This window comes from Stegostoma tigrinum, chromosome 27 (assembly GCF_030684315.1).
Source record: "Stegostoma tigrinum isolate sSteTig4 chromosome 27, sSteTig4.hap1, whole genome shotgun sequence".
Taxonomy (NCBI): Eukaryota; Metazoa; Chordata; class Chondrichthyes; order Orectolobiformes; family Stegostomatidae; genus Stegostoma; species Stegostoma tigrinum.
Window position 1 is genome coordinate 46,772,029 of NC_081380.1, and position 71,920 is coordinate 46,843,948.

General features: G+C 49.7%; 1 protein-coding gene across 2 annotated transcripts; it reads left to right on the forward strand.

The window, feature by feature from the left end:
* The first annotated feature begins 20,861 nt into the window (after positions 1-20,861).
* Positions 20,862-57,386, forward strand: ncbp3 (nuclear cap binding subunit 3). 2 transcript variants are annotated; one of them, XM_048557450.2, is made up of 13 exons: positions 20,862-21,082; positions 29,695-29,760; positions 31,400-31,505; positions 35,742-35,867; positions 36,985-37,113; positions 43,685-43,812; positions 44,523-44,631; positions 44,909-45,008; positions 48,203-48,309; positions 49,055-49,319; positions 50,760-50,938; positions 51,551-51,703; positions 56,938-57,386. In XM_048557450.2, exons 1-13 carry the CDS (start codon positions 20,915-20,917, stop codon positions 57,204-57,206), a joined length of 1,905 nt encoding a protein of 634 aa, XP_048413407.2. In that variant the 5' UTR covers positions 20,862-20,914; the 3' UTR covers positions 57,207-57,386. The 2 variants fall into 2 exon arrangements, with proteins under 2 accessions (XP_048413407.2, XP_048413408.2); XM_048557451.2 differs by having other exon boundaries at positions 36,985-37,089.
* Positions 57,387-71,920: the final 14,534 nt, after the last annotated feature.

Genomic DNA, 71,920 nt, shown 5'->3' on the forward strand with positions numbered 1-71,920 from the left:
AGTTAAATAATTTTAGGGCCTAAACTCTCCCACGTCCCAGCCCCCACACCACACACCAGGCTTTGTCGCCACAGAGCCTGCCATTACACCCCCTGTTGTTAGTCACTAACAGTCCCCATTAACAACTATTCACCCTCCCAGCCTGATCGTCAGCAACTCCTTTGTCTGTCCAACTGTCTTTCTCTCTCTTTAGGCTCTATCCTATTGTTTACTCCCTACCCCACCCACTTCCCTATTTTCTCCATATAAACCAACATTTTCCCAGCCACAATCAGTTCTGAGGAAGGGTCACCAGACCCAAAAAGTTAACTCTGTTTTCTCCTTCACAGATGCTGCCAGACCTGCTGAGCTTTTCCAGCAACTTCTGTTTTTATATATCAAACGAGATTGGGTTTATCATAAACATTCAGTTGATTACCTTGTTGCTTGGCTTCGTCCTGCTAAAGGTACAGAATTAATAATAAATTGCTCATTTTTTGTTTAAGTTATAATCTTGGTGCCCAAGATATGCCAATCATAAACTCTGTCTAGGAACAATTAGGCAAATTTTGAGGGTCAATGAATATTTTAATTTCACTGTGTTGTGAATCCCGCAATAGTGTGGCTACTTCAGTCTGTCTTGCTTTCTCTGTGTCCGAACACTCTGTAGAGAGAGCTCATGTGTAAAATGTGAGTTTGGTGTCATGGGTAGGGTAAGAGAGGGATAGGAAAATGGAGGAAGGGAGACTGGAGGAGAGGAAGATGGAAAGGATCAGTGAGGAGAGGAGGGCAAGGGTAATTCTTAACATTAGCCCCAGTGACTGAATCATTTTAATCAGCTCCTAACGCGTTCCTTCAGCACATCCCAAACTCTGAACTCACCTACCACTCACTGACCTACCATGGCTCCCACGGCAGCAAAACACCACTTCGAGACTTCTATGTTTTTAAAATCCCTCCACCCCTACCCTCTCCTCCCTTTCTGTGTAACGCCTCCATTCACAATACCTCCGACACTCCTCTGAGCCTGGCATTCTGCTGATTGGAGTCCCTCCCTCACCAGCGGCCGTGCTCCCAGCTGCCTGAGCCCCACACTCTGTCCCAGCCTCATTCACACACCCTCGCCCTCGCCTCCTTCATGCTGCCTTTTAAAACCGACCTCCTGGAACAAGCTCAGGATCATAACATCTTCCAACACAGCTCAGTGCCAAACTGTCTAATTACACTCCCAGAAAGAAGTCGGTGATACGATCATGCAGCGGTACGAATGAAAGTGTCAATTGCGATAGTCTTTTACACTTGGATCGGTTTTGTTTTGACAGTGAGTAAACTTGAGGGAATTAGGGAGATGTGGGAATGGGACAGGGTTTCAGCAGCTGATGGATAGCCAAGCGATGATAACGGTGTGTGTGTCTGTGAGTTGGGGAAGTGTTTGTGATTCCTGGCTGGAGTTGATATCAGTCTAACAACCCGGGACAGCAAGGCTGTGCTCTGTTATCGGCAGCTCCTGTGAGAAACAGAGAGTTTCGGTCCTCAAAGATAAGGCTTTGACATCAGAGGAGCCTGAATTATCATTGCTATCTTCAGTCAATGTCCTCCTCAGACAGAGAGAGCAGATCCTATCTCACACAGTTATAAACAGCATCAACAATGCTGCAGTCCCTAAAGCTATCAGCACACAGGAAGAAAGAGGTGCATTTAGACAGCAAAATTACAAGTTCCGACAGTGCCCACTCCCTCAGCACTGACCCTCCGACAGTGCCTACTCCCTCAGCACTGACCCTCTGACAGTGCGGCGTTCCGTCAGCACTGACCTTCCAACATTGCCTGCTCCCTCAGCACTGACCCTCCAACAGTGCGGCACTCCCTCAGCACTGACCCTCCGACAGTGCCCGTTCCCTCAGCACTGACCCTCCGACAGTGCAGCACTCCCTCAGCACTGACCCACCGACAGTGCGGCACTCCCTCAGCACTGACCTTCCAACAGTGCCCGCTCCCTCAGCACTGACCCTCCGACAGTGCGGTGCTCCCTCAGCGCTGACCCTCCGACAGTGCGGCGCTCCCTCAGCACTGACCTTCCGACAGAGCAGCGCTCCATCAGCGCTGACCCTCTGACAGTGCCTACTCCCTCAGCACTGACCCTCCGACAGTGCGTCGCTCCCTCAGCACTGACCCTCCGACAGTGCGGTCTCCCTCAGCACTGACCTTCCGGCAGTGCCCATTCCCTCAGCACTGACCCTCCGACAACGCGGCGCTCCCTCAGAACTGACCTTCCAACATTGCCCGCTCCCTCAGCACTGACCCTCCGACAGAGCAGCGCTCCATCAGCGCTGACCCTCTGACAGTGCCTACTCCCTCAGCACTGACCCTCCGACAGTGCGTCGCTCCCTCAGCACTGACCCTCCGAAAGTGCGGTCTCCCTCAGCACTGACCTTCCGGCAGTGCCCATTCCCTCAGCACTGACCCTCCGACAGTGCGACGCTCCCTCAGAACTGACCTTCCAACATTGCCCGCTCCCTCAGCACTGACCCTCCGACAGTGCCTACTCCCTCAGCACTGACCCTCTGACAGTGCAGCACTCCCTCAGCACTGACCCTCTGACAGTGCCCGCTCCCTCAGCACTGACCCTCCGACAGTGCGGCACTCCCTCAGCACTAACCCTCTGACAGTGCGGTGCTCCCTCAGCACTGACCCTCCGACAGTGCCCGTTCCCTCAGCACTGACCCTCCGACAGTGCGGCGCTCCCTCAGCACTGAGCCTCCGACAGTGCCCACTCCCTCAGCATTGATCCTCCGACAGTGCGGCGCTCCCTCAGCACTGACCTTCCAACAGTGCCCGCTCCCTCAGCACTGACCCTCCGACAGTGCAACACTCCCTCAGCACTGACCCTCCGACAGTGCGGCGCTCTCTCAGCGCTGACCCTCCGACAGTGCGGCGCTCCCTCAGCACTGAGCCTCCGACAGTGCCGACTCCCTCAGCACTGACCCTCCGACAGCGCGGCGCTCCCTCAGCACTGACCCTCCGACAGTGCGGTCTCCCTCAGCGCTGACCGTCTGACAGTGCCCGCTCCCTCAGCATTGATCCTCCGACAGTGCAGCGCTCCCTCAGCGCTGACCCTCCGACAGTGCGGCGCTCCCTCAGCACTGAGCCTCCGACAGTGCCGACTCCCTCAGCACTGACCCTCCGACAGTGCCCACTCCCTCAGCGCTCACCCTCCGACAGTGCCCACTCCCACAGCACTGACGCTCCGACAGTGCGGCACTCCCTCAGCACTGACCCTCCGACAGAACGGCGCTCCATCAGCGCTGACCGTCTGACAGTGCCCGCTCCCTCAGCACCGACCCTCCGATAGTGTGGCACTCTCTCAGCACTGACCCTCCGACAGTGCGGCGCTCCCTCAGCGCTGACCCTCTGACAGTGCCCGCTCCCTCAGCACTGACCCTCCGACAGTGCCTACTCCCTCAGCACTGACCCTCTGACAGTGCAGCACTCCCTCAGCACTGACCCTCTGACAGTGCCCGCTCCCTCAGCACTGACCCTCCGACAGTGCGGCACTCCCTCAGCACTAACCCTCTGACAGTGCGGTGCTCCCTCAGCACTCACCCTCCGACAGTGCAGCACTCCCTCAGCACTGACCCTCTGACAGTGCCCGCTCCCTCAGCACTGACCCTCCGACAGTGCGGCACTCCCTCAGCACTAACCCTCTGACAGTGCGGTGCTCCCTCAGCACTGACCCTCCGACAGTGCCCGTTCCCTCAGCACTGACCCTCCGGCAGTGCGGCGCTCCCTCAGCACTGAGCCTCCGACAGTGCCCACTCCCTCAGCATTGATCCTCCGACAGTGCGGCGCTCCCTCAGCACTCACCCTCTGACAGTGCGGCGCTCCCTCAGCACTGACCTTCCAACAGTGCCCGCTCCCTCAGCACTGACCCTCCGACAGTGCAACACTCCCTCAGCACTGACCCTCCGACAGTGCGGCGCTCCCTCAGCGCTGACCCTCCGACAGTGCGGCGCTCCCTCAGCACTGAGCCTCCGACAGTGCCCACTCCCTCAGCATTGATCCTCCGACAGTGCGGCGCTCCCTCAGCACTCACCCTCCGACAGTGCAACACTCCCTCAGCACTGACCCTCCGACAGTGCGGCGCTCCCTCAGCGCTGACCCTCCGACAGTGCGGCGCTCCCTCAGCACTGAGCCTCCGACAGTGCCGACTCCCTCAGCACTGACCCTCTGACAGCGCGGCGCTCCCTCAGCACTGAGCCTCCGACAGTGCGGTCTCCCTCAGCGCTGACCGTCTGACAGTGCCCGCTCCCTCAGCATTGATCCTCCGACAGTGCAGCGCTCCCTCAGCACTGACCCTCCGACAGTGCGGAGCTCCCTCAGCGCTGACCCTCCGACAGTGCGGCGCTCCCTCAGCACTGAGCCTCCGACAGTGCCGACTCCCTCAGCACTGACCCTCCGACAGTGCCCACTCCCTCAGCGCTCACCCTCCGACAGTGCCCACTCCCACAGCACTGACCCTCCGACAGTGCCCACTCCCTCAGCGCTCACCCTCCGACAGTGCCCACTCCCACAGCACTGACGCTCCGACAGTGCGGCACTCCCTCAGCACTAACCCTCCGACAGAGCGGCGCTCCATCAGCGCTGACCGTCTGACAGTGCCCGCTCCCTCAGCACCGACCCTCCGATAGTGTGGCACTCTCTCAGCACTGACCCTCCGACAGTGCGGCGCTCCCTCAGCGCTGACCCTCCGACAGTGCCCATTCCCTCAGCACTGACCCTCCGACAGCGCGGCGCTCCCTCAGCACTGACCCTCCGGCCATGCGGCACTCCCTCAGCGCTGACCGTCCGACAGTGCCCGCTCCCTCAGCATTGATCCTCCGACAGTGCAGCGCTCCCTCAGCGCTCACCCTCCGACAGTGCCCGCTCCCTCAGCGCTCACCCTCCGACAGTGCCCACTCCCTCAGCACTGACCCTCCGACAGTGCGGCACTCCCTCAGCACTGACCCTTCGACAGAGCGGCGCTCCATCAGCGCTGACCCTCCGACAGTGCCCGCTCCCCCAGCACTGACCCTCCGACAGTGCGGCGCTCCCTCAGCACTGAGCCTCCGACAGTGCCCGCTCCCTCAGCACTGACCCTCCGACAGTGCAACACTCCCTCAGCACTGACCCTCCGACAGTGCGGCGCTCCCTCAGCGCTGACCCTCCGACAGTGCGGCGCTCCCTCAGCACTGAGCCTCCGACAGTGCCGACTCCCTCAGCACTGACCCTCCGACAGCGCGGCGCTCCCTCAGCACTGACCCTCCGACAGTGCGGTCTCCCTCAGCGCTGACCGTCCGACAGTGCCCGCTCCCTCAGCATTGATCCTCCGACAGTGCAGCGCTCCCTCAGCGCTCACCCTCCGACAGTGCCCACTCCCACAGCACTGACGCTCCGACAGTGCGGCACTCCCTCAGCACTGACCCTCCGACAGAGCGGCGCTCCATCAGCGCTGACCCTCTGACAGTGCCTGCTCCCTCAGCACCGACCCTCCGATAGTGTGGCACTCTCTCAGCACTGACCCTCCGACAGTGCGGCGCTCCCTCAGCGCTGACCCTCCGACAGTGCCCATTCCCTCAGCACTGACCCTCCGACAGCGCGGCGCTCCCTCAGCACTGACCCTCCGGCCGTGCGGCACTCCCTCAACGCTGACCGTCCGACAGTGCCCGCTCCCTCAGCATTGATCCTCCGACAGTGCAGCGCTCCCTCAGCGCTCACCCTCCGACAGTGCCCGCTCCCTCAGCGCTCACCCTCCGACAGTGCCCACTCCCTCAGCACTGACCCTCCGACAGTGCGGCACTCCCTCAGCACTGACCCTTCGACAGAGCGGCGCTCCATCAGCGCTGACCCTCTGACAGTGCCCGCTCCCTCAGCACTGACCCTCCGACAGTGCGGCGCTCCCTCAGCGCTGACTCTCCGACAGTGCGGCGCTGCCTCAGCACTGACCCTCTGACAGTGCGGCGCTTCCTCAGCACTGACCTTCCAACAGTGCCTGCTCCCGCAGCACTGAACCTCCGACAGTGCAGCACTCCCTCAGCACTGACCCTCTGACAGTGCCCGCTCCCTCAGCACTGACTCTCCGACAGTGCGGCACTCCCTCAGCACTAACCCTCTGACATTGCTGTGCTCCCTCAGCACTGACCCTCCGACAGTGCCCGTTCCCTCAGCACTGACCCTCCGACAGTGCAACACTCCCTCAGCACTGACCCTCCGACAGTGCGGCGCAACCTTAGCACTGACCCTCCGACAGTGCGGCGATCCCTTAGCACTGACCCTCCGACAGTGCGACGCTCCCTCAGCACTGACCCTCTGACAGTGCGGTGCTCCCTCAGCACTGACCCTCCGACACTGCCCGTACCCTCAGCACCGACCATCCGACAGTGCGGCACTCCCTCAGCACTGACCCTCCGACAGTGCCCATTCTTTCAGCAGCGACCCTCCGACAGCGCAGCGCTCCCTCAGCACTGACCCTCCGACAGTGCGGCATTCCCTCAGCACTGACCTTCTGACAGAGCGGCGCTCCATCAGCGCTCACCCTCCGACAGTGCGGCGCTCCCTCAGCACTGACCCTCCGACAGAGCGCCCGCTCCCTCAGCCCTGACCCTCCGACAGTGCGGCGCTCCCTCAGCGCTGACTCTCCGACAGTGCGGCACTGCCTCAGCACTGACCCTCCGACAGTGCGGTCTCCCTCAGCACTGACCTTCCGGCATTGCCCATTCCCTCAGCATTGACCCTCCGGCAGTGCGGCACGCCCTCAGCACTGACTGTCCGACAGTGATGCGCTCCCTCAGCACTGTCCTTCCGACAGAGCGGCGCTCCATCAGCGCTGACCGTCCGACAGTGCCCACTCCCTCAGCACTGACCCTTTGACAGTGCGACGCTCCCTCAGCACTGACCTTCCAACAGTGCGGCGCTCCCTCAGCACTAACCCTCTGACAGTGCGGCGCTTCCTCAACACTGACCTTCCAACAGTGCCTGCTCCCTCAGCACTGACCCTCTGACAGTGCCCGCTCCCTCAGCACTGACTCTCCGACAGTGCGGCACTCCCTCAGCACTGACCCTCCGACGGTGCAACACTCCCTCAGCACTGACCTTCCGGCAGTGCCCATTCCCTCAGCACTGACCCTCCGACAGTGATGCGCTCCCTCAGCACTGACTGTCCGACAGTGATGCGCTCCCTCAGCACTGTCCTTCCGACAGAGCGGCGCTCCATCAGCGCTGACCGTCCGACAGTGCCCACTCCCTCAGCACTGACCCTCCGACAGTGCAGCGCTCCCTCTGCGCTCACCCTCCGACAGTGCGGCACTCCCTCAGCGCTGACCCTCTGACAGTGCCCGCTCCCTCAGCACTGACTCTCCGACAGTGCGGCACTCCCTCAGCACTAACCCTCTGACAGTGCGGTGCTCCCTCAGCACTGACCCTCCGACAGTGCCCGTTCCCTCAGCACTGACCCTCCGACAGAGCGGCACTCCCTCAGCACTGACCCTCCGACAGTGCGGCGCACCCTTAGCACTGACCCTCCGACAGTGCGGCACTCCCTCAGCACTGACCCTCCGACAGTGCGACGCTCCCTCAGCACTGACCCTCCGACAGTGCGGCGCTCCCTCAGCACTGAGCCTCCGACAGTGCCGACTCCCTCAGCACTGACCCTCCGACAGCGCGGCGCTCCCTCAGCACTGACCCTCCGACAGTGCGGTCTCCCTCAGCGCTGACCGTCCGACAGTGCCCGCTCCCTCAGCATTGATCCTCCGACAGTGCAGCGCTCCCTCAGCGCTCACCCTCCGACAGTGCCCACTCCCACAGCACTGACGCTCCGACAGTGCGGCACTCCCTCAGCACTGACCCTCCGACAGAGCGGCGCTCCATCAGCGCTGACCCTCTGACAGTGCCTGCTCCCTCAGCACCGACCCTCCGATAGTGTGGCACTCTCTCAGCACTGACCCTCCGACAGTGCGGCGCTCCCTCAGCGCTGACCCTCCGACAGTGCCCATTCCCTCAGCACTGACCCTCCGACAGCGCGGCGCTCCCTCAGCACTGACCCTCCGGCCGTGCGGCACTCCCTCAGCGCTGACCGTCCGACAGTGCCCGCTCCCTCAGCATTGATCCTCCGACAGTGCAGCGCTCCCTCAGCGCTCACCCTCCGACAGTGCCCGCTCCCTCAGCGCTCACCCTCCGACAGTGCCCACTCCCTCAGCACTGACCCTCCGACAGTGCGGCACTCCCTCAGCACTGACCCTTCGACAGAGCGGCGCTCCATCAGCGCTGACCCTCTGACAGTGCCCGCTCCCTCAGCACTGACCCTCCGACAGTGCGGCGCTCCCTCAGCGCTGACTCTCCGACAGTGCGGCGCTGCCTCAGCACTGACCCTCTGACAGTGCGGCGCTTCCTCAGCACTGACCTTCCAACAGTGCCTGCTCCCGCAGCACTGAACCTCCGACAGTGCAGCACTCCCTCAGCACTGACCCTCTGACAGTGCCCGCTCCCTCAGCACTGACTCTCCGACAGTGCGGCACTCCCTCAGCACTAACCCTCTGACATTGCTGTGCTCCCTCAGCACTGACCCTCCGACAGTGCCCGTTCCCTCAGCACTGACCCTCCGACAGTGCAACACTCCCTCAGCACTGACCCTCCGACAGTGCGGCGCAACCTTAGCACTGACCCTCCGACAGTGCGGCGATCCCTCAGCACTGACCCTCCGACAGTGCGACGCTCCCTCAGCACTGACCCTCTGACAGTGCGGTGCTCCCTCAGCACTGACCCTCCGACACTGCCCGTACCCTCAGCACCGACCATCCGACAGTGCGGCACTCCCTCAGCACTGACCCTCCGACAGTGCCCATTCTTTCAGCAGCGACCCTCCGACAGCGCAGCGCTCCCTCAGCACTGACCCTCCGACAGTGCGGCATTCCCTCAGCACTGACCTTCTGACAGAGCGGCGCTCCATCAGCGCTCACCCTCCGACAGTGCGGCGCTCCCTCAGCGCTGACTCTCCGACAGTGCGGCACTGCCTCAGCACTGACCCTCCGACAGTGCGGTCTCCCTCAGCACTGACCTTCCGGCATTGCCCATTCCCTCAGCATTGACCCTCCGGCAGTGCGGCACGCCCTCAGCACTGACTGTCCGACAGTGATGCGCTCCCTCAGCACTGTCCTTCCGACAGAGCGGCGCTCCATCAGCGCTGACCGTCCGACAGTGCCCACTCCCTCAGCACTGACCCTTTGACAGTGCGACGCTCCCTCAGCACTGACCTTCCAACAGTGCGGCGCTCCCTCAGCACTAACCCTCTGACAGTGCGGCGCTTCCTCAACACTGACCTTCCAACAGTGCCTGCTCCCTCAGCACTGACCCTCTGACAGTGCCCGCTCCCTCAGCACTGACTCTCCGACAGTGCGGCACTCCCTCAGCACTGACCCTCCGACGGTGCAACACTCCCTCAGCACTGACCTTCCGGCAGTGCCCATTCCCTCAGCACTGACCCTCCGACAGTGATGCGCTCCCTCAGCACTGACTGTCCGACAGTGATGCGCTCCCTCAGCACTGTCCTTCCGACAGAGCGGCGCTCCATCAGCGCTGACCGTCCGACAGTGCCCACTCCCTCAGCACTGACCCTCCGACAGTGCAGCGCTCCCTCTGCGCTCACCCTCCGACAGTGCGGCACTCCCTCAGCGCTGACCCTCTGACAGTGCCCGCTCCCTCAGCACTGACTCTCCGACAGTGCGGCACTCCCTCAGCACTAACCCTCTGACAGTGCGGTGCTCCCTCAGCACTGACCCTCCGACAGTGCCCGTTCCCTCAGCACTGACCCTCCGACAGAGCGGCACTCCCTCAGCACTGACCCTCCGACAGTGCGGCGCACCCTTAGCACTGACCCTCCGACAGTGCGGCACTCCCTCAGCACTGACCCTCCGACAGTGCGACGCTCCCTCAGCACTGACCCTCTGACAGTGCGGTGCTCCCTCAGCACTGACCCTCCGACACTGCCCGTTCCCTCAGCACCGACCATCCGACAGTGCGGCACTCCCTCAGCACTGACCCTCCGACAGTGCAACACTCCCTCAGCACTGACCCTCCGACAGCGCAACACTTCCTCAGCACTGACCCTCCGACAGTGCGGCGCTCCCTCAGCGCTGAGCCTCCGACAGTGCCTACTCCCTCAGCACTGACCCTCCGACAGTGCAACACTCCCTCAGCACTGACCCTCCGACAGTGCAACTCTCCCTCAGCACTGACCCTCCGACAGTGCGGCGCTCCCTCAGCGCTGAGCCTCCGACAGTGCCTACTCCATCAGCGCTGACCCTCCGACAGTGCCCGCTCCCTCAGCATTGATCCTCTGACAGTGCAGCGCTCACCCTCCGACAGTGCGGCGTTCCCTCAGCACTGACCCTCCGACAGTGCGGTCTCCCTTAGCACTGACCTTCCGGCAGTGCCCATTCTTTCAGCAGCGACCCTCCGACAGCGCAGCGCTCCCTCAGCACTGACCCTCCGACAGTGCGGCATTCCCTCAGCACTGACCTTCTGACAGAGCGGCGCTCCATCAGCGCTGACCCTCCGACAATGCCCGCTCCCTCAGCATTGATCCTCCGACAGTGCCCACTCCCTCAGCACTGACCCTCCGACAGTGCGGCATTCCCTCAGCACTGACCTTCTCACAGAGCGGCGCTCCATCAGCGCTGACCCTCCGACAGTGCCCGCTCCCTCAGCATTGATCCTCCGACAGTGCAGCGCTCCCGCAGCGCTCACCCTCCGACAGTGCCCGCTCCCTCAGCATTGATCCTCCGACAGTGCGGTGCTCCCTCAGCACTGACCCTCCAACAGTGTGGCGCTCCCTCAGCGCTGACTCTCCGACAGTGCGGCACTGCCTCAGGACTGACCCTCCGACAGTGCCCATTCCCTCAGCACTGACCCTCCGACAGTGCGGCGCTCCCTCAGCACTGACTGTCCGACAGAGCGGCGCTCCATCAGCGCTGACCGTCCGACAGTGCCCACTCCCTCAGCACTGACCCTCTGACAGTGCGACGCTCCCTCAGCACTGACCCTCCGACATTGCCCGCTCCCTCAGCACTGAACCTCCGACAGTGCAGCACTCCCTCAGCACTGACCCTCTGACAGTGCCCGCTCCCTCAGCACTGACTCTCCGACAGTGCGGCACTCCCTCAGCACTGACCCTCCGACAGCGCCTGCTCTCTCAGCACTGACCCTCCAACAGTGTGGTGCTCCCTCAGCGCTGACTCTCCGACAGTGCGGCACTGCCTCAGCACTGACCCTCCGACAGTGCGGTCTCCCTCAGCACTGACCTTCTGGCAGTGCCCATTCCCTCAGCACTGACTGTCCGACAGAGCGGCTCTCCATCAGCGCTGACCGTCCGACAGTGCCCACTCCCTCAGCACTGAGCCTCTGACAGTGCGACGCTCCCTCAGCACTGACCCTCCGACATTGCCCGCTCCCTCAGCACTGAACCTCCGACAGTGCAGCACTCCCTCAGCACTGACCCTCTGACAGTGCCCGCTCCCTCAGCACTGACTCTCCGACAGTGCGGCACTCCCTCAGCACTGACCCTCCGACAGCGCCTGCTCCCTCAGCACTGACTCTCCGACAGTGCCCACTCCCTCAGCACTGACCGTCCGACAGTGCCAACTCCCTCATCACTGACCCGCCAACTGTGCGGCGCTCCCTCAGCACTGACCGTCCGACAGTGCCCGCTCCGTCAGCACTGACCCTCCGACAGAGCGGCACTCCCAAAGCACTGACCCTGCGACAGTGCCCACTCCCTCAGCGCCGACCCTCCGACAGTGCGGCGCTCCCTCAGCACTGACCCTCCGACAGTGCGGTGCTCCCTCAGCACTGACCCTCCGACAGTGCGGCGCACCCTTAGCACTGACCCTCCGACAGTGCGGCACTCCCTCAGCACTGACCCTCCGACAGTGCGGCGCTCCCTCAGCACTGACCCTCCGACAGCGCGGCGCTCCCTCAGCACTGACCCTCCGACAGCGTGGTCTCCCTCAGCACTGACCCTCCGACAGTGCGGCGCTCCCTCAGCGCTGACCCTCCGACAGTGCGGCGCTCCCTCAGCACTGACCCTCCGACAGTGTGGTGCTCCCTCAGCACTGATCCTCCGACAGTGCCAACTCCCTCAGCACTGACCCTCCAACAGTGCGGCGCTCCCTCAGCACTGACCCTCCGACAGTGCAGAGCTCCCTCAGCACTGACCCTCCGACAGTGCAGAGCTCCCTCAGCACTGACCCTCCGACAGTGCAGAGCTCCCTCAGCACTGACCCTCCGACAAGGCCTGCTCCATCAGCACTGACCCTCCAACTGTGTGGTGCTCCCTCGGTTCTGGCCCTCCGGCAGTGCGGCACTCCGTCAGCACTACCCTCCGACAGTGCAGCGCTCCCTCAGCACTGACCCTCCGACAGTGCCCGCTCCCTCAGCACTGACTCTCCGACAGTGCGGCACTCCCTCAGCACTGACCCTCCGACGGTGCAACACTCCCTCAGCACTGACCTTCCGGCAGTGCCCATTCCCTCAGCACTGACCCTCCGACAGTGATGCGCTCCCTCAGCACTGACTGTCCGACAGTGATGCGCTCCCTCAGCACTGTCCTTCCGACAGAGCGGCGCTCCATCAGCGCTGACCGTCCGACAGTGCCCACTCCCTCAGCACTGACCCTCCGACAGTGCAGCGCTCCCTCTGCGCTCACCCTCCGACAGTGCGGCACTCCCTCAGCGCTGACCCTCTGACAGTGCCCGCTCCCTCAGCACTGACTCTCCGACAGTGCGGCACTCCCTCAGCACTAACCCTCTGACAGTGCGGTGCTCCCTCAGCACTGACCCTCCGACAGTGCCCGTTCCCTCAGCACTGACCCTCCGACAGAGCGGCACTCCCTCAGCACTGACCCTCCGACAGTGCGGCGCACCCTTAGCACTGACCCTCCGACAGTGCGGCACTCCCTCAGCACTGACCCTCCGACAGTGCGACGCTCCCTCAGCTCTGACCCTCTGACAGTGCGGTGCTCTCTCAGCACTGACCCTCCGACACTGCCCGTTCCCTCAGCACCGACCATCCGACAGTGCGGCACTCCCTCAGCACTGACCCTCCGACAGTGCAACACTCCCTCAGCACTGACCCTCCGACAGCGCAACACTTCCTCAGCACTGACCCTCCGACAGTGCGGCGCTCCCTCAGCGCTGAGCCTCCGACAGTGCCTACTCCCTCAGCACTGACCCTCCGACAGTGCAACACTCCCTCAGCACTGACCCTCCGACAGTGCAACTCTCCCTCAGCACTGACCCTCCGACAGTGCGGCGCTCCCTCAGCGCTGAGCCTCCGACAGTGCCTACTCCATCAGCGCTGACCCTCCGACAGTGCCCGCTCCCTCAGCATTGATCCTCTGACAGTGCAGCGCTCACCCTCCGACAGTGCGGCGTTCCCTCAGCACTGACCCTCCGACAGTGCCCGCTCCGTCAGCACTGACCCTCCGACAGAGCGGCACTCCCAAAGCACTGACCCTGCGACAGTGCCCACTCCCTCAGCGCCGACCCTCCGACAGTGCGGCGCTCCCTCAGCACTGACCCTCCGACAGTGCGGTGCTCCCTCAGCACTGACCCTCCGACAGTGCGGCGCACCCTTAGCACTGACCCTCCGACAGTGCGGCACTCCCTCAGCACTGACCCTCCGACAGTGCGGCGCTCCCTCAGCACTGACCCTCCGACAGCGCGGCGCTCCCTCAGCACTGACCCTCCGACAGCGTGGTCTCCCTCAGCACTGACCCTCCGACAGTGCGGCGCTCCCTCAGCGCTGACCCTCCGACAGTGCGGCGCTCCCTCAGCACTGACCCTCCGACAGTGTGGTGCTCCCTCAGCACTGATCCTCCGACAGTGCCAACTCCCTCAGCACTGACCCTCCAACAGTGCGGCGCTCCCTCAGCACTGACCCTCCGACAGTGCAGAGCTCCCTCAGCACTGACCCTCCGACAGTGCAGAGCTCCCTCAGCACTGACCCTCCGACAGTGCAGAGCTCCCTCAGCACTGACCCTCCGACAAGGCCTGCTCCATCAGCACTGACCCTCCAACAGTGTGGTGCTCCCTCGGTTCTGGCCCTCCGGCAGTGCGGCACTCCGTCAGCACTACCCTCCGACAGTGCAGCGCTCCCTCAGCACTGACCCTCCGACAGTGCAGCGCTCCCTCAGCACTGACCCTCCGACAGCGCCTACTCCATCAGCACTGACCCTCCGACAGTGCGGCACTCCCTCAGTCCTGACCCCACCTTTAGGAATGGTGCCCCGGGGGGAGTCAGTGACTTTGGGGATGTCAGTCTGGAATGGAACAATCTCCCAGCTTCAGGAATAGGACGCTTGACAAAAGTGTGGTGAGATTTTTAGTCTCTGCTGGACAGTTGCAGAGGGTCAGTGCATTAGGTTTGAGTCTGAGTTGTGAACTGTCAGAAACGTTCTCTGTCAGTGACCTATGTTTAGAGTCAGAGTTTCTCAGTTATAATTTAACCTTTACAGTGTGAGATTGTTTCGGCGTCAGCCCAAATACACTGAGCACCAGGAAATCACCAGGTTTTATTGGAATTGTGTGGAATCAGTCCAGTGTGGATTGGGAGTGGGTGCGGGAGCTGGATTGTGGGGAATGTGATTGTGTTTCGAGCAGCAATGGCTGATGGTGGAGCTGTCCACTGTGACAGGCCAAGGCTTTACGCAGCTGCTGTCAGTTGGGGGGACCCTGTTGAGATGCCCCCTGCTTAATGGATGGTTTCCAGCTCCTGCCCTTGGCACTGAGTGCAGGAGAGATTACTCTGCCCTGCGGGACCCTCTGTCGCTATCTGAGTTAATCACACTGTGTCATGTTCCAGCAAATGGCTGCACCACATCACCCTACAAACTCAACCCATTGAAACACCCTGAAAAACTGCTCCAATACACCCCAAACAGTCCCAAATACACCCCAAACACCCCCCAAATACACCCCAAACACTCCCCAATACACCCCAAACACTCCCCAAATACACCCCAAACACTCCCCAATACACTCCAAACACTCCCCCAATACACCCCAAACAGTCCCAAATAAACTCCAAACACTCCCCCAAATACACCCCAAACACTCCCCCAATACACCCCAAACACACCCCAATATACCCCAAACACTCCCCCAATACACCCCAAACACTCCCCCAATACACCCCAAACACTCCCCAAATACACCCCAAACACTCCCCAATACACCACAAACACTCCCCCAAACACTCCCCCAAATACACCCCAAACACTCCCCAATACACCCCAAACACTCCCCCACATACACCCCAAACACTCCCCCAATACACCCCAAACAGTCCCAAATAATCCCCAAACACTCCCCCAATACACCCCAAACACTCCCCCAATACACCCCAAACACTCCCCCAATACAACCCAAACACTCCCCAATACACCCCAAACACTCCCCCAAAAACACCCCAAACACTCCCCAAATACACCCCAAACAGTCCCAAATAAACCCCAAACACTCCCCCAATACACCCCAAACACTCCCCCAATACACCCCAAACACTCCCAAATAAACCCCAAACACTCCCCCAAATAAACCCCAAACACCCCCCCAAATACACCCCAAACACTCCCAAATACACCGCAAACACTCCCCCAAATACACCCCAAACACTCCCCCAATACACCCTAAACACTCCCCCAAATACACCCAAAACACTCCCTCAAATACACTCCAAACACTCCCCCAAATACACCCCCAATACTCCCCCAAATACACCCCAAACCCTCCTCCAATACACCCCAAACACTCCCCCAAATACACCCCAAACACTCCCCCAATACACCCTAAACACTCCCCCAAATACACCCAAAACACTCCCTCAAATACACTCCAAACACTCCCCCAAATACACCCCCAATACTCCCCCAAATACACCCCAAACCCTCCTCCAATACACCCCAAACACTCCCCAAATACACGCCAAACGCTCCCCAATACACCCCAAACACTCCCCCAAATACACCCCAAACACTCCCCCAATACACCCCAAACACTCCTGAAATACACCCCAAACACTCCCCAATACACCCCAAACACTCCCCCAAATACACCCCAAACACTCCCCAATACATCCCAAACACTCCCCCAATACACCCCACTCCCAAATAAACCCTAAGCACTCCCCCAAATACACTCCGAACACTGCCAAATATACCCTAAACAATCCCCCAAATATACCCTAAACACTCCTCCAGTACACCCCAAACACTCCCCCAATACACCCCAAACAGTCCCCCCAGTACACCCAAACACCTCGAATAAACCTTAAACACTCCCCCAAATATACCCCCAACAATCCCAAATAAACCCCAAACACTCCCCCAAATATACCCCAAACACTCCCGAATAAACCCCAAACACTCCCCCCAGTACACACCAAACACTCTCGAATAAACCTTAAACACTCCCCCAAATATACCCCAAACACTCCCAAATAAACCCTGAACACTCCCCCAAATATACCCTAAACACTCCCCCAGTACACCTCAAACACTCCCCCAATACACCCCAAACAGTCCCCCAATACACCCCACTCCCAAATAAACCCCAAACACTCCCCCCAGTACACCCAAACACTCTCGAATAAACCTTAAACACTCCCCCAAATACACCCCAAACACTCCCTAATAAACCCCACACACTCCCCCCAGTACACCCAAACACTCTCGAATAAACCTTAAACACTCCCCCAAATACACCCCAAACACTCCCCCAATTACACCCCAAACACTCCCCCAAATACACCCCAAACACCACCCCAATACACCCCAAACATTCCCACAATAAACCCCAAACATTCCCACAATAAACCCCAAACATTCCCCTGAACACATCCCACACACTCCACGAATACACCCGAAACATTCCCCCAGTACACCCCAAAAATTCCTAACAAAACCCCATGACAGGAGGTTTGAAGCCTCATGCCTCGATAACAGGCCATTACCCCTGCACAGGGTCAGTGCAGTCTCAGGCATCGTGGGTATGGCCTGTGCTGTAGGAATGTCCTTCTTACTCCACCAGGGTCAGCACCTCTACCTTCTCCCTGACACCTCACACTCACTCAATCTTGCTGTCAACCGAGTCTGGCCCCTGGCACCACTCACGCTGTATGCCCGCTGCACCGAAGACTCCACCTCTCACTGCGCCAGCAGTATAAGCCATCCAACACATCTCCCTTTATCGATGCCAGTCCCTCAGTCCAGACAGCCACGATCGGACACAGCCTGGACAGCTGTTTGGCTGTCTGGCCTGTATCCTGATCCTGACCCTGACCACCCCGGCTGGATGACCAAACATCTCTAAAGCCCTCAGCCTGGCACCAGAAGCTATCCAAGCCTTTACTGTGCCAGGGGCCCCTGAGCTGAAGGAGGTCTCTCGGGATGCAGCCGATAACCATCCCAGGCCTCCCAGCTTTGTGTCTGTGCTAAAGGTGAAGTCCTGTACAGGATGAAGTCAGGAATGCGATGGAATACTCCCCACGTTCCCTGGATTGGGGCAGCTCCAACAACACAGGGTGGCACGGTGGCTCAGTGGTTAGCACTGCAGCCTCACAACGCCAGGGACTCAGGTTCGATTCCAGCATCAGGCGACTGTCTGTGTGTGGAGTTTGCACATTCTCCCCGTGTCTGCGTGGTTTTCCTCCGGGTGCTCCGGTTTCCTCCAACAGCCCAAAGATGTGCAGGCTAGGTGGATTGGCCATGGGAAATTGCCCGTAGTGTTCAGGGGTGTGTGGGTTATAGGGGATGGGTCTGGGTGGGACGCTCTTCAAGGGGCAGTGTGGACTTGTTGGGCCGAAGGGCCTGTTTCCACACTGGAGGGAATCTAATCTAATCTAAAAACACTCAAGAAGCTTGGCACCCTCCAGGACAAAGCAACCGCTTGATTGGCCTCACACCCACAAACACCCACTCCCCCCGCCACCGACACTCAGTAGCAGCAGTGTGTACCATCCCTAAGATGTACTGCAGAAATTCACCAAAGATCCTCAGGCAGCATTTTGATTGATTTGTTATCATCACATGTACTGAGATACAGTGAAAAGTATTGTTTTGTATGCTCTGCAGGCATCAGGGTAGCCGTACAAGAGTGCAGGATAGTGTTACTGCCACAGGGAAAGTGCGGAGAGAGATCAATATCAATATTTCATAAGTCTTCTTCAAAAATCTGATAAAAGCAGGGAAGGAGCTGTTCTTCAATCTGTTGGTACACGTGTACAAACTTTTATGTCTTCTGCCCGACAGAAAAGGGTAGGAGGTATAACCGGGGTGAGATGACCTTTGTTTATGCCAGTTGCCTTCCCGAGGCAGTGAAAAGTATTGATGGAGTCCGTGGATGGGAGGCTGGTTTGCACCGTGGACTGTAGTTCCTGGTGGTTTCGGGAAGAGGAGTTGCCATACCAGATTGCATCCACTTAGGATGCTCAATGTGGTGCAGCAACGCAAACTGGTAAGGTGTCTTTATAGACGTGGTGAATTTCCCTAGCCTCCTCAGGAAGTACAGGCTTTGCTGTGCTTTCTTCACCAAAAAGCATCAACACGGATGGACCAGGACACACTGATGGAACTTGATGCTTTCAACCATATGCAAACAGAGGCATGCCCTCCACTCTGCTTCCTGAAGTCAATGACCAGCTCCTTTGTTTTGCAGACACTGATGTACAGAGTCTTGACTTTACACCACGCCATTAAACACTTTACCTCCTGCTTGTACTTCTTTGCATCACTGTTCCCAATTCCACCTATAATGGTGGCGTCATCGGCAAACTTATAAAAGGATTTGGTGTGGAATCTGGCCACACAAGTGTGTGTCTCAGTATAGTAGGGGGCTGAGTACACACCCTTACAGGGCAGCAGTTTTGAGGATGGTCAGCTCTGCTTACTAACTGCAGTCCGTTGGTCAGCAAGTTGAGAATCCAGTTACAGAGGGAAGAGCAGACACCTTGGACCTGGAGTTTGGAGAGGAGTTTGTTTGGAATTATGGTGTTGGAAGGCAGAGCTGTAATCAATAAGAAGCTTGTCCTGGGTATCCCTCCTTGTCCAAATGTTCCAGTATTCACAGTCTGCCTTGGAGAGTTGCACCAGTAGGCCATCTACAAGGGATCAAGATTACATGGGGGAGGCTAGAGGTAATTTAAGCTATGTCCAGCTTCATAATTACCAATGTCAGAGCACCAACCAGGAGTCATTGGGGCATGCTGCACCAGTTTTCTTTGGCACTGAGATGATGGCAGTCTTCTTAAAGCAGGTTGGGACTTCAGATCACAGTAGAGAGGTTGAAGATGTCTGTGAATACTCCTGACAGGATTCACACCATTCTGCTAGAATTTGGTTTTACCTCATAGAATCATCCAGTACAGAAGAGGCTCTTTGGCCCATCAAAAATTTGCTACAACCTATACTAGGCCTATAACTTTGAATGCAATGATATTTCAACTGCTCATTCATGTAGTTTTTAAAGGTTTGAACTTCCACCTCAACTACCCTCCCAAAGTGCTTTCCAGTCCCGCACCATCCTCTGGGTGAAAAGGTTTTCCTCAAATCACCTCAAAGCCCCTTGTGTGTAACTTTATAATTATGCATCCTCATTGTCGACCTTTCAACCCTACTTTCTATTCATTCAGAGATAGTAAAAACTGCCGATGCTGGAGTCAGTGAAAACACAGGTGGAGCTGGAGGAACACAGCAGGCCAGGCAGCATCAGAGGAGCAGGAAAGTTGACTTGAGATAATGGGAACTGTAGAAGGGTCCATGCCCAAAACGTCAGCTTTCCTGCTCCTAAGATGCTGCTTGGCCTGCTGTGTTCATCCAGCTCCACACCTTGTTATCTAAGAAAGTTGGTCTATTGGGTTGGGACCCTTCAAATGGGGCTCGAAATGTCAACTTTCCTGCTCTTCTGATGCTGCCTGGCCTGCTGTGTTCCTCTAGCTCCATGCTGCATTATATCTGCTTTCTATTCATTCTATTCACACCCCTCAATCTTATAGACCACCACCGAGTGCCCCCTTGACCTTCTGTGGCCAGCCTTATTACTGATTCAGCTCCACTGTCCTCAAGCAGAAGCCAATGTCCTTCTTTGTCAGGGTTCAATATTCAGGAAACTTGTCCAGCTCAATTCCATACCTTCCCACAATTGCAAACCTTCATGATCTTGAGAAAAATCTCATCATTTATAGATCTTTCGACAAGACTTTCAAAATGTATGACCATGACCAATCTAGAAGCTTAAGGGTAGGAGATGCATGGGAACACTACCGTCTGAAAGCTCGCCTCCAAGCTACTCACCATTTGTCTTGGATATATATCGCTGTTTCTTCACAGTTGTTGGGTCAAAATCCTGGAATTCACTCCCTAATAACATTGTGTGTTGTGTCAGCCCACAGCACATTGACGGCAGTCATTAAAAAAGGCAGCTCACCAGCACCATCTCAACGGGCAACTAGGGATGGGCAATAAATGCTGGGGCCAGCCAGCAATGCCCACATCCCACTAGACAATTCAGGAATAATGCCAGGTGGCTGAGGTTTTGGATGGCTTGAAAAGGGCACTAATCATGGGCAGTGAAAGTTTGGAGAGTGTTGGATTGGGAAACTGTCCTGATGGAAGCTTGGGTCAGGCTCAGTGCCAACTCATGGGGCAAAGGGTGGCACTTGATTGATTTGACATTCCAGCTGGAGGGGGCAGTTACTCTCCAGGCCGCAGGGAGGCGCTGCGATCCGCTCACTGCAAACTACGGCGAGCTGAGTAATCTCTTGCCGCGCGTTGCACTCCTCAGCATTGGATGGTACGCCGGCCGTGGCGGCAGGTGGCACCTCTTGCCTTTCCCTCGGCGACTCCTTGTTTGTCATGGCGGCGGTGCGGGGCCTGCGGGTCTGTTTGGAGCCTGGGCCTGGGGCAGAGGGGGCCGCCAGCACCGAGAGGGATGACGAGCCCATGGAGGTGGAGGAGGGGGAGATCGAGCCCGAGAGGCTGGACACCATCTCAGTGCGGAGGTCGCTCAAGGACCTGATCCCGGTGAGGAGAGGCCCAGGCCTCGGGCCCGGGTTTGGGGGGGGGGCGGGAATCACAAAGGCCTCGGAGAGGTTAGAGTGAGGAGGGAAGGACAGGGTCAGTGCTGAGGGAGCGGGCACTGTCGGAGGGTCAGTGCTGAGGGAGAGGGCACTGTCGGAGGGTCAGTGCTGAGGGAGCGGGCACTGTCGGAGGGTCAGTGCTGAGGGAGCGGGCACTGTTGGAGGGTCAGTGCTGAGGGAGTGGGCACTGTCGGAGGGTCAGTGCTGAGGGAGTGGGCACTGTCGGAGGGTCAGTGCTGAGGGAGTGGGCACTGTCGGAGGGTCAGTGCTGAGGGAGTGGGCACTGTCGGAGGGTCAGTGCTGAGGGAGCGGGCACTGTCGGAGGGTCAGTGCTGAGGGAGTGGGCACTGTCGGAGGGTCAGTGCTGAGGGAGCGGGCACTGTCGGAGGGTCAGTGCTGAGGGAGTGGGCACTGTCGGAGGGTCAGTGCTGAGGGAGTGGGCACTGTCGGAGGGTCAGTGCTGAGGGAGTGGGCACTGTCGGAGGGTCAGTGCTGAGGGAGTGGGCACTGTCGGAGGGTCAGTGCTGAGGGAGCGGGCACTGTCGGAGGGTCAGTGCTGAGGGAGCGGGCACTGTCGGAGGGTCAGTGCTGAGGGAGCGGGCACTGTCGGAGGGTCAGTGCTGAGGGAGTGGGCACTGTCGGAGGGTCAGTGCTGAGGGAGTGGGCACTGTCGGAGGGTCAGTGCTGAGGGAGCGCCTCACTGTCGGAGGGTCAGTGCTGAGGGAGTGGGCACTGTCGGGGGGTCAGTGCTGAGGGAGTGGGCACTGTCGGAGGGTCAGTGCTGAGGGAGTGGGCACTGTCGGAGGGTCAGTGCTGAGGGAGTGGGCACTGTCGGAGGGTCAGTGCTGAGGGAGTGGGCACTGTCGGACGGTCAGTGCTGAGGGAGTGGGCACTGTCGGAGGGTCAGTGCTGAGGGAGTGGGCACTGTCGGAGGGTCAGTGCTGAGGGAGTGGGCGCTGTCCCCTCCGAAGCCTCTGTTTTGACTGAGTGAGACAAATAATAACTTTTCCGGTGAAATTCTCAGTGGCCTCGCTCCGGATGAGCACTTTTTCTGGGGATTTTCGCACTGGCAGTTTGGGATGTGGATTTGTGGACACTCTGCGTATCGTGCGTTGCAACAGCAGCTTCACCCTCGCAATGAAATTGTGGAAATAGCTAATTTTACTCTGTTCTGTTGTCATGTTTTTATCTTCTGGTTTTGTAATGCTGATTGGCTGGGGCTGTGGTGGCTATCTGGGCATGAGCTGAGGCATTGGCTACTTTAAAATATGCCAAACTGAGCTCCTGTTTTGGGTGGAGATTGTTGAAAAGTGTTTAGTTTGGTAAGTGTAATGTTGTCTGGGTGCTGCTGGTGACTTTATGGTGTTGGTTCCCAAGCTGATGATCTCTCCATCAGAGGGACTTCAAATCATGTTTTGATCTGTTGACAACTCAGAAATCAAGGTTGATTAACTCCCACCAAGCACTGACCCCTTGTATCCCACACTGTCTGACCTGCATTGGCTCGTGTTCGAGCAGCAGTGCGTTTTCAAAATTTTCATCCTCCTTTGTGAACTCATCCGTGGCTTTGCCTCTCATCATCTGTACGATTTCCCTCAGCACCACACAGCTCCAAGATCTCTGCTCCTGCAGTTTTGGCCTCGACTGGGAACGTCCTGAGTTCAATCCCTCCCTCATTGGCTGCTGTACCTTCAGCTACCTGCGCTCTGAGCTCCGTAACTTTCTCCTTAAATCCCTCAGCTTCATTCTGTTCCTCTTTAAGATGCCTGTTAAAACTGCCTTTGACCACAGTTCTGACCTGCTATCTCTTTGTGGCTCAGTGTCATACTTGTATTTTGTAATGCTCATATGAAGTTCCTTGTGATGTTTTGGAGCAGTAACTGAAGGTAGATGTAAGTTATTGCTGATTACTGGGAATAGTTTAAAACTCTGTACTCATCTGCCAAGTTACAAGACACCTTGGTTTTATTACATCCAGCAACTTAAGACCATAAGACATAGAAGTGGAAGTAAAGCCATTCGGCCCATCAGGTCCACTCCGCCATTTAAATCATGGCTGATGGCCATTTCAACACCACTTCCCTGCACTCTCCCTGCAGCCCTTGATTCCTTTTGAGATCAAGAATTTGTCGATCTCTGCCTTGAAGGCATCCAATGTTCCGGCCTCCACTGCACTCTGTGGCAATGAATTCCACAAGGCCACCACTCTCTGGCTGAAGAAATGTCGTCTCATTTCAGTTTTAAATTTACCCCCTCTAATTTTAAGGCTGTGCCCATGGGTCCTAGTCTCCCCACCTACGGAAACAACTTCCTAGCGTCCACCCCTTCTAAGCCATACATTATCTTGTAAGTTTCTATTAGATCTCCCCTCAACCTTCTAAACTCTAATGAGTACAATCCCAGGATCCTTAGCCGTTCATCATTCGTTAAACCTACCATTCCAGGGATCATCCATGTGAATCTCCGCTGGACACGCTCCAGGGCTAGTATGTCCTTGTGTGTTAATGCTTTTAATGCTCATTGCCTTCTCCTTTGTATCCATACCCTGATTCCAGTTTACTCCCAGAGTTTCCCTAACAAACATGTAAAGAAATGAAAGATAAGCCAGTATAAAGCCAATTTTTGAACCTTCATATTTTTATATCCACTAGCGCTCCTTCATGTTCTTTTTGTAGACGGGGTTGTTAAGGGATTTAGAATGCTTACCTTTGCTCAGATCTTTGAGTCTCGGAGTTAGGATGTCATGATGAGGTTGTACAGGAAAATGGTGAGGCCTCTTCTGGAATGTTGTGCCCAGTTATGGGAAGGATGTTATTAAGCTAGAGAGATTTCAGTAAAGATTTACCAGGATTGTGCCTGGAATGCAGGATTTGAGGTTGTTAACTTGCTTGCCAAGCTGGCTAGCTTTTGTTCAGATGTTTTGTCACTGTGCTAGGTGTCATCATCAGTGAAGCCTCTGAAGAAGCGATGTTGTTCTACTCCACTCGGAATTTATACTGCCCGGTCCATTATGGTGAGAAGTGTTGTTTTTCCGGTTTGGATCTGCATGGGTTTGTATTTGGGTCCAATTCTGTTTGTTGATTGAAGTGTGGGCAGAGAACCATGCGTCTAGGAATTCCTGTGCATGTCTACATTTGGCTTCTATGGACTGCCCAAAGTACATAAAGCAGACATTCCCCTCAGGCCCACTGTCTCCCTACCAGGCACACCTTCACACAAACTGGCTGAGGACCTACAACAGAGGCTGAAACACCTGGTTGATAGATCACCTCATTCTATCCACTCAACCCAAAATTTCTTTGATACCCTCGAGAACATAAAAATCAGTGACAACGAGATTATTGGTAACCTTTGTCGTCACAGCTTTATTTACATCAATTGACATCCCACTAGCCAAAGAAACAGTGGCCATGCTACTAGAGGAAACCGCTACACAGACCAGCAGCTCCATCAGCAAGGACAACGCCCTTAAATTACCAGACCTCTGCCTCACCACACACCTCATCTTTAATGGTCACATATACAAACAGATTGACAATATGCCAATGGGGTCACCCATCTTGGGACTCTCACAGCGGCAGTCATACAAAGACTAGAACACACCACCCTCCCCCACATTCAACCGAAACTGTGGATCCAGTACGTAGACGGCACATTTGTCGTTATTAAATGCAACAAATTAGAAGAGACCCACCACCTCATCAACGGCGTATTTGCAGGGATTAAATTCACAAGGGGAGAAGAAACCAACAATTTCTGGATGTTAAGATGGAACGCCTGACAGATGGGCATTCCAACCCTCCGTATAAAGAAAAGCGACCCATACGGATCAAATCCTCAACTTCCACAGCAACCACCCCAGCATCCACAAACAAAGCTGCATTAGGATACTATATAATCGGGCCTGGACACACTGCAACGCTCCAGAACTGCACCAGGATGATGAAAAACACTTACACAGTATCCTCGTTTTAAATAGATATCCCTGCAACTTCATCCACAGATTCCTATTAAACAGACAACAACAGGAGGACACAGTATGCCATAACACACTGGCCACACAGCCCTACATCAGGAACATGTTGGAACTGACAACAAAACTCCTGAGACCACTAGGAATCATGATGGCCCACGAGCCCACAGCTACTCTACCATAAACACTTAGAAGGATTAAAGACCCCATTCCCAAACATGCAGAATGAATGTGGTTTACAAAATACCATGCAACAACTGCCACGGACATTACATCGGACAGACAGGAAGGAAACTAGCCATCAGAATACACAAACATCAGCTGGCAGCAAAACGGTACGATGAATTCTCCTTAATATCTGTACATTCAGACAGTGAAGGCCATCAGTTTAACTGGGACAAAGTAACCATAGTAGCCCAGGCCAAACACAGGCGCACACGGGAATTCCTAGAGGCATGGTTCTCCACCCGTAATGCAGTCAACAAACACATATACAAACCCATACAGATGAAAACCAGAAATGACACGACTCACCATAACGGCCCGGACAGTATAAATTCCAAGCGGAGTAGAATAACCTCGGTTTGTCAGAGGCTCCACTAATGATGTCACCTGGCATGGTGATGAAGCGTCTGAACGAGAACAAGCCAGCTCAGCGAGCAAGTCACCAAGCTCACCCGCAACCTGAGCTGCAGATCTTTGCCAGTACTTTAAACAATGGAGGGCTTAAGTTATAAGGAGAGGCTGGGTTTGCTGGGACATTTTTCCACGGGAATTTATGATCGAGGGGTGACCTTTATAAAGGTTTATAAAATCATGAGAGGCATGGGTAAGGTGAATGGCAGGTGCTTTTTTCCTAGATTTCAACACCTAGTGGCATGTTTTTAAGGTGCGAGGAAAAAGATTTTAAAATGACATGAGGGGCAAACATTTTTACACAGAGGGGTTTGTGGCATAAACTTCGGAGGAAGTTGTGGATGTGGGTACAGTTTCACAGTTTAAAAGTTGTTTGGATAAATGCATGAATAAGAAATGTTTGTAGGGCTATGGGCCAAGTGCAGGCAGGTGGGACCAGTTTAAGATTATGGTCAGCATGAAGTGATTGGACCAAAGGTTCTGTTTCGGTGCTGTGTGACCATGTGCTTCCTCTTGCCTTGCAAGTCTGACTTGAATCCTACAGTTTGTGCCGAAACTGTGCCAAGAAACTGGCACAAAAGATGATGGAAGCTTCAAGTAACTGGGTCGAGTCAGAGAATTTGGAGCATTTTCTCCCACAAGGAAACAAGATAAATGTGATGAGAGGCCGTGTTTGGAGGATATAAGCCCATGATGGACTGAACGATATGTAGCATTTATGGGCAGAGAAACGGTGATAGTGTTTCAAGTTGGAACAGCTTTTTATTTGAATGCTTATTCTGGAGTTTCCGAAGAGTTTCTGTGAAATGTACATGAGGTCTGCTGTCCAATAAATTGGATTTCAGTAATACTCAGCGATTCAGGCATTGGTCAGCAGTCTGTCTCAACCTCAACTCTGTCCCCTGTTTCCTGGGGGTGCCACCTGCCACTCTAGCGTGGGTAGAGCTGGCTTTGTGAGTCATCACTATAGCTCTGGCTCAGGCCTGTCCTAATATCTCCTAATGCCTTAGTGTCTAAAAGTTTAAAAGGTCACTCTCCTGTGAATAATTTTGGGAATACTTTGTCAGGTTAGGGGTGTTGTTGTTCAGCTAGACTTGGTGTTGAACATGATGGTCCCTGGGGCTCTCCCATCAAAATCTGGAGGCAATGAGGTGAAAAGGAAAATGACCTGTGTTTATGTGAAATAGTGAATTTTTTTTCTCTGCACCTCAGGGTTTCCAAGTGTGCGTTCCACCCTGTGTTCTAATACAGACACACTGTTGTTGTATCACATATTATAAATTTGTGACAGGATCATTTGCATCTGGCTTTAGATAGTGCCCAGGTTTAGTGCTCCATCTGAAAGACCGCTTTTCTGATGTTTCAGTACAATTCCTCCACTAGCTCCCGAGCTCCGCCTTGTTTGTTGCAGGGTTTCACATCTCCTTGCTGCAGCAAAGTTGGATTTTCTTATTCAAGGAGAGAACTCCGGGGGGAGTTTCCCATTTTACCTCCCATGCCTTCCATAAGCTTAATTGGAGCTTGTACGTGGAGAACCTCTCAAAATACTGCTGGGATTAGGAAGAAGTTCCGGACCTTTATTCAGAAATGATGTTCAGGCCTGGCACCGGGGGAAGCCAGTGCTGGTTCATTTTTCCACGGTTGGGAATTGACATCACAAGAGGTCACAGCCCTCTCCTGGCAGCTCGAGAATTTGAATTTGGATCAAAATTCATTAGTAAAAGTGACTAAACCTTTAGACTGTCAAAAATACCCAAATTGTTCACTAATGTCCTTCAGGAAATAAAACCAACCCATTCTGGCCCGTCCCACGCCTGTCCATCACTGACCTCCAGCCCATCTGCTCATTTATTTTGAAATTATTTGGCTCAGATGGCAATGGATCAACGAAGGTATCCCACACACACACAATGGCTTGTTCCAATTACAGAAGAACAGCAAATGCGAGTGTTGGCAGCAGTGAAAATAGTAATTATTACTGTCAGTAGGAAGTCGGAAAGGATGTTCGGCTCAGCGTAATTCAGAGCACCAAGCTAGAACCATCAGATAAGAATTTCAGAGCCGAATGGGTCAACCGGTGCTCTGTGGGAACCAGACAGAGCCAGCCCTGATGTGTTGGTAAGTTAGTGGGGCAAGGTTAGGGTATCAGGACTGATGCTGCAGATTGTGCTCATGACCATTGTCCAGGACAGCCTTCTGGAGTTGAATGATTACGTTAAGAGGACTATCGGCCTAAGATTGGTGAATATTGAGTGTTTAGAGGCTGAGGGTGATCTCATCAAAATACTTGCAGAGTGGATGTAACAAGGAGTAAGATAGGAAAGTAAAAGTTCAGTACAGATCAGCCTGCTGATTTGTTTTTTTTAGTTATTTATTCTTTCATGTGCTGAGGAATTCACTGACAAATCTGCATTTGTTCCCCATCCCTAATTGCCCTTCAGATGAGCAGGTTGCTCAGCAATTCCAGACCCCAAGAGTCTGGAGTCACGTAGGTCAGACTAGTTAATGATGGCATGTTTCACTCCCTAAAGGCCATCTGTGAACTAGCTTCATGTTGCAGTTTTATTTCCATAAGTCATAAGGTACATGGTTTGCTTCTACTCTTATCAAATCTGCTCTGCCGTTCGAATAACATCACGGTCAAAAACACAAGCTATCACATCAATCCTGTCAAGCCCTTTAAGAATTTGTAAACTAATTGGATTTAAATTTGCTGTAGTTGGATAGAGAGTTGTAAGAGCATTTTAGGCTGCATCTTTGGTTTGCTAGTGCAGAGTCATTCCCACTTTCCACTGTCTCCGCCCAAAGGGCTGAATGCCCACCTCCTGTACAATAAAACATGATGGGCAAGGTACAGAGAAAGCTGAAACCCCCAGTGAGAACCAGCTGCTTCAGGAACTGCATCCCAGTGAGAGTAACCCCTTCAGGATCTGTATCCCAGTGAGAGTCAGCCCCTTCAGGATCTGTATCCCAGTGAGGGTCAGCCCCTTCAGGATCTGTATCCCAGTGAGAGTCAGCCCCTTCAGGATCTGTATCCCAGTGAGAGTCAGCCCCTTCAGGATCTGTATCCCAGTGAGAGTCAGCCCCTTCAGGATCTGTATCCCAGTGAGAGTCAGCACCTTCAGTAGCTGTATCCCAGTGAGAGTCAGCGCCTTCGGAAACTATCCCAGTGAGAGTCAGCCCCTTCAGGAACTGTCTCCCAGTGAGAGTCAGCCCCTTCAGGAACTGTATCCCAGTGAGAGTCAGCACCTTCAGTAGCTGTATCCCAGTGAGAGTCAGCGCCTTCGGAAACTATCCCAGTGAGAGTCAGCGCCTTCGGGAACTGTATCCCAGTAAGGGTCAGCCCCTTCAGGATCGGTATCCCAGTGAGAGTCAGCCCCTTCAGGATCTGTATCCCAGTGAGAGTCAGCCCCTTCAGGATCTGTGTCCCAGTGAGGGCCAGCACCTTCAGGAACTGTATCCCTGTGAGAGTCAGCATCTTCAGGATCTATATCCCAATGAGGGTCAGCCCCTTCAGGATCTGTATCCCAGTGAGGGTCAGCACCTTCAGGAATTGTATCCCAGTGAGAGTCAGCCCCTTCAGGATCTGTATCCCAGTGAGAGTCAGCCCCTTCAGGATCTGTATCCCAGTGAGAGTCAGCCCCTTCAGGATCTGTATCCCAGTGAGAGTCAGCGCCTTCAGGATCTGTATCCCAGTGAGAGTCAGCTCCTTCAGGAACTGTATCCCAGTGAGGGTCAGCGCCTTCAGGAACTGTATCCCAGTGAGGGTCAGCCCCTTCAGGAATTGTATCCCAGTGAAATTCCCATTTGATGTTAAGGTTGTGAATCCGTATATGGCAGTGTGTTGGGACTCAGCCTGTGTGATTCGACAATAAAGGCCTTATGTTGGTACTGAAGATGGCTGAAAGGGGTCTTAATGTTTTTCTCTTTTGATTCTGTTTATATAGGACACAAGTCGGCGGTATGAGAACAAGGCTGGCACGTTCATTACAGGCATTGATGTTACCTCGAAGGTATCAACCAATTGCTTCTCTGCCCCAGGTTTGGGATGTGGGTTAGTAATCACCAGGAGGGATGGGTCGTCCATTGTCATGAGTGAAAGAAGGGTTGGGTTTCAGGGAAGCTTTGAGTTAATAAACTACTGGTTCAGTCCGTGGGATCCTATCAGTCACAGGAGATGTTTCTAGAGGAGGGGGAAACCATACATTTTATCGCAATGTTATGTTGTGGGGTGACATCCAATTGCTCTGATCTCACCGCTACAGCAGGCAATCAGACCCATGCTCTGTCCACTGAATGCACCTGAACCTCCATCCTGCTGCTTTCAAAGCAAAAACAGAAATGTTTCAATTAGTTTGGGGGAATCAGTGTGTTGACAAATAAACTTGATCATTGAAAAGTGTGAGGTGCTGCGATTTGGTGGGAAGAATCAGAGAAGAAAGTTAATTTTTTTTAATAGAATACCACAGTTAATTGTGTCGCTGTCTTGCAAGGACATTCAGATCTGACTGAGTTCACTGTCCAAATTTAGGTACTAGGATCTCCAGGAGTTTTCCCGCACTTTCTGCATTAGATCACAATACAAATTGTTCACTGAGCTATCACTAAACTTTGGGAAAAGTTTAATTTTTCATTGAAATGACAGCTTAAGATTGGTACAAACTGCAAAGTGTGCAGCAGCCCAATAGCTTATCTCTGTGGCTTGATTAGCTGGACATGCAATCCAGTATTAGGATGCTCTCCAAGACATTACCCATGTAAAAGTCAACAATTTTTGTCTAAAAATATATTTGTCTTTTACACAAGTACATTTGGTAGGAGTCCAACAGAGCAGAGAAACTATAGGATCTGAGTTACAGGTTCACAGTGATTAAAGGAACAGTTCAGTTTGTTAGAATATTTGGAAGATGCAGACAAACTCTGATGTTAAATTTCTAGAACAGTAGAATTAGAAAGGAGAGACATTTGTTAGACCACATGTGGAGTACTGTGAACAGTTTCTGGCCTCATTATTAAAAGGATATCAAGGAACGGGAAGGTTTCAGGAGGATGGTGCCAGGTCTGGTAAGTTGTAACTATCGGGAAAGACTGAGCAGGCTGGAGTTCCTTTCTTTAGAGAAGAGAAGGCTGAGGGATCACTTGACCTGTTTAGTTGCAGAGTGAAAGGGTATGAGAGGGTCATTATAAAGATATTCCAGGTTATGCCCCAGTCAGATCCCGAAGAAACATATTTACCCAAACAGAGAGTGAGGCGAATGTGAATCATGCTCCTTCAGGGAATATTTACCCCAAATGGTGTTAACTTTTAAGCAAAAGTTAGATAAGGACCTGAGGGAGAAAGGAGTAGAAATGCTGATGGGATGAGACGGGAGAAGGCTCATAAGGAGAAACACAAGTTGTAAGTCTTGTTTCTGTGAAAAACGAGCATTCAAATCAAATGCTGAATGAAATACTTTGCTGTGGAAAAATATAGCAAGCCACTGCATTGATCACACTGGCCTGAATGGGCTGATTCTGACTCCGAGGTCTTTGCAGAGTAGGGCAGGCAGGTAGGCAGATATTACAACCATGGCCTGCTCTCTCCTGCCCACACTTACTGTTTCACCCTGTGCCCTTCATGCCCCAACTTTATCTGTTTATTTAATTCCACAGGAAGCAGTGGAGAGGAAGGAACAGCGAGCAAGGAGATTCCATTTCCGGGCTGAGGTGAACCGCACTCAGTGCAAGGTGGTTTTGGACAAGGAAGTCTTGAAGGAAGGTGACAATTTACTTTTCTAATTTGGAAAGTTTCTGTAGACTGAACAAGAATACAATAACTTTGAAGGCTTTAGGATATCAGTTTCCGGGTCACTGGCTGGACTCTGGGAAAGGTGAAGAGTGTCCTACTTCATCCACCATCTAAACTAGCCACTCAGTCTAAGTAACTTCTACTAGTCAATGAGTTACCATGGAGATAGAGGTAGCCAAGCCAACAATACTTTGTCTATAACACTACTGATTTGTTATTTATTAAAGACTTGTATTGCACTGAAAACATTTAGATTTTTGTCAATTTTGCACTGTGAACTATCATCAACAAACTTTATTGATTTGACGCAAGTAAACCTCAGCAAATTACAGCTGGAGATCGGTAATGTATAAATAAAAAGCTTGGAGAAGGCCCAGAGAGAATCTATGAAGGACTTACAGCAACAACGGGCTTAAATCGATAAGGAAGCAAAGAGAGCCAAAGGATAAGACAACACAATCTAAATTTTTTTATTCGTTCATGGAATGCGGGTGTCCTTGGGCAGTATTTACCGCACACTCTGCTTGAGAAGGTGGGGGTGAGCTGCCTTCTTGAAACTGCTGCAGTCCGTGTGCTGTGGGTTGACTCACAATGCCCTTAGGGAGGGAATTTCAGAATTTTTACCCAGCAACAGTGAAGGAACGGCAATATTTCCAAATCAGGATGGTGAGGGGCTTGAAGGGGAACTTGCAGGGGGTGGGGTCCCCATGTATCTGCTGCCCTCATCCTTCGAGGTGGTCGCAGGTTTTGTAGTTTCCATTGGAGGAGATTCCGTGAATTCCTGCAATGATAAACCCCAGGATATTCTCAGTCGGGGATTCAGTACCATTAAGCATCGAGGGGAAATGGTTAGATTCTCTCTTGTAGGCAGTGGCCATTGCCTGGCACTTGTGTGGTATCAATGTTACTTGCCATTTATCAGCCCAAGCCTGAGACGTTCTACATGTGACAGAGATCCCTTCAGTATCTGAGACGTCATGAATCGAGCTTTAGCCTTATCTTTTGCAATGATGTTCTGAGCTGTTTTGCCCTTGTAGATGAGGATATTTGTGGACACTCAGTCTCCTGTTAGTTTAATTGTCCATTACCATCCCCAGCTGACTATGGCAAGACTACAAAGCTCAAATCAGATCTGTTGGATATGAGATCACTTATCCCTGTTAGGGGCTGGCAGGTTAGACTTCGCTCCAGAATCTGACTTGGCCAGTATTCATGCCAATTGACATCATGATCTCAGACTGGGGCTAGTTTATCAGACAGCCCTCCCAATTTTGACATAAACCTCAGATGTTTAAAGGAGGACTTTGCAGGGTTGACAGGACTAATTAGCCGTTGTTTCCAGCACCAGGATTTCCTTCCAGTCACATTCCTTCCTTTCGACCACATAGCAGTTTGCTACAACTGAGCGGCTTCCTGGGCCATTTCAGAGGGCCCTGCAGACCCACAGCAATGTAATTGACACTTGAGTCACCTGTATGCCAAACCAAGGAAGGATGGCAGATTTTCTTCTGTAAAGGGTTTGGTAAACTAGATGAATGTTTACAACAGTTGACCAGTACTTTCAAATTTGACTAGCTTTTAATTCCAGATTTATTAATGAATTCATATTTTGCAATCTGAGCCTGTCTTTCGATTGCTACTGTAGTGACATTACCACCAAACCGGTTTTGTCCACTCTGAATCTTTGTTAGTTCAGAAAAACATTGGATGCATTTCTATTTCACAGTGACGGTCATTTCTAATGTCTACAATGGAATTTTAAAGGACATAAATTATGAGTGTATCTTTTACAATAACATGACTCTATGTTAAATTCACCCGTCATACTGTCTTTCAGAAATATAATTTAGGTTTTGCTGAAGAAACATGAGCTTCAATGTGATGTTTTTGTCTGCACCTGTGACAGCTTACCCAGCATGGCAACGAACTCTATCTCCGAGAATGAGCCTGTAATGTGCAGTCTAATGTACTGTTCTGTATTCTGTTCCAATTCTAGTGAAGTGTGCTTGAATTGTTTTCAAAACGGTTTGAAGTCCAATTTTAACATAACTTTCTACAAAGTTTTTATTTTATGTGTGAAGAGATGCTTACTGTATGGGAGATACTGATGCACTTCAGGCTTGACATCCGTATTATACATTTGTACATTTTGTTCATGTTTCAGTTAAAAAGATTCAAATTTATTTCTGCCTTCAAAAGTCAAGCTGTACTTCCTAATAAGATTCCAATGTGCTCATATTTAAAAATAATTTGAATGCAAACCCGATGTTAAGTACGGTTAAATTTTCAAGTAGACTTTGAAATGAAAGCTGTTCGTTTTATTGCGTCAGAAATAATTTGTCACAGTGTAATTTTAAATTGAAAGTTTAGACGGGACTTTAAGAAAAACTTGTTTACCCAGACGGTGCCGGGAGTCTGGAATGCTCTGCCTGGGAGGGTAGTTGAGGTGGGAGAGCTCACAATCTTCAAAAACTATTTGGATGAGCACTTGAAGTGCCATTAACATCCAAGGGTAGTGTAGAGGCGAGTGGTAGGTGGTAGTGTATTTCTGTTAGAACAGATAGACAAGGAGCCTGTTCTGTGCTGTATGATTCTGTGATCGTGTGAAGGGAAGAAAAACAATGGGAAAATAAAATCGTCTTCCTTCCACCTAATTTGATTTATTTTCTCTTCCCAACATTAAGATCAAATTATATTTACTTTTTAAAATCTCAGACTAGCTGTTCTAATTATGATAGCCATGTTTTGGGAGTTAGAAAATGTGCACATGGAAATTGATATCTGTGAGATTAAGGTTGAGAGGGAAATGAACATCAAGTGTGCTGTAACAAGGTGTGGAGCTGGATGAACACAGCAGGCCAAGCAGCATCAGAGGAGCAGGAAAGCTGATGTTTCAGGCCTAGACCCTTCCTGAAACGTCAAGCTTTCCTGCTGCTCTGATGCTGCTTGGCCTGCTGCGTTCATCCAGCTCGGCACCTTGTTACCTCAGATTCTCCAGCATCGGCAATTCCTACTATCGAGTATAATGTGTCTGGGAATCTCTTAGAAATTTGTAAACCCTGTTGCAGGGACTCCATCCCAGTTTGAGAGTTGCTGCACCTGAAATAGCAATCACAGCCTCTCTGATTCTGCCATGGCCCAGGTTTCCCTCCCAGTTCTCACTTCCATTTTGTTAACCTGCAGAACTTTTACCGTGGTTCACCCTTGCCACTGCAGCTCAGGACCACATCCAATGTAGCAGTAGCTGTTTCTTTTCAAGGCAGTAATTACTGTTAGCCCAAGTTCTTCCAGTTTTGTTTCCCTAAGATTTGAAAATGAGGTAGAATAAGAATTATACAGAAGTAAGGGATATTTATATATAACATAAGTGTCTAACTGAATTGTGGATATAAATCAGAAGAATAAAAATTCACATTCAAGTGTACTTTTTGTATGACTTCTTTAGATCTCTCACATTATCTAATTCTTTCTTTAAACTGTGGCTGAGGGCATTCCGATATCGATCGCTCTATCATTTTCAGGAGGTCCTCTGGCTATTTGTTTGCAGTGCTTATATTTTCCTATCACTCTCATGATGCTGACCTTGGTCTTTGTGAAATTCATTTTGTCCCAAGTATGCCGTTTGTATTCCTCCATGGCCTTGTCCCTTTCTATCGCTGTGATTCTGAGCAGCTCTCGGAACCCTCTGAGCTCTGCACATTTTTCCAAATTTCAGATTTCCAAGTCCCATTGTTGAATGGTATTGATAAGATAGATATGAGAATCTTTACTCCTGTGGGTCAATCCAGATCTAAGAAACACTTAGAATGAGCGGTCACCTTTTTAGGATGAAGAAGTGGGTGTTTTTTTTCATCCCTGATGGTTCTGTGTCTTTAAAACTGCTTCAGAAGAGACACGTGGTTGAATGTTTTCATGATGGAGACAGACAAATTCTTGTCAGATGTTAGTCACAGGTTATTGAGAATGAATGGCAATGTGGAATGCAGAAAGTGGACATAGCTGTGATCTTATGGCAGAGCAGGCTTGAGGGGCTGAATGGTCAGCTTCTGTTCCTTATTCGTACAGCCCCGCTGATGTCAAACCTCATTGTACTATGCTGCATTTTGGGATGTTCTGTGATCTTAAAGGAATGATATTAAAAGAATTATATAAAAGCAAGTCAGTTGTTGAAACTTGTGTTGTCTCTTGCTGCATTGTGTTTTGTAGCCATTCCCAAGGTTCGGCTGGAGGCCCTTCATGTGACTGGGGTTGATGAGATGAGCACTGAAGAGATCTTTGCCTACTTTAAGGAATATCCTCCATCCAGCATTGAATGGATTGATGATTCCTCCTGTAAGTGAACTGTGGCAGCTTTCACTTTGTCTTTGGAAACTCGGCTGTGATATGCACATATACTATGTAACATCTCCCTGGATGTAATTTGATTTTTGTTTTCCACTTCTTATCTTCTGAGTCAGTTTTCTATTCCCATGTCACCATTTTTCCACAGACACAAGGTTTCTGCCTCAGGTGCCTGTAATTGTATGAGGGCTGCATCTGTGCTTCACTGGCAGAATGCGCCAGGTTCAAAACAGCCACTAAACTGCAGAACCCCATGCACTGTGCTGCTGAAGCTTTCGCATTTTCACATCCCGTTCTGCCCTGTAATGCAGATTGACATTACCACTGCAATTCTGAGCCAGCGCCGCGCTGTCGGGCGGGTCAGCACTGAGGGAGTGCCGCGCGGGTCAGCACTGAGGGAGTGCCGCGCGGGTCAGCACTGAGGGAGTACCGCGCTGTCGGGCGGGTCAGCGCTGAGGGAGTGCCGGGCGGGTCAGCGCTGAGGGAGTGCCGCGCTGTCGGGCGGGTCAGCGCTGAGGGAGTGCCGTGCTGTCGGGCGGGTCAGCGCTGAGGGAGTGTCGGGCGGGTCAGCGCTGAGGGAGTGCCGCGCTGTCGGGCGGGTCAGCGCTGAGGGAGTGCCGGGCGGGTCAGCGCTGAGGGAGTGCCGCGCTGTCGGGCGGTTCAGCGCTGAGGGAGTGTCGGGCGGGTCAGCACTGAGGGAGTGCCGCGCTGTCGGGCGGGTCAGCGCTGAGGGAGTGCCGCGCGGTCGTTGATGTGTGTTTGATGAAATGATAAACTAAGGGTTCTGTCCACCCTTACATGGTCGCAGAAGATCCCATGGTCACTATTTTGAAGAGGAGCAGGTTGGTCCTCCCAGTGTCCCAGGTCCATCAACATTGCTGTTTGTGTGTATTTGTCTATTACATTTCCTACGTCGTAATGCCACAGTGCTCTGCGCTTCTGGAATACTTTATTAGTACGTTAGCGTGTCCTAATTAATGCCAGTCGAGTGATGATGATTGAGCTATTGTATTGGGAGATGGAGCCCCAGTGAACAAGTAGGCAGAAGTGGCTCCTAATGCTATTTTGGTCTCATTTCTGAAAGTATCGTTGTTTGAATGTTTCTTAGGTAACGTAGTATGGCTGGATGACGTCACAGCTGCACGCGCCATGATAAATCTGAGTGTTGGTTCAGATGCAAATACGAGTGCCCACTCCCGGGCTGCAGTCAGAGGTAAACTGAACTCTATAAAGCAAGGTAATGCCTGCCAATTAATTCATGAATGATTTTACTCAACCTACAGGTAGATGAATCCGACTGGTAGGAGTGACCTGGATGATAGCTTCATGGAATGATTTTGGAACAGTTTCTTAGTTTTAAATCTGAGATTGATTGACAAAACTTTATCTAAGGTAGACCACAGATCAGCCCTGATCACATTGAATGGTGCAACAGGCTGAGAGATTGAATGGTCTACTCCTGTTCGTGTGTTCCAAGAACAGCATGTACTGTAGTTAACCAGAGCGAGGACTGGACCCAAAAATGTGCAACGGGACAAGGTACACTAGTGTCCCTGTGATTTTAAACCACTCCCCCCAGCAGTAATGATCATACTGTGATTGAATTTCACATTTAGTTTCAGAGGCAAAAGGGTGAATCAGACACTAGTGGTCGAAACTTAAATAAGGGCAGTGGTGAGGACATGAAAACCCCTGGCAAAGGTGCACTGCAAGGTCCGGTTATAGAATAGGCCAATAGAAATGGAGGTGTTTTAGAACACTCCAGAGAAGTACGTTACAGTGAGAAAGAAAGATTCTAAGGGAAGGATGTGCCCATCTGTGTCTAAGTCAGGAAGTTAAATACAACATCAAACTGAAAGCAAGCACACAAATCCACTAAGATGTGTCAGAGATAATGGGAACTGCAGATGCTGGAGAATCCAAGATAACAAAGTGTGAAGCTGGATGAACACAGCCGGCCAAGCAGCATCTCAGGAGCACAAAAGCTGACGTTTCGGGCCTAGACCCTTCATCAGAGAGGGGGATGGGGTGAGGGTTCTGGAATAAATAGGGAGAGAGGGGGAGGCGGACCGAAGATGGAGAGTAAAAAAGATAGGTGGAGAAGGTATAGGTAGGGAGGTAGGGAGGGGATAGGTCAGTCCAGGGAAGACGGACAGGTCAAGGAGGTGGGATGAGGTTAGTAGGTAGATGGGGGTGCGGCTTGGGGTGGGAGGAAGGGATGGGTGAGAGGAAGAACCGGTTAAGGAGGCAGAGACAGGTTGGACTGGTATTGGGATGCAGTGGGTGGGGGGGAAGAGCTGGGCTGGTTGTGTGGTGCAGTGGGGGGAGGGGACGAACTGGGCTGGTTTAGGGATGCAGTAGGGGAAGGGGAGATTGAAGTGTGACTGGTTAGCTGTTTGGTCAAAATATGTACGAACCACAGCAAAAGACTGAAATATCGATAAGGAAGGGAGTGAGAGTATGAGAGAAAGCTAGTTAGAAATGTAAAAACAGATCGTGAGAGTTTCTACAAGTATTTAAAAGGGAAGAATGTGTAAAGTGAGCATTGGTCTGAACAGAATGAACCTGGGAATTAAGGATGAAAAATAAAGAAATGGCAGATGAACTGAACAGGGATTTTGCACCTATTTTAACTGTAGCCGATACAAATAATATCCCAGAAATCATGATGAACCCAGAGGGTGAAAGGAGTATAGTAACAGGAGGAGACCATTTAGCTCTTGGAACCTGCTCTACCATTTATTACAATCATGTCTGATCAAACAGTTCAGTACTTTTTACTCTCACTGTTTTCATAATGCTTTACACCATTGATGTTCAAGCATTCGTCACACTTTACCCACTCTCAAAGTTGGAGCATTCACAGCTTGCTCACATTGAGAGTTGCAAAGGTACACAACTCTCTGAGCAAAATAAAAATCTTCTCACTTTGACCTTAAACTGTATCTCTCTTAGGTTTTGGAGTAGGTTTGTAGCTCGGGCTGTGGATGTTGTGGTGTATTATTCTGCAGCGGTTCCGTTACCGTGCTGGCTAACATCCTCAGTGCAGCCTCCGATGAAGCATTCTCCTGCCCGGTTTTTAAACTCTGGGGCCCGTTGAGCTGCATCGCCTCGCTTCCAGCTTTCCTTCGCAGCGGAGTGTATATGGGGTCGAGTTGTATGTGTTTGTTGTTGGTTTTCTTCGTGGAGTTACCAGGCTTTTAGGAACTCCCGAGCCTGTCTCTGCTTTGCTTGTCCCGGGATCTTGGTGTACGATTTGGACAACACCAAGATCCTGGGACAAGCTAAAACCCAGCGGGAGAACACAACAGCACTTCATCGGAGGCTGCACTGAGGATGTTACCCAGCAGGGTAACAGAACGTCTGTGGAACAACGAACCAGCTCATCAAGCCAACCAATCTCTGTTTTGTTCTTATTTTTAAACAATGCCACCAGTTTACAACCAGGGAAAACGTGTTGCCTGCACCCGCCCTTAAGTATTTTGCAGATTATTCAAACTGAAATCTGACCAGTCCTTTGGCCCTGACGATATCATCCTCTGATGTAAATGACTGCTGAGACTACAGATATTGTTGGTTTCAATTTTGTGAACTTCCTGAGATTCTGGAAAGATCCCATTAGATTGGAAAAAGTGAATGTGACCTCTCTGTTGAAGAAAGAAGGAAAGTGGAAAGCGGAAAGCTGCAGGTCAGTTAGCGTCAGAGATAATGGGAACTGCAGATGCTGGAGAATTCCAAGATAATAAATTGTGAGGCTGGATGAACACAGCAGGCCAAGCAGCATCTCAGGAGCACAAAAGCTGACGTTTCAGGCCTAGACCCTTCATCAGAGAGGGTCTGATGAAGGGTCTAGGCCCGAAACGTCAGCTTTTGTGCTCCTGAGATGCTGCTTGGTCAGTTAGCGTCTATTGGAGGGAAAATGCTCAAATCTATTATTAATGAGATAATAGGGCACTTAGAAAATCTCAGTGCAGTTAATCAGAGTTGATATGGTTGTGTACAAGGGTAGGCATATTTAACTAATTTATTTTAGCTCATACAAACAGAGGCAGTAGGAGCAGGAGTAGGCTGTTTAGCCCCTGGAGCCTGCTGCACCATTCAGTATGATCATGACTGATCATCCAACTCGATAGCGTATTCCTGCTTTTCCCTCACGTTCCTTGACTTCTTTAGCTCCGTGTGCTTTATCCAGTTCCTCCTCGGCATGATACGATGTTTTGATCTTGTCAGTTTCCTGTGATAGTGAATTCTGCAGCCTGGGAAATCTTTGCTGCACTCCCTCTCTAGCAAGGTTATCCTTCCTCATATGATGAAACCAAAAGTGCGCACACTACTCCAGGTCTGGCCTCAATGAATGCCCTGTATGATTTCAGCACAACGTCCCTGATGCTCTACTCAGATCCACTCATTGAGGGCCTCATACCATTTACCTTCTTCATTGCCTCTTGCACCTGCAGCTTATCTTCAAGTGACTGGTGTCTCTGATGTACTTGTTAAATAGAGCGGTTACGTTCGCTTTCCTCCAATCTGTAGGTATTGCACAAGGTTCTGGAGAATCTGGAAGTTGATCACCGATGCATCAACTATTTCTAGGGCCACTACCTTCACTACTCTGGGATGTGGATTATCAGGGCCTGCGATTTATCTGCCTTCAATCCCATCAATGTCCCCAGCACCATTCCCACACTAATATCAATTTCCTTCAGTTCCTCCGTCTCTCTAAACCCAGTGATCCCCAACTTCTCATACATATCCTTCTTTGTGAAGACAGAATGAAAGTATGTATTTACTTGGTCAGTCATTTCTTTGTTTCCCATTTATAAATTCCCCTGTTTCTGACTGTAAGGGACCTGCATTTGTCTTCACCAATCTGTTTCGCCTCACATACCTATAGAAACTTTTACAGTCAGTTTTTTTACGTTCCCCACCAGCTTACTCTGTTTTCTCTTTCACGATCAACCCCTTTGTTCTCTTTTGTTGAATTCTTTTCCCAGTCCTCAGGTGTGTTGTTATTTCTGGCCGATTTGTTTGCCTCTCCCTCAGATCTAATACTGTCTCCAATTTCCCTTGGAAGCCATGGTTTGGTCACCGTCCCCATTTTACTTTTGCACCCGGCAGGAGTGAACAAATGTAGAGGTCGTTAATGTGTTCTCTCAATGTATGCCGTTGCCTATCCATCATCATCCCTTTAAGTAACATTCCCCTATCTATGACAAATGTGAATTTGTCCATTTTGTCAGAATAGGAAAGTTATTTAACTGGAGAGAGAGAGAAAGTAGAACCCCAAGGGATCGGGGTGTCCTGTTAGATTAATCTCAAAAGATTAGTCTGCAGAAACAGCAAGTGATTAGGAAGGCAAATGAAATGTTATTGTTTATTGCAAGGGAAATGGAATTTGAAAGTCAGGCAGTTTTGTTGCATTTGTACAGGGTATTAACACAGTCACTTCTGGATACTCTGCACAGTTGTGGTCTCCTTATTTAAGAAAAATGTACGTACGTTAGAGGTAGTTATACAGGGACCTGAGAACAGCCTCTAGCACAGTGAGAATTTCCCTGCGGCCCAGACCACTCTGACTGTTAGATCATATTTTGGTGCCTTGAATCTGGATTGTTTGCTGTAAGCATTCTGACGAATGCCATAGCGGGTCATGCAATGTATTGTATTTACTGTGTGGTAACAGGCAATCAGCTCAGTGCCAAAGCTTCCTCATGGACTTTCTCGCTGGCTACAAAGTCAAATCCCTACAAACATTTTAAAGTCACTTACTATTGTCTTCAATAAAGAACCCCAGCTCCTTCAGCTTTTTTAGTAATACGATCTTCCCATCCACAAATATACCTCCTTGTTCATTTCGAGTAGAAAGCATTAATGGGCTTTGGGAAAAGGGCAGTGAGATCAAGCTAATTGGAAATGTCTTTCACAGGCACAATGGGCTGAATGGCCTCCTGTCATGCTGTAAGAATCTGTGGCTCTGAAGAAACTTCGTGCTAAGTTGTCTTTTCTAAAAAGTAACTGTTGGCGGAACATACTGAGACACACCACAGCCCAGTCTGTTTGTGAGCCCTCTCCTCCCTTTCCAGCCGGGCTTGGGCAAGGAATCAAAATAGCGAAACCGTGCTCAATTATTTGTCACCCCCCCCACCTCGCGTCAGGGACTGTTCCTGGGGATATTGGCCTAACCTGCAACACAGCCTCGGCCTGTAATAAACAAACACAGCAAACAGCAGCAAGTAGAACACTGAACATTTTGATCAGTGTGGCTCAGTTATAGCCAGGCACTGTGTGCCCCACACAGAGTAGCTTTCATCTTTACGTTGAGACCAGCTTTCAGTGGCTCCAAGGGTGTGTTTAATGCTGCAGACAGGTATGATTTGTAAGTCAGTGCTTTAGTTATGTGATGCACTTCTGATGTTACACTGTTAAGTCCTTGTCTTCCTTTAGTGATATTATCGAGTGCCACACAGCTTGAATTTATTCCATTGTAAGTTGAATTTCCTCATTTTAATCCAGTTGGCTTGCTGCCAATCAGTAGAGCAAACCAGGTTTAATTTGCCAGGTGCCCAAACCTCAGTTGGATCTAACTCGGTCTGTACCTACTGTGTGAGCAAAGCCACGTCTCATAAACTTGATAGAGGTTTTTGATGAGGGCAGAACAGTAGACGTTTACTTGGACTTTAGTGAAGCCTGTGACAAGGTGCATGTGGTAGACTAATGAGACGAGGCCTGGAGGCCTTTGGCCAGCATTGTGCCACAGGGATCAGTGCTGGGTCTGTTTTTGTTTGTCATTTATGCAAACGATTTTGATGAGCATATAGGAGGCATGGTTAGTAAGTTTGTGAATGACCCTAAAATTGGTGGTATTGTGGACAGTGAAGAAGGTTGTCCAAGATTGCAAAGAGACTTTGACTATTTGGGTCAGTGGGCTGAAGATGGGCAGATGGAGTTTGCTTTTGATAAACGTGAGGTATTGCATTCTGCTAACAAACGAAGGCAGGATTTATACAATTAATGGAAGGGCCTTGGGTAGCATTGTAGAACAGGGAGGCCTAGGGGCTCAGGTACATAATGCTTTGAAAGTTGCGTCACAGTTAGGCAGGATGGTTAAGACATTTAGCACGCTTGCCATCATTGCTCTGTCCTTTGAGTATAGGAGTTGGGACGTCATGTTCAGGTTTTTCAGGACATTGATGAGGCCTCTTCATTATAGTTACCCTGCTATAGGAAGGATATTATTAAACTGGAGAGAGTTCAGAAAAGATTTACCAGGAATGGAGGATTTGAGGTATAAAAAACAGAAGGGAAAGACTGGGACTTTTTCACTGGTGTGTAGGAGGTTGAGGGATGAGATTAGTGACAATTTAAAAAATTATAAAATCATGAGGGGTACAGACAGGGCGAATGGCAGATGTCTTTTTGCTAGGGTGGGGGTGTTCAAAACTAAGGAACATATTTTCAAGGTGAGAGGAGTAAGATTTTAAAAAGGACTTCAGGACTTTTTTTACACAGAGTGGTTCATGTGTCGAATGAACTGCAGGTGAAGTGGAGGATTTGGACACAGTTACAGCATTTAAAAGACAGGAATAGGAAAGGTTTGGTGGGATAGCACCCACCAAGCACAAGCAGGTGGGTCTAGTTTAGTTTGGGATCATGTTCAGTGTGGACTGGTTGGATTGAAGGGCTTGTCTCCGTGCTGTATGAATCTATAATGCCACTGTCATACTTAACAACATTCATAATTGCTGTCAATCAGTTCTTTGCAGGGTTCATGTTTCTCTGCTGAATAATTTCTCCCTGTTTTGATGCAGATAGCTCCAGTGAGCAGGAGACGGCTGAGAGAGCTGACAATGAAGAGGAGGAAGAAGAGGGCGAGTTGGAGAAGGAGCCTAGAGACTCCGAGGAGGTGGAGTGCAAGGCCAGCATGACAGACAGTGAGGTATGTCACCAACTGTTGCATTTATTCAAGTCAGAAATAGTTTACTTTTGGCACAAAGGAAACCGAAGAATTCGGTTAGAGAAGGAAAGAGTGAAGCTTGAGGCAGAGCAGACTGGATGGGCTGAGTGGTCTTCTTTAGGTCCTATTTCTCTTCATAGAATTTCTTTCACTCCCCAAAGTATACTCAGTCCCATTATTCTCCAGAGTTTGTCAAATACACTTCCAGGCAACAAATTGGTGTTTTGCTTTCTCTAACCGTCCCCCTCCAGTCTAACCCATCGCAGCAATAATGGTCATTTCCCTGCAGCCTTCGGGCAGTCCAGGTCCTGTGCTGGCATTTATGAAGCTGGAATTCCCTCCCTAAGGGCATCGTGGGTCAACCCACAGCACGTGGACTGCAGCAGTTCAAGAAGGCAGCTCACCCCCACCTTCTCAAGGGGCAATGAGGGACAGGTGATAAATGCTGGGCCCAGCCACACCACGGACGCCCACGTCCCACGAGTGAATGAAAATACATCGCCCAGATCTCTGGTTGTCATTGAAACAGCCTGAAGCTGGTGTGCTGAATGGTACCATGCGTTTCTTGTTTCAAGCTGAGCGCCAACCGAGCTTGAGGCTTTCGGGTCATTTTATTTTGACACACAGCCTGTGCAAGCACTGAGCAGCAATCACTGAACCATTTAAGTTATTTCTGTTGTTTCCATGGCTAGTTGGACACACTGTCACAGGCTGAACAAGCTTCGATCCTTCGGAATGATTTGCGGCAGGCAATAAGGGCCCCCCAGGGAAACAAACTGCAACTTCGATTTGCCACAAAAGGTGAGTGGGGTCCGGTTCACTTGCTCTGTCTCTCTCTCTCTCTCTCTCTCTCTCTCTCACACTCTGCTCTCCCGTTGTCCCCATAATCAATGATTCATTCCCCCATGACTAACCCAAGAAGCATGATGTCTCAGGATTGAGCCTGGTACCTTTGTGTCTGTGGCTTTGTGGGTATTCGGGACGAGGTTGGGCTTTTCAGTATTCTGGAAGTTGTCGAGTTGTTGAAATGTTTTTCCTGGGCTGCCAGGCTGTTAGTGACAACTGCACTGATTTACAGATGATCGGAAGGAATTGGGAGCAGCGAGACGGAGTCAGTATTACATGAAATATGGAAATCCAAACTACGGTGGGATGAAGGGGATCCTATCAAATTCCTGGTGAGTAAGGAGGTGGCCTGGTGGGGAACGGTCACTGCTGCTGGGTGGTAGGGTGGAGAGTGCAGGCTCCCACAAAGAATAATACAGCATAGGAACAGGCAATTCAGCCCATCAAAATTGTGCTGGCACATACCTTTCTAAACTGAAACCCTTTTGCCTCTATGCGATCTATATGCCCCTATTCCCTACCTCGTCATGTTTCTTAAATATTGCTATTGTGTCTGCCTCCACCATCTCCTCTGGCAGTGCATTCCAAGCACTTACCACCCTGTGTGTTTAAAAAAAAAAATTACCTCCCACACCTGTGTGAAATGTCCACCCTATATTCCCCAGTAATTGACATTTCTACCCTGGGATAAAGACTCTAACTATCCATGCCCCGCATAATTTGTAAACTTATATCTGGTCACCTCTTATCCTTTATTGTTTAGTGAAAACAAACAATGTTTGTCCAACCTCTCCTCATAGCTAATACCCTCCAAACCAGGCAACATGCTGGTAAACCGTTTCTGTACCCTCTGCAAAGCCTCCGCATCCTGGCAGCTAAAGCTGTACACGATATTCCAAAAGTGGCCTTACTAAAGTCTGCAACAGGACTTTGCCAATTTTTATACTCTGTGCCCTGAACAATGAAGGCAAGCTTGTCATACCCTTTCTTGGTCACCTTAGCCTCTTGTGTTGCCACTTTCAGGGAACCATGGGCCCATATGCTTAGATGCCTCTGTATGTTGATGTTATAAAGGTTCTGCCATTTACTGTATATTTCCCTCCTGAATTATATCTTCCAAAATGCATCACCCCACATTTGTCTGGATTAAACTCCATCCGCCATTTCTCTAGCCTGTCAATATCTTGTCACTGGATGTAAGTTTGCTCGCTGAGCTGGAAGGTTAGTTTTCAGACGTTTCGTCACCATTCTAGGTAACATCATCAGTGAGCCTCCGGTGAAGCGCTGGTGTTATGTCCCGCTTTCTATTTATCTGGTTAGGTCTCCTGGGGTTGGTGATGTCATTTCCTGTGTTGGTGATGTCATTTCAAGTTCTTTTTCTCAGAGGGTGGTAGATGGGCTCCAAATCAATGTGTTTGCTGATGAACTCCATCAACAAACACATTGATTTGGAGCCCATCTACCACCCTCTGAGAAAAAAACAGGAGATGACGTCGCCAGTGCTGGAAATGACATCAACACAGGAAATGATATCACCAGCCCAAGGAAACCTAACCAGATAAATAGAAAGCGGGACATAACACCAGCGCTTCACCGGAGGCTCACTGATGATGTTACCTAGAATGGTGACGAAACGTCTGAAAACTAACCTTCCAGCTCAGTGAGGAAACTCACATCCAGAACCTCAACCTGAGCTACAAATCTTCTCAAAATCTTGTCACTTCCCAGCATTAAAGTCATGTTGCCTATAGCTAATAAGTCCATATTTTTCCAAATGTGAGTAAATCCTGTCCCTAAGAATCTTCTCCAATAATTTCCCTACCACTGACACAAGACTCCTCATCCTGGATTTATCCCTCTTGCCCTTCTTGAGCAAAGGAACAATGTTGGCTATTTTCTAGTCACAAGGATTTCATGTAAGACCGAGCCTGGCCTGACCTGCCTCCCTCAGCACTCTGGGATCAGGTCCTGGGGACTTGTCTATCTTTGCACTTTTAACATACCCCTCCCGAGACTCGCCATCGGCCATGTCCTCCTCCTTTGTAAATACCAGTCCAAAGTATTCGTTAAGCACTGTTGCCCGTTTCCTCTGGCTCCATGCATAAATCCCTCTGTCCTTGAGTGGACCTACCCTTTCCCTAACTACCCTCTTGCTCCATATGTATGTATAAAACACTGTGGGATTTTCCATAATCTTGTTTGCCAAATTCATTTCAGGGCCTCTTTTAGCCCTTCTAATTCCTTGTTTGAGTTCTTCCCTGCTGCCTTTGTATTCTTTAGGGGCTTTGTCTAAAGTTTCCTAGACCTTGTGAGTGACTCCTCTTTCTGTCTGACCAAACTCTCAATTTCACTTGTCATCCAAGGTTCCTGAATCTTGCCATCCTTATCCTACATTTTCACAGGAACATGATGCTCCTGAATCCAAACAACTGGCCTTTCTAAGATTCCCCACATGCCAGGTGTGAATATACATTCAAACAGCTGCCTCCAATCTACATTCCACAGTTTCTTCCTGATGTTGTGGCTGTTATCTCCCTAAGATACTTTCACCTAAGGACTACGCTTATCCTTATCCATAAGTAACTTAAAACTCAGAGAATTATGGTCATTGCTCCTGAAATGCTCCCACACTGAAACTTTGATTACCTGGCCAGGCTGTTTCCCAGATACCTGGGTCCAGTCTGGCCCCATCCCCAGTTGCACTACTTAAATATTGTTTCAAAATGCCCTCTTTCACAGACCTAACACATTCACCCCCATCCAAACCCCTGGCACTAACCACCAAGTTCAAATCAATACAAGTTAAAAATCACTCACCACAACAATCCTGTTGTTCTTACAATTTTCCATAATCTATCCACATATCTATTCCTGTATCTCCCACTGGCTACCGGGAGGCCTGTAGTACAATCTCATTGATGTAACTGTACCTTCCTGTTCCTGAGCTCTACCCATAATGCCTCGCTGGATGAGCGCAAGATATTCCCCCCTCAGTACAGCTGTGATATTCTCCCTTATCAGTTACACAACCCCCTCCCACCTCTTTTACACCCCTATCTCACCCGAAACATCTAAATCCAGAAACATTAAGCTGCCAGTTTAGTCCTTGTCTCAACCAAGGACTAAGTAACAGCTACAACATCATAGTTATAAGTATAATTCCAAGCTCTAAGGTCATCTCCCCTACCTGTCATACTCCTCCCATTAACACATACCGTTCAGAGCACCCAATCCCACTGGGTTCACTCGGCCTTGAGCCTGTGCTTGTCTGTCTTATCTTGGTTATTCATTGTGTTTTTGATGGTTCTGAGCATCTTGCTGGTCAGTTTCAAAGACTAAGTTGGCACCAGCTAAGGCTGGGCAGCGCCTCTTGACTGTGCGGGGCTGTGAAACTACAGGGGACGGCTGGCCAGGGAGAGCTGTGCCACCCCATGGTTATCTTCTGTGCCCTGTCTTCTCTTGGTGGCAGTTGAATGAGGACCTGGTTTGTTTCTGATTTAACATTTGTTACGTTACCTGCCTCCAGGAAGCGACGGTATCATGCCCGGCGGATTCAGAGAGACATTTTGAAGAGGAAATCCTTCCTGCCTGATGATGTGGGACTGACATCACGTTATAAACACCATCACTCTGGTCAGTCAACTTTTGCGAGGGCACGGATAGAGGCCTGTGGCCAGGATGGATGAGGGTGTCTTTGGGGAGACAGTCTTTGGCCTTGATTACAACTGGATGGCCCTCGTCAGGGGAAGTGAAGGAGAAGACAGTGTAGAGAGGAGTGAATACAAACAACTGGAAATGATGGTGCAAGGCAGTTGGAGATGGTGGGGTGGGGGATGCTGGTAGGGGCGGGAGGGGTGAGATGCCGGGAGGTGGCGGGACGCTGGGAATGGCTTGGGGTGGGGGGGAGTTGGTGGGGGACAGATGCAGGTGGGCAGAGAATGCCGGAAGGCGGGGTGTGGGGTGACCCTAGGAGATGGCGGGTTGGGGTTGGGGGGTGCGGGACGCCGGGGGTGGTAAAGTATAAAAATGGCAGGTCTGAGGATGCACAGGGTCAGATTAGCAACTGACGGAGGTTTTCTACAAAGTGATCAACTCAGTCCACATTTGGGCTCACAGTATGGGGCGAAGCCACCTGGTGAGCTGTGAACATTCGATCCGAAATCGAAGAGGGTGGTGAAACAGCAAGCACGTGGGTTCCTGAAGGGTTGGGAGGAAGGAGGGAGAAGGACAGCTGTTGTCTCTCTCTGGGAAGATTGGGAGGGGAGGTTGATGCTGGCTGGTGAGCGAACAATAGCGGGTCACGTTTCCTATTGGGGCTCCCTCGTTGAAGGTTTTACAGTTAGCTCGAAGGTGGATCGATGGGTTTTGTTGTTATCAGGTCTGGGGAATGTTCCTGAGGAACCGATTCAGGAGGAGGATGAAGAGGAGGATGATACGGAGCAGGAGATGGAGGCAGACGACCGTGTGGTGGTGGAATATCGCAATGAGGGCCACACTGGTGGACACTTCAGTCCCCGGGGCTCGGATTCTGATGAGATGGACTATGATCTGGAGCTGAAGATGATCTCAATGCCATCACCCAAGAAGAGTCTCAAGATGACAATGTATGCAGACGAAGTGGAGGCTCGGTTGAAGACTATTCGGTGAGTGTTACCCAAACGTTCCTCCAGTTTGATTTCCCCCGTGCTGGCTCCTGGAGTATTTTAGCAAAATGTGGTGACAGTGAGGGGCTCCCGGCTGTGGACCGGTCGGGAAGGGCCTTATTTGCTGTGTACTCTGTCCAGTGCTGCCTGCTGGCTGCTCCCCAACAATCAGTTGCTACTTTGGTACAAGAAGTAAGGAGAGGGGCTAGAAACTAACTTTTTAAAATTTATTAGTTTGTGGGATGTGGGCATCAAATAGTAAAATAACAGCCAAATGCTGTGGAAATCTGAAATAAAACAGAAAATGGTGTGGAGACGTGGCAGGTCCGACAGCATCTATGGAGTGGAGGTGCTGTGTTGTACCAGGGTGTACAATGTCAGAAGTCACAACAACAAGCCTATTAGAAATCGCAAACTTTTGGAATGCTGCTCCTTTGTTAGGCGACATGAACTATCACTGGTTGATAGGTTCAGAAGTGGGGATGTTCGCCAATGATTACACAATGTTCAGCATCATTTGTGACTCCTCGGATACTGAAGCAGTCCATGTTCAAATGCAGTAAGATCTGGACAGTATCCAGGCTTGGGCCAGCAACTGATGTGTAACATTCGTGCAACACAAATGCCAGGATATGATCATAACGAATAAGAGATCATCTAACTACTGCCCCATGGCATTCAATGGTGTTAACATCACTGAATCCCCCATTAGCAACATCCTGGGGGTTATCATTGACCAGAAACTCAGCTTGTGATTTCAGATAAACCTGTTGGGCTATAATCTGGTATCATGTGACTTCAGCATTTATGGATAGAGAAACTGAGTTAACATTTTGAATCCAGTATGATTGTTCTTCAGAACCTGAAGCAGAAATCTCCATTAACTCCTTACAGTCCAAAATCCAAGGGATTGCAAATCTGACGTATTGACCCACCCCTCAGACTTTAACCTTTTCAGCCCCAGGTTCTCTGGTGCCCAGAACTAAATGCAGTTTATCCAGATTGACACTTTTTTGGGCTTTAAAGCAAATTGATGGTGACGTTGTGGTAATGTCACTGACAGTAATCCAGAAACCAGGCTCACGTCTGGGGGAGCCGGGTTCAAATCCCAGCAAGGCAACTGATGGGATGAATTAAAAGCAAGTTTTGGTGATAGTGACCTGGAAATTATTATCAGTTGTAAAAATCCATCTGCTTCATCAGTGTCGTTTGGGGAAGGAAATCTGCCACCCTTACCTGATCTGGCCTACTCGTAACTGTTAGAAATGTGGTTTCCTTCTTCACTGCCGTCAGTTTAATGGCAGCAAGGGGTGGGCAGGAAATGCTGGCTTTCACAGCACCGCTCTCGTTTCATGAAAGAATTTTTAAAAAAGCAAACTGTTGGTGTGACGTGCTCCCATCAGTGTCGTGTTTACTAACAACCTCCCCTGTGCTCTCTAGGAATTCGATAAAGCCAGAGGCTAGCATGACGATTGTATCGAGCAATCTGCGGAACCGCATTGGAGCCAGGCTGTCGACAGAGAAGGTGTCAGATGTGAGGTTGCTGCTGGAGGAGAAACGGCAGCTCGCAGAGAGGCAGCAACCTGCTGGAGGTGGCAGCAGCTCAGTCACTGGCACTGGTATTAATCTGCACCCTCTGTACCCCTGCAGCCCACTGTACTCATCCAAGCACTCAGGGGAGAATAGACATAACTCTAACAACCTGTAGTGTCAGCAGGTTGTATTTCCTGTTGTCCACGTTCTTTAGATTTTTGAATGTTGACGACATTGTAGAACCTGATCTGTCCAACAAACCACCTGTTTTTCAGGGAAGATAAAACCATTTGATTAAGCTCACTCACCTGGAGGGGCTGGAGAAGCCAGATCATTCCATAAAAGGAATGATGAGGGGAGATTTATTTGAGGTGTTGTAGATCATGGAGGGTTTTGAAAGCAGTAACTGGGAAAAACTGTTTCCATTGGTGCACAGAGAAGAGTCTGTTTTTAACAACACAAGAGATTGCCCAGTGTTAAAACACAGGGGAAGCAGCTTCGGCAGGAATGGTCAAAACAATTAAAAGCTCAACGAGGAATTTCCAGCAGGGCTTCCTGGGGAAAAGAAAAGACGAGGGATTACTGCAGAAACATGATGGGCTGAATGGTGTCCTGCACTGTCTGACTGCAGTCTTGTCCTATGAAGGTGTTCTGTGCTGGTTCTGGGTCTGATGGTGTCCTCCTTGTATTGGTTTCAGGTGTCAGGCAGCGGCTGGGGAAGAGACCACACTCACCACAGCCTAGCAGCATCTCTGTCACCCGCAGGGAGCCGCACACAGACGTTCACAGCAGGCTGGGCTTCCCCAAGCACGACAGCAGGAGCTACACACCTGACAAGAGCAAGAAGAGCGGTAAGTCTTAGGGCCTTTCTGTCCTGTTTAATAATAGAGTGCCCAGTCTGTCAGACAGCTGGACAAAAATAGAGAAATACGAAAGCTACAATCAGGCGGCTTTGTTGAGGGAAGCCAGGGGGGATAATCAAGAAGTTTGCGCATGACACACTAATTGGTAGAGTGATAAATAGTGAGGAGTGTTTCCTCAAAGCTGTGTGGCTGACCTGTAGCTTGATCAATGCGCTGACAAACGTTGCACTTTCACCGCACCTGGGCATCAGAGATCCACGAATCTGCAAAGAAACAATGTGTGAGAGAATTGCCCGTGAACTGCAGGAGGATATCAACAGAACGACCCCTGCTCTGCCCAGCTGATCAATGAAACTCAGCCTGGAAAAGTATGAGTTGTGCAGTTCGGGAGGGCCAACAGGGAATGATAGAACCCTGGGAAGTGCTGAAGATCATAGGGGCCTTGGTCTGTGTGTAGATCCAGAAATCCCGGGAGGTACCAGGACAGGTAGGTAAGGTGGTTAAGAAGGTATACTTATGTTTATTAGCCAAGGCATAGAGTATAAGAACAGGGAGATAATGCTAGATGTCTCACTGGCAGAGCGGACCCAGCACAGTGATATGCAGTCGGGAGTGAGTTGCTCTGAGAGTCCTCAACATTGACTCCGGACCCCATGAAGTCTCATTGTCCATGTTTAACTCGAAGCAATGAAATCTGCTGATCACCACATGCTGTCCTCCCTCAGCTGATGAATCAGTACGCCTCAATGTTGAACAACACTTAGACGAAGCACTGAGGATGGCAAAGGCACAAAATGTACTCTGGTTGGGGGTTTTCAATGTCTACCACCAAGAGAGGCTTGGCAGCAGTACTACAGCTTGAGCTGGTCGGGTCCTAAAGGACATAGCTGCTAGACTGGGTCTGCAGCAGATGGTGAGGGAACCAACAAGAGGGAAAAACATACTTGACCTTGTCGTTACAAATCTGCCTGCTACAGTTGCATTTGTCCATGACAGTATTGGTAAGAGTGACCATCGCACAGCTGTTGTGGAGACAAAGTCCCGCCTTCACGTTGAGAACAACCTCCATGGTGTTGTGTGGTACTATCACTGTGCTAAATGGGACAGACTTCTCACAGATCTAGCACCTCAAGACTGTGCATCCATGAGGTGCTGTGGGCCATCGACAACAGCAGAATTGTACTCCAGCACAATCTGTAGCCTCATGGCCTGGCATAACTCCCATTCAACCATTACCATCAAGCCAAGGGGTCAGTCCTGGCTCAATGGAGAGTGCAGGAGGGCAGACCTCAAGATGAGGTGTCAACCTGGTGAAGCTACCAAACAGGACTACTTGCACGCCAAACAGTGAAAGCAGCAAGCGATAGACAGAGCTAACCAATCCCACAACCAGTGGATCAGATCGAAGATCTGCAGTCCTGCCACATCCAGTCGTGAATGGTGATGGACAGTTAACAACTCACTGGAGGAGGAGGCTCCACAAATATCCCCATCCTCAATGATAGAGGAGCCCAGAACATCAGTGCACAAGGTAAGGCTGAAGTATTCGCAGCAATCTTCAGGCCAGAAGTGCCAAGTGGATGATCCATCTCTGCCTCCTTCAGTGGCCCCCAGCACTACAGATACGAGTCTTCAGCCAATTCGATTTACTCCACATGAGATCAAGAAACGCTTGGAGACACTGGATACTGCAAAAGCTACCGGCCGTGACAACATTCCAGCAATAGTACTGAAGACTTGTGCTCCATAGCTTGCTGCTCCCCTTGCTAAGCTGTTCCAGAACAGCTACAACACTGGTATCTACCCGACAATGTGGAAAATTGCCCAAGCATGTCTTGTAGTCAAAAAATGGGACAAATCCAACCCAGCCTATTATTGCCTCATCAGTCTCCTCTCGATCATCAATAAAATGATGGAAGGTGTCATCGACTGCTATCAAGCAGTACCTGCTCAGTGATGCCCAGTTTGGGTTCCGGCAGGGCCACTCAGCTCCTGGCCTCATTCCAGCCTTGGTTCAAACATGGACAAAAGAGCTGAATTCCAGAGGTGAGGTGAGAGTGACAGCCCTTCATAGCTAAGCTGCGTTCGACCAAGTGTGGCATCAGGGAGCACTGGACAAACTGGAGTCGATGGGTATCTGGGGGCAAACTCTCCGGTGGTTGGAGTCATACCTGACACATAGGATGACGGTCGTGGTTGTGGGAGGTCAATCATCTCAGCTCCAGGACATCCCAGCAGGAGTTCCTCAGGGTAGTGTCCTAGGCCCAACCATCTTCAGCTGTTTCATCAACGGCCTTCCGTCCACCATAAGGTCAGAATTGGGGATGTTTGCCGATGATTACACAATGTTCAACACCATTTGTGACTCCTCAGATACTGAAGCAGTCCATGTTCACATGCAGCAAGATCTGGACAGTATCCAGGCTTGGACTGACAAGTGGCAAGTGACATTTGTGCCACACAAATGCCAGGCTATGACCATCACCAATAAGAGACAATCTAACCACCATCCTTTGACATTCAATGGTGTTACCATCACTGAATCCCGCACTATCCACATTCTGGGGGTTACCATTGACCAGAAACTCGAATGGCCAGAAGGCGGGAATACTGCAGCGAGTAACTCACCTCCTGACTCCTCAAAGCCTGTCCACCATCTACAAGGCACAGGTCAGAGTGCGATGGAATACCCCCCACTTGCCCCTCGATGGGGGCAGCTCCAACAAAGCTCAAGAAGCTCAACACCATCCAGGACAAAGCAGCCCCCCCTTGATTGGCACCACATCCACAAACATCCCACTCCCTCCACCACCGACGCTCAGTCGCAGCAGTGTGTACTATCTACAAGATGCACTGCAGAAATTCACCAAAGATCCTCAGGAAGCACCTTCCAAACCCATGACCCACTTCCATTGAGAAGGACAAGGGCAGCAGATACATGGGAACACCACCACCTCTCTCCAAGTTCCACTCACCATCCTGATTTGGAAATATATCACTGTTCCTGGGTTAAGATCCTAGAATTCCCTCCCTAAGGACATTGTGGGTCAACCCACAGCACACGGACTGCAGTGGTTCAAGCAGGCAGCTCATCCCCACCTTCTCAAGGGGCAACTAGGGACGGGGAATAAATGCTGGGCCCAGCCTGAGATGCCCACATCCAACAAATGAATAATTTTAAAAAGTCTGGTTGAAGTCCAGTGTGTAGTTCCGAGGAAGGGTCACCGGACCCGAAAGGCTTTCCCTCACGGATGCTGCCAGACCTGCTGGGCTTTTCCAGCAACTTTGTTTTTGTTCCTGATTTACGGCATCCACAGTTCTTTCGGTTTTTGTGCAGTTCTGGTCACCACATTTTAGGAACGATGTGGTTGTGGTAGAGAGAGTGCAGAGGAGATTCACCAGGATACTGCCTGGGCTGGAGTCTCTGAGCCAGGAAGGGCGGTTGGAGAGGCTGGGCTTGTTATTATCGGAGCAGTTAAGGTTGAGTGTGGACCTGACACAGGTGCATAACCTTACAAAGGGCATCAAAAAGGTCAACAGAAAGGCTTTTTCTCCCAATAGCAGAGGCATGAATAACCAAGGGGCATAGTTCAAAGGTCAGAGGTAGAAGACTAAGCAGAGAATTGACGGGGAATGCTTTCACCCAAAGTGTGGTGGTGAGCCTGGACCCCTCAGTCTGAAAGGAGAGTCGAGTCAAAAACTGCTATTTGAGCAGGATTTAGTTAAAACCATAAGAAATAAAACAGCATTAGGCCACTCTGTCCCTCAGGCCTACTTCACCATTTAGTGAATCATGGCTGACCCGGCATTCCTCTATCCTGCCCTTTTCCCCGTGACCCTCAATTCACTAACTGATAAGAATCTACCTATCTCAGCCTCAAATATACACAAGGACTCTGTCCGCACAGCTCTCTGTGGCAAGGTCTTCCAGAGACACTCAAACCCTCTGAGCCAAATAAAGTCCTTCTCACCTCAGTCTTAGATTATTCTGAGATATCCCGTCTAGTTGTAGACTGTCCCATGAAGAGAAACATCCTGTCCAGCCCCTTAAAAATCCAATGTTTCAGTGAGATAATCTTATTCTTCTAAACTTCAGGGAGTAGAGTCCCAACCTGTTTAGCCCTCTGAGCCAGAAGGTGGAAAGTGGGATTGGTGTCAGTTCGCTGTTGACCAGTACAGACATTATGGGCCTGTGCTGTAAACTTCTCTTAACCAATAATGGTGATCTTGTCAGTGATGCTGATACTTTAAAACAATCCATGACTTATCAGAAGTGCTAGTGAGTTTTTGTTGTTTTTGTTTTTTTTTTAGTCAATAGTTACCCCTCAAAAAACACAGTTTTTAGAAACTGTAATCTGGAATCTTGCTGTGTACATATTGGCCTCCTGTCAGTTGTATCAATACCTTGACTGCATTTAAAAAAAAAACCCACTGGAGTACTGGTAACATGGTGTGAAGCTTCATGCACACAGCAGGTCAAGCAGCATCAGGGGAGCAGGAAAGTTGATGTTGCGGGTAGAGACCCTTCTTCAGAATTTCTGCATTTCGATGCGAAACGTCAGCTTTCCTGCTCCTCTGATGCTGCTTGGCCTGCTGTGTTCATCCAGCTCCACACCTTGTTATCTCAGATTCTCCACAATCAGCAGTTCCTACTATCACTGGAATACTGGTTGAGGGGCTGGTTTCTGAAAGGCGCTACAGAAGTATAAACATCGGAACAAGAAGGTTGAGAGGTGACTTAATTGAAATATATAAGATAATCAGAGGGTTAGATAGGGTGGATAGTGAAAGCCTTTTTCCGAGAATGGTGACAGCGAGCACGAGGGGGCATAGCTTTAAATTGAGGGGTGAAAGATATAGGACAGATGTCAGAGGTAGTTTGTTTACTCAGAGAGTAGTAAGGGAATGGAACGCTTTGCCTGCAACGGTAGTAGATTCGCCAACTTTAGGTACATTTAAGTTGTCATTGGACAAGCATATGGACGTACATGGAATAGTGTAGGTTAGATGGGCTTGAGATCGGTATGACAGGTCGGCACAACATCGAGGGCCGAAGGGCCTGTACTGCGCTGGAATGTTCTATGTTCTAAATAATCAGAGCTGACTAGGAATGTTGGTTGTTTTTGCTGCCTCAATCTCCAAACTGTCAGAAAACCTTTTTTAAAGCACGCGTATCAGAAAGCCTGGAGCTGGTTTTAATTCTGCTGTCTTCTTCCTAACAGGGAGCTTATGGAACCGTCTTGGCAAACCCCCAGGGAAGACTGAGAAGATTGTGGAGAAAGAGGCAGAGAAAGAGCCAGCCACAGAGAAAGAGGAGGAACAAGTGGTGAAAGAAGAAAAGGATGAGGATGATGACACTGAGCTCCAACGTGCATGGGGTGCTCTGATCAGAGAAAAGGAGCGATCACACAAGAAGAGTCGATTAGACAACCTCCCCTCGCTGCAGATTGAAATTAGTCGGGAGAGCTCCACCTCGGACAGTGAATCTTGACCTCTCAAAGCCCTGGCCACGAACTCTGACCCACCACAGAGAGAAATGGCTGCTCACTGGGCACATATACACAGTTGGCCAGGTCCTGAGCTGAAAACAGACACTTGTATTTGGAACAAACTCACCCTGAAATGTTACTGTTTACCTTCCAAGCTGAATTAAATTTAATCTTGAAGCCAAGTTGTAGGCTGAATTTATTTCACAGTCATTGTTTGCCAGCACTGGAATCCAGGTGAGACCCCTTTCTGTGCATTTCCCTCCCCTCTCTCGATCCAGTTGGGTATCTGGGTTTGACAACTCGACTGGATCCTGCTTCGTGTCAATGTGGCTTGTATTTCTAGATGTTCTAGAAATGTAGTCTGTTAGAAGCTGTTTCTTTCCAGTGTGGAGCACGAGATGCTTCCGTTCTCTGTTTGACCATTTATTACTCTGGCATTGTACTCAGTGGGACTCTACAATGCTGCCCAATACCCTGAGCATTCTGCCTGATCAAGCTCTAGTACTGAGGTGTTGTTCTAGTAAAGAAATAAAATCGGAAGTTGTTGGAAAAACTCAGCAGGGTCTGGCAGGAGAGAGATAAACAGTTAATATTTTGAGTCTGCTATATGTCTCATTTGGGAGAGAGGCCAGCTAGACTGTGGTCTATCACTGCTTTTATTTCTGATCTTTACCACCTGCGATATTTTGTTGTGGAGGTATTCTGTGTCCTGTGCTGTATTCCTGACCCTTATTGTAAGTTTTGCTGCATTTGATGCGATCAAGTTGAATCTAATAACGCATTTTGACAATCAACCTCATCAGCTCAGTCAGGTTTAAGCATGTGTTAAAGGAGCTGAGAACTAGAGAGATTAAGAGAGGGAATTCCAGAGTTTGGGATCCAAACAGCCCAAGTGGAGTAGTTCGAATCAGTGACGCTCAAACCTCCTGAATTCAAGGTGCACAGAGCTGCTGAGAGCTAGAAGAGATTTCAAAGATGGGGTTAGGTGAGGTCTTGGTGGGATTTGAAAACAAGGAGGGGAATTTTTAAAATTAAGGTGTCAGTTAACAAGGTATCCATAGGGTCGTTGAGCACAAAATAAAATTACCAGGCGATGGGGATAGAATGGTCCAAGGTCGCAGTGCAGTCCAGGGTAGAAGGAGTCACCAGTTTTGGGAAATACAGAGTTCAAGTTCTCACTCTTGTCCTTTCATAGATCATAGAATCCCTACAGTGTGACAACAGGCCCTTCGGCCCAACAAGTCCACACTGACCGTCGTCCCACCCAGACCCATCCCCTCATAACCCACCTAATCCACACATGCCTGGACATTGGCAATTTATCATGGCCAATCCACCTAGCCCACACATTTTTGGACTGTGGGAGGAAACCCACACACACAAGGGGAAAATGTGCAAACTCCACACAGACAGTTGCCCAAGGGGACTTTGTTCAAAATCAGGCCCAGTTACAGACATGGGGCTGGTGTGTTTAGTAGGAATTGACCAAGCTGGATTCTCATGTCGTTTTTTGTACTTGATGTCGAGTATTGTTAGGATCAGCGCTAATCTTTTGTGTTCTGATACCGTGCCCAGAGTATTGTTTGAGGAATGTATGCAGGTCTGAGGTTTGATTGAATTATCGGGGGCGTTCAGGAGGAAACATCATTTCTGATGAACTCACTGCTTGATTCTCTATACCTACAGCAAAGCACTCTGTACACAGTGACAGGCTCTCAACTGTGGCAACCATCAAAGAAAACCTTGATTTATACCTTTCCCGATATCTGCAGGCAGTTTTTAGCAGGAGTGCTGCCTAACAGTGTGGTGATCATGAATCATTCATTGCTGCAGCCCAGTAGTTTCAGGCTTAATGTTTTCAGAAGGATTTGAATACCTATAGTACTTTTTCACCCGTTGTGATATAGGAGATCTTACAGTCACAAATGGAAATTCAAGAATGATCAGTTCAACTGTTGTAACGACACTAGAGAGAATCCTCTTACTTCTTGAATCTTGATTGCTTGGGATCTTTCTCATCCATCTGAGAAAGCAGGCAGGATCTCGGTTTAACATAACCTCTGATAGTGAATCACTGTCTCGGTTCCCCATCTTCAAACAGTGACAGCAGCACTTCAGAATGGTTTCAATGATTGTAGAGTGTTGGTACAAGAGCAGGTGGGGAATGATTTAAACATACAATTGGTTTCTAACATAATTTTCACACCTCACCTTTATTGTATCAACTGAACAGGCTGGGGAATTGGAAGCCAATGTGAGTTGAAGATGGGTGTTGATGAACACAGGAAAGATCGATTTGAGTCAGTTGGCACCCATGGGGCACAGCTTTGGGCTCAGGTTCCCTCATGAGGGATAAACTAATGTCCTTGAAAACTCTTCCCATTATACAGCACCTTCAACCTGGGTGTCACAGTCTAAGAATAAGGGTTAAGCCATTCAGGACTGAGATGAGGCAGAATCTCTTCACTCAGAGTCGTGAACCTGTGGAATTCTCTCCCACAGGAAGCTGTTGGGACCTGTTCATTAGATATATTCAAGAAGGAGCTGGATGTGGCCCTGCAGTTAAAGGGATCAAGGGGAATGGTGAGAGGATGGGAATGGGATATTGAAATTGCATGATCAGCCATGATTGGACTGAATGGTGGTGCAGGCTCAAAGGGTCGAATGGCCTACTCCTGCACCTGTTTTCTGTGTTTTGTGTAGAAACAAGAGGGTTAGTGTTTACAGAGCACCATCCAAACTTTTAACCCAAGCAAACTGTAGCATTTGTGGAGACATTTCAGTCCAGTTACCCTTTATCAAAATGGACAACAGATGGTTGGCTCAGGGGTGGTAAATAGAGTGCATGGAAATCAAGTCCAGAGATAGAGGAACAGGCAAACAGAAATTGCTAATGCTAAACCCTGAGAGAGAAACACCAGGAGTGTGCTAATAGGAAGTGTGAACAGACGATAACAGGGACCACGAGGGAACAGGACCTGGGGAGTGTGAGAATGGGTGATACACATGGGGGCAGGTGCTCTTGCTCTGAAATTGTTAAACTCAGTGGGGGGGGGGGTGCTCCTGAGGACTGTAAGGTACCGACATGGAAGATGAGGTATTGTTCGTCCAGGTTGTGTTGAGATTTTCTGGAGCACAGCAGCAGACCCGAGACAGAAATATTGGTGTGGGAACATGGTGCGGGGGGCACGGTGTAGGCAGTGTTGAAGTGGCAGGCAACTGGAATCTCGGTCATTTTTATGGTAGAGCTTACGTGTTTGGCAAAGTGATCACCCAGTCTGTGTTTTGTATTCCCAACGTAGAGAAGACCACAGTGTGAGCAGGAATACAGTAGACTAGATTGAGTGAAATGCAGGTAAATTTCTGCTTCACCTGGAAAGTGGGTCTGGGGCCTTGAATAGTGAGAAGAGGTAAATGGGCAGGTGTCATCCCTTCTGCAATTCCATTGGAAGGTTCTGTGGGGAGTGAGGAGGTTTTGAGAGTGGAAGAGGAGTGGGTTACGGTGTCCTGGAGGGAGCAGTTCCTGCAGAATGCTGACAAGGAGGGGAGTGCATGTCTGGTGGATGCCTTCTGGTAAGGATAGGGGGAAAACAGCTTATACACCCTTGGATGCAGATGGTTGTGAGGTGGAAAGTGAGGACAGTAGAGACCCTATTGTTGTGGGAGGGAATGGAATGGAAGGTGTGAGGCCAGAAGTACAGGAAATGGGTTGCACACAGCTGTCAATCACAGTAGTGGGGAATCCTTGATTGAGAAAAAAAAGTGGACATTCCTGGGGCCCCTTCTGGAAAGTAGCATCAACAGAACAGATGTGACAGAGACAATGTAACTGAGAGAATGAATGGAGTCTTTACAGGAAGCAATGTGCGAGGATGAATAGTCCAGGTAACATTGGGAGTCTGTGGCTTTGTAATGGATATGCAGCACGAAAACAGATCCTTCAGTCCAATCTGTCTATGCTGACCAGTTATCCCAAATAAATCTAGTCCCATTTGCCAGCATTTGGTTCATATCGTTTTAAACCCTTTCTACGCATATATCCATCCAAATGCCTTTTAAATGTTCATAGAACATAGAACATTACAGGACAGTACAGGCCCTTCGGCCCTCGATGTTGTGCCGACCTGTCATACCGATCTCAAGCCCATCTAACCTACACTATTCCACGTACATCCATATGCTTGTCCAATGATGACTTAAATGTACCTAAAGTTGGTGAATCTACTACCGTAGATAATGGGAACTGCAGATGCTGAAGATTCCAAGATAATAAAATGTGAGGCTGGATGAACACAGCAGGCCAAGCAGCATCTCAGGAGCACAAAAGCTTTTGTGCTCCTGAGATGCTGCTTGGCCTGCTGTGTTCATCCAGCCTCACATTTTATTATCTTGGAATCTACTACCGTTGCAGGCAAAGCGTTCCATACCCTTACTACTCTCTGAGTAAAGAAACTACCTCTGACATCTGTCCTATATCTTTCACCCCTCAGTTTAAAGATATGCCTCCTTGTGCTCGCCGTCACCATCCTAGGAAAAAGGCTCTCCCTATCCACCCTATCTAACCCTCTGATTATTTTATATGTTTCAATTAAGTCACCTCTCAACCTTCTTCTCTCTAATGAAAACAGCCTCAAGTCCCTCAGCCTTTCCTCGTAAGACCTTCCCTCCATACCAGGCAACATCCTAGTAAATCTCCTCTGCACCCTTTCCAAAGCTTCCACATCCTTCTTATAATGCGGTGACCAGAACTGTATGCAATACTCCAAGTGCGGCCGCACCAGAGTTTTGTTCAGTTGTCATTGTCCCAGCCTCTGGCAGCTTATTCCATTCATGCACCACCCTCTGCGTGAAGAAGTTGTCGTCCCTTTTATGTCTTTCCACCTTAAGCCGATGCCTCTCTAGTTTTGGACTCCCCTACTCTGGGGAAAAGACCTTGTCTATTTACCCTATCCACGCCCCTCCTGATTGAATGAATCTCTATAAGATCACCCATCAGCCTTCGACACTCCAGGGAAGATAGTCCCAGTCTATTCAGCCTCTCCCTGTAGCTCAAACCCTCCCACCCTGGCAACATCCTTGTAAATCTTTCTGAACCCTTTCAAGTTTCACAACATCTTCCCAGAGCACAGGCACCAGGGTTGCACATGGTATTCCAAATATGGCCTAACCAAAATCCTGTACAGCTGCAACATGACCTCTCAACTCCGATAGTGAATGCACTGACCGATAACTGCAAGTGTACCAAACATCATCTTCACTGCCCTGTCTACCTGTGACTCCACTTTCAAGGAATCCGCACTCCAAGGTCTCTTTGTTCAGCAACATGGTAAGCTCCTGGGAAGTGAAGTGCACAAGTCCTGCCTTTTCAAAATGCAGCACTTTATTTAAGTGGGAAAAGGGGAGAAAAAAATTGAGTCAGAGGAGGATGAAATAAATTCCGTGGGACAAGAACAGGCTAAAACAATGGGTCTGCCTGGGCAGTCCTGTGTGTGGATTTTGGTAAGAAGGTAAAAGTGGGCTGTAGGAGTCTGGGGACCATGAGGTTGTGGGTGGAAGGAGCTCCCAGACGAGATTAGTGACAGTTAGGGACACAATAGTTTGATGGCGGGGTCATGGTCCAGTGGGAGATAGAAGGATGTGTCCGAGAGTTGGTGCTCAGCCTCTGCAATGCAGGTGTCAGTCTGCCAGCCAACGACAGGATCATTCTTGTTGGCAGACTTAATTACAAAGTCAAGGTTGAAATAGAATCATTTCAGAGGAAAATAGGTTCAAATGGGTGGAGGGGGGCACAGAAATTAAGGAGATTAATGTCATGTTGATTAGAATAGTCAGGTTGTTTTTGACTGGCACAGACTTGATGGGCCGAATGGCTTCTTCTTTTGCTATAGGCCTCTGACAGTTCTCGATGAAAAGGGTGTGTTCAGGTAAAAGGCAAGGGGGAGTGATCCAGATGAAGGGAGAGTGTTGGAGGTGGGCAAGGAGGTCTGTGGGATGGGGAGAGGACTTTTGTCTGAAGAAATGGGCAGGGAGGTGACGGCGACGGGAGAATTGTTCAACATTACATTGTACCTGAAATTCATCAAGGTGGGCATGGGGGTTAAAACAAAGGTCATTGCTGAGTACAGAAAGTTCAGCATCAGAGAGCGGAAGGTCAGTAGAAACGGGAAATACACAAATGGGGGAGGTGGTTGGGAGAAGGGATGGAGTCAGAGCAAAGGGGATGGGTGGAAGATTCCGGAGGAGTGTAGGTAACTCTAAATTGTTGCATTTTGCATTCCATCATGCCTGAAAGGAATAGAAGACGTTTCTTGTTGCAACATCAGCAGATGGAATGGAATGGCCGGGGCGGGGGGGGGGGGAGGATGGGTGGTGAGGGCAGCTCTGAGCCAGCATGAGGCATTGATGATGGAGAGTGTAGTCACGAGTGCGTATATAGCACAGACTGTGGATCTCAGAATGCAACAAGAACAGCTATCTGAGGAGTGTTGCACACCATAGACTTACTTCCAATCCTGGGTGGATTCAGAACATGAAGGATGTAACTTGAGGTGGAACCTATGTGGGGTGATTCTGAGCCACAGGCAGTCACTGAAGAATGAAAAGAGCCTTTGGAAGCGAGTTTTAGCAAAGACTTTGTCAAACACCAGGAATGACAATGAATCTAATAGCAATTAACAATAAGAAAGAAGTCCTGTTGGAGAAAGGAGCACATCTTCAAGGAGAGCATACTTGGAAGAGATGTGCCAATGAATTCAAAACTGAAATAAAACAAAGAGCTGGATATATGAAATTAAAAAAGCAGGGAATGCTGGAGAAACTCAGAAGTTACTTTGATCGAACGTAAATAGGAGAAATATTTACAGATTACAAACTAAAAGACCAGAAGATTTTTTAAAAATCTAATTAAGAACTAAGTCATTAAAAGAGAAATGCAGAGCCAGGTGATGTGTTGTTTAAGGAGGATGTTCTCACTGGTGCGTGAAACTGGAACTCGGGTGGGGGGGGGGGGGTGGGGGGGTGGGGAGAGAAGAGTTGTGGCCTCAGAATAAACTGGAGCAGATTTAGGTCTGAGTCAAGCAGAAACTTCTTCACCCAAAGGGTTGTGAATCTGTGGAATTCCTCATCCAGTGAGGCAGTTGAGGCTTCCTTGTTGAATGTTCTTAAGGTAAAGATAGTTGAACAGTAAAGGAAATAAGGGTTATCAGGAGTGAGGGCGGTAAGTGGAACTGAGACCATGAAAAGATCAGCCATTATCTTACTGAATGGTGGAATAGGCTCAATGGGCCAGATGGCCTACTCCTGCTCCCATCAATGTTCATATGCACCTGGGAGCTGGTGGACCCCACTGTGGCTCATAGTGACCACATCTATAGCAAGTGTTGGTTGCTTGAAGAACTCTGGCTCAGAGTTGATGATGTGGAGCCTGAGTATTGAACACTGCAACATGTAGAAGTGGGAGAGAGTTACCCAGACGCTGTGTTTCAGGAGGCAGTCACAACTTTGAATTTGGTCAGTCGTCAGGGATAGGAGGGTGTGACTATGAGTGAGGCACTTAGAGGGGTCCAGAAGGTAGTGCTGAAGGAGTCTCAGCTCTTGATCTTGTCTAACAGGTGTGAGATTCTTTCTCCCTCTGGATTTTAGTGTCGATTATTTAGTGTCGAATGAGAGTGTGAGTAGTTATATGGTAAGATAGGGCTGAGACAGTACAGCTTCCGTAAGGGGAGGTCGTGCCTGACAAATCTGTTAGAATTCTTTGAGAAGGTAACAAACAAGTTGGACAAAGAGCACCCAAGCTGACATGGTCTATTTGGATTTCCAAAAAGCCTCTGATGAGGTGCCACACAGGAGACTACTAAATACTTAGACTGGATACAAAGGATCTGAGGGCACTGTTGCTAAGTTGCAGATGACACAAACATGGGTGGAGATACAGGTAGCGTTGAAGAAGCAGAAAGACTGCAAAATGTCTTAGAATGGTAGGAGAGTTGGCAAAGAAGTGGCAGATGGAATACATGTGGCAAATGTGTGAGGTTATGCACTTTGGTAGGAAGAATAGAAGCATAGACCATTTTCTACATGGGGAAAGGCTTCAGAAATCTGAAGCACAATGGGTTTGGGAGTCCTAGTTCAGGATTCATTTAGAAAGAATACAAGAGCAGGGTTGTAGTGCTCAGAGTGTATAATGCGCTGGTCAGACAGCATTTGGAATGCTGTGAGCAGTTTTAGCCTCAGTATCGTGTTGGACGTGTTGGCTTTGGAGGGAGTCCAGAGAAGGTTTACAAGACCCCAGGGATGGAGGGCTTGTCATGTAAGGAGCAGTTGCGGACTCTGGATCTGTACATGATGGAGTTTAGGATAATGAGAGGGGGGGATCTAATTGAAAATTACCAAGTACTGAGAGGCCTGCAGAGTGAATGTGGAGATGATGTTTCCACTAGTCAGAGAGACTAGGACATGAGGGCCAGCCTGAGAAAAGGGATGAGCCTTTAAAGCTGAGATGAGGAGGAATTTCTTCTGTCAGAAGTGGTTATTCTGTAGAACTCATCACTGCAGAAGGCTGTGGAGGTCAAGTCATTGAGTGTCTTTAACACAAATAGATGGGATCTTGATTTGTAAGGGGATCAATGGTTAAAAGAGAAGGCCTCTAAGGACACGATGAGCTGAATGGCCTATTTCAGCTCCTGTATACACACACACACACACACACACAGAGTCATATATACATAGACACAGATATACAATCATAAATACACACTGACATACACACACATGCACATGGAGGCAAATATATACTGTCATACACATTGACACACACATTGGCATTGAAACACATGGATACATACATGCGTGTATGCAGAGACACAGATGCATACATATGCACATATACCCACCAACACAGTTCTGTACAAACTCCCGTCTCCCAGGAAGAGAAACTGGCAAAAGCCGTGGCTAAACTTTCTTTCTGAAAGGGGCAGCATTGAGGTCAGTGCTAGGAAAATGTTTTGAGGGAAAGTTAAAGCTCCTTGTTGTTTCCTCTCCTTCAGTCCAGAGCCACTCCCTGTCCTCCGATTATTCTTGCAGTGAGTAACTGCCCAGTGCCTATCACCCAGGCAGCTACTGCCCAGAGGTGTGGAGAGTCGGGACATCAGGTGGCTAATAAAGAGGGAGCAGTTGAGAAGGAGATCCAGCAGAGAGGAACTCCAGTGGTTCATAAAACAGCCAAGAAATGGTCAGCCCCATCAGGAAGCAAGGGGTGAGATGTGTTAAATTCACCAAAGAAGTGATTTCTAACTAATATTTTTGGCAGGTTCCTGACCACATAGGTGTATGAGAGGCACTCATTTGTAGTCATCTACACATTGGTTCACAGGTCCGGCAAACAGATGAGGGCTCAAGCAAACATTTTAATAGAAATGATTGGATATTTTCAAGGCTACAGGGAAAGAAAAGGAGAGTGGAAAAAATTGGACACATTCACAGAGCCAACACAGGCATGATGGGTGGAATGTATTGCTGTATCATTCTACCAGTTAATATGTCACCAATAGAATACACACATGCAGACAGCCTTTGATAAGCACTGACAAATAGGAAGACAAATACAAACGTATGTACAAGACTTGTATATCTAGATGTACACAACAGTAATAGCTTGCAACAAAAACAATTGCTGGAAAATCTCAGCAGGTCTGACAGCATCTATGGAGAGAAAGCAGGGTTAATGTTTCAGATTCAGTGACCCTTCTTCAGAACTAAAAGGTCATTTCCCAGCTATTTCTGTTTCTATTCCTGATTTCCAGCATCCACAGTTCTTTGGGCGTTTAAAAAATTTAATAATAGCTGGATTTATAAATGTCCTTCCAAATGGACAATTTCCAAAGTCACTTTAAAAAGGCACAATTAGATAAAAGTGTACAGACCTCATTAAAAAAATCTATTAGAACTGATGGCCAAAAGCTTGCTTAAATAGGGAAATTTTCACAACAGTCTTAAAGGCTGTGAGAGGCAGAGCTGGAAAGAGAGAATTCCAGAGCCAGGCAGCTGACGCCCCCATTAGCCGAACCAAAAAGTGGGTGATGCCAAAATCCCTGGTGGCAGTGCAGATGGAAGAGGTTGCAGAGATAAACAGTGAGCGTTTTTAGTGTTTCAACAGAACCGGTGGAGTGAGAGCCAGGAGAACGGGACAGGGTGTATGGTGTTAGGTTATAGGTGGGAGGAATCTTATGTGGAACTGAAACGAAAGGAAATTTTGAGTATCTGCGGATGTAGAAATAGTTAATGCTTCAGGCTAACTAAATTCATCTCAGGAGAGCGTAATAGACTGGTCATTGGATCAGTAAAGTTTAAATGAGAATTTCCTCTGTTAAACGGATAATTGAAACTCAGTAGCTTCGAATCTTAATCCTTCAACTCAGCTTCTCACACTGACAAGGAGCCTGCCTGATGAATCTCAGCTGCAGAACTTCAAAAGTGTTCGGAGTAACAAATGACACGTGTGTTTCCTCAAGGGCAGGTAAGAGAAACACAAAAATTAAGGAAAGATAAAACGAAGTCTAGGAAGAGCAAGTCGAAATCCAGAATAGACAGTCTCCCAATGGCAGCTTGCTCCTATATGACCCAGAGGCGATAGGGTTTTAACATTATCATTGGTCTTCATTGAAAAAGATCACTCCAGCCCACCAAACAGACGTGACAGTCCATAGAGTGATCACCACACTCTGGCATGCTACTGGGGTGCAGACATGCTCAGCTTACTAGTCAAAAATGGTCACTTGAAAAAAAAGATCTTGTGCAGTCACCAAAATCCACACAGTTGAGCAGATAGTAGGTTATGCCAAGAGACATGGCCAGGCTCAAATTCCTGTGAATGTGATGACTCTAAGTCTCCATTGAAAGTTCTTTGAGATGAAGGGTTAGACATCATGCCAATGGTCTCTTTCCCCAAACACAGCCAAAGGTGAGGCAATTCTGAAAACTGGATCATTGTGTTTACTTCAGAGAATGGGGTCGGTCCAGTGTTGGGGGCACAGTGAGGGGGATACATGGAAGAAGTGGGAGTCAGTGTATGTGGGACGGTCAATGATAAGAGCATGGTGAGTGTGTGGGAAGGTTCAGTGAGGGGGGGATGAGTAACCAGCACCATCAGGAAACATCCCAAGAAACTGACAAGAGTTCTGGTTTAATTCTGCCCCTTTAATGCCTCGGTCATTAGGTTCCATCAGGATAGCACAGTGCCATTCAAGAACAGGGGTGAGCTCAGATTCTGTTCCTGTTCTGTCTTCAACCTGAACTCTTGATGATAGATGGGGGAGTCATGGCTCACCAGCTGGTTGAATATTACACACATGGGGCAGTCATGTTGAAAACAGATCTGGGTTCATGGGAAGGCCCTTGTGGTTAACTACTCTAAACCCAGCAACTTAGAGACCCCAGGGTCAGCTATGACCCACTGGAGTGAAGGACAGCAGAAAAGGTTGAACTGGCTGGAGTCTTCCTTCAGTAAAAAAAAAAGGGCTGATGGCTAAACTTAAAAAAAACTTGACCGTGTTGGCATGGTGATGATCGATGTTTCTAACAGTGTGTTTGGTTAGTAGGGGCTTTAAAACAGTGGGCTATCAAGGTAGTCACTCTTAAACGAATGGGGAATTCAGGAGAAACAGCTTCCTCAGAGTGGGGAGAATGTGGGTTTCACTCCCCTAGGGAGTGGTCAAGGGGAATTGTGTTTAGACATTGAAGTGGAAGCTGCACAGACACAAGAAAGAAAGGAAAAGGAGACAAAGAGAATGGGAACAGTCTTGTGGGGCTCAGCTATAACAATAATTCAATGTAAAATTGAGCTAGGTCTCAAGAAGTTTCTGAGCAACAACTAGTATTTTGAAGAACTACGGCATGATGAGACATTGCTTACTGTGTTGTTTTAATAATCAGCATTTATTGCCCATGTTCAATTACCCAGAGGACAGTGGAGTCAACCATGTTGATGAGAGTCTGGAGTCCCACACAGGCCAGACCAGGTCATGGGTGGCAGATTTCTTACCCTGAAGGACAGGCCAGTCATGAACCAAGTGGGTTTTACAACAAATTGACAATACTTGCAATAGTCATCATCATCAGATGATGACTTCATCAGACCAGAGTTTTATTGAAATCAGGTTCCATTATCTGCCCTGGGGGATTTGAACGCCCATGTCCGAGATAGCGTTCCAGATTTCAATTCCAGTGGCCCCATCATCACAGCACAACCATGCCCAGTGCCACAGAGTCTATGCTTCCCAGCAAGTCTCACTCTAGAATTTGGAACATTCTCTGCAATGTCTGAACAGTGGCACTACAATGATTCTAGCCTGGAGAGGAGATAGAACACAACACCTTAACACAGAGTACTCCACAAAATTATGACCACCCCTACCCTCCATCCCACTAGTCACTTCATACTGCCAACAATCACTAGGCAATTTTGAGTCCGAACCTGTGGAGGCAGCTTTCCTCTGTATCTAAGTCTATGCTGTACCTAGTTCTGGACTGTTTGATGGGGACAGTGCAGAGGGAGCTCTGTTCTATGTCTAACCCCATAGTGTTAGCGTCCTTGCAGCGCTTGATGAAGGACAGTACAAATGGGAGTTTTATTCTAAGTCTAAGCAATGTTGTGTTCGATAGAAGTACGGTGAAGTGTTGTCTTACATGCTTGCCAGTAACAGAAGGGCACAATGTTACACAATCAAGGCGGCGCAGGGAGAGTTTAATATTACCATTAAAGGGGACAGATAAGACCATAAGCCAAAAGGAGCAGAAAAAAATTAGGCTGATCAAGTCTGCTCTACCATTCAATCGTGGCTGAAAAGTTCCTCAACCCAATTCTCTCACTTTCTCCCTGAAACCCTCAATCCCCCTTGACAATGAAGAACCTATCTATCTCAGTCTGAAATGTTCTCACTGAACTGGCCTCCTCCACCTTCTGTGGCAGTGAATTCCATAGATTCACCACTCTCTGGCTGTAAAAGTTTCTCTTTATTTCCATTACAAAAGGTCTTCCCTTTACTCTACGGCTGTGCCCTCGGGTCATAGTCTCTCCTACAAATGAAAACATCTTCCCAACATCCACTCTGTCCAGGACATTCAGTATTCTGTAAGTTTCAATTAGATTCCACCCCTCCTCATCCTTCTAAACTCCAATGAGTATAGTCCCAGAGTCCTCAAACATCCCTCATCTATTAAGCTTTTCATTCCTGGGACCATTCTCGTGAACCTCCTCTAAACCCACTCCAAGGCCAATACTTCGTTGAGACATAAGCGGGGCCCAAAACTGCACGCAATACTCCCAAATGAGGCCTGACCCACAGCCTTATAAAGCTTCAGTAGTACATCTCTGCTTTTATATTCAAGTCCTCTCAAAATAAATGCCAATATTGCATTTGCCTTCCTGACTTCTGACTCAACCTGCAGGTTTACCTTGAGAGAATCCTGGACTAGAACTCTCAAAGCTCTTTGCACTTCAGATTTCTGAATTTTCTGCCCATTTAGAAAACACTCCCTGCTTTTATTCTTCTTACCAAAGTGCATGACCTCACACTTTCCCACATTGGACTCCATCTGCCACTTTCTAGCCCACTCTAACCTGTCCATAAGACATAGGAGTGGAAGAAAGGCCATTCGGCCCATCAGGTCCACTCCGCCATTTAAATCATGGCTGATGGGTATTTCAACTCCACTTCCCTGCACTCTCCCCCTAGCCCTTGATTCCTTGTGAGATCAAGAATGTGTCAATCTCTGCCTTGAAGGCATCCAATGTCGCAGCCTCCATTGCACTCCGTAGCAATGAATTCCACAAGCCCACCACACTCTGGCTGAAATAATGTCGTCTCATTTCAGTTTTAAATTTATCCCCTCTAATTAAGGCTGTGCTCACGGGTCCTAGTCTCCCCGCCTAACGGAAACAACTTCCTAGCGTCCACCCCTTCTAAGCCATACATTATCTTGTAAGTTTCTATTAGATCTCCCCTCAACCTTCTAAACTCCAATGAGTACAATCCCAGGATCCTTAGCCATTCATCATACATTAAACCTACCATTCCAGGGATCATCCGTGTGAATCTCCGCTGGACACGTTCCATGGCTAGTATGTCCTTCCTGAGGTGTGGGGCCAAAATTGGTCCAAATCCTTTTGCACCCTTGCCATCTCCTCAAAACTACTTGTCACTCCACCTATCTTTGTATTGTCTGCAAACTTAGCCAGAATCCCCACAGTTCCTTCATCTAGATCATTAATGTATTAAGTGGAAAGTTGTGGTCACAACACTGACCCTTACAGTAGGCCACTTGTCACTGGCTGCCATCCTGAGAAAGACCCTTTTATCCCCACTGCCTGCTTTCTGTCAGACAGCCACTCTTCTGTCCATGCTTGTACCTTGCCACCATGGGCCCTCATCTTACTCAGCAGCCTCCTATGCAATATCTTGTCAAAGGCTGTCTTGAAGTCCAGCCAGATAACATCCATCGGCTCTCCTCAGTCTAACCTGCTCTTTATTTCCTCAAGGAATTCTAGCAGATTTGTCAGGCACGACCTCCCCTTGATGAAGCCATGCCAACTTTGCCCTATTTTACCACACTTCCAAATATTCAGGAATCTCATCCAAAACCTTACCCACGACCAAAGTTAGGCTAGTCAGTCTGTAATTTTCCATCTTTTGTCTTACTCCTTTTTAAACAGGGGTGTCAC

Excerpts from the sequence above, each read along its gene's own strand:
- ncbp3 (XM_048557450.2), top strand. The coding sequence starts at position 20,915 with ATGGCGGCGGTGCGGGGCCTGCGGGTCTGTTTGGAGCCTGGGCCTGGG. Across the intron at positions 45,009-48,202 it reads GGGATCCTATCAAATTCCTG|GAAGCGACGGTATCATGCCC; the intron begins GTGAGTAAGGAG and ends ACCTGCCTCCAG. Across the intron at positions 50,939-51,550 it reads CAGCTCAGTCACTGGCACTG|GTGTCAGGCAGCGGCTGGGG; the intron begins GTATTAATCTGC and ends TATTGGTTTCAG.